The sequence below is a fragment of the Lissotriton helveticus genome, chromosome 6 (genome assembly GCF_964261635.1).
Source record: "Lissotriton helveticus chromosome 6, aLisHel1.1, whole genome shotgun sequence".
Lineage (NCBI taxonomy): Eukaryota > Metazoa > Chordata > Amphibia > Caudata > Salamandridae > Lissotriton > Lissotriton helveticus.
In genome coordinates, this window is record NC_136067.1 from 543,488,796 (window position 1) to 543,560,884 (window position 72,089).

The following is a 72,089-nucleotide window of genomic DNA, read 5'->3' on the forward strand; positions in this document are numbered from 1 at the left end:
CACATGAGCATGGTCTGAGATTAAGATGTCAGACATCTCCACTCCCCTCACATCCTGGACGAGGTCGTGCGACACAAACACAAAGTCGATGCGGGAGTATGAGCGGTGAGCACTCAAATAAAATGAGTATTCACGTTTATCCGGTGAGAAATAGCGCCACGCATCGAACAGCCCTGAGTCCCCGATCTGCTTGCGAAGCGCCAGAGACATTGCTCCAGCCCCACTGAAGGAGCCCTCGCTCCGGTCCATCTTTGGGCACCATACCATATTCAAATCCCCTCCCAGAATCAGCGAAGGCCTGCCCTGTGGTATCTGATCTCGCAGGAGGTCCCGGAGGAAGCGGTCCTGAGCCTATACGTTACACAAGGTTAATCGGCGACGTCCCACCTCAACATTCACCCTGAGAAAGCGGCCATCATCCCTTCGGAAGGGCCTGCTCTTCCCCCGCCTGATGCCAGCCCTGCACAAAATCACTGCCCCTTCCGTTTTCGTATCCGCCACCGCCCAGAACTGAAGAGGGTACCGAGGGTGATCCATGCGCCCAGTGTCAGCCTGTAGGAGGTGGGTCTCCTGCAAGAAGATGATGTCCGGACTGTGACGCAGGAGATAGTGACAGATCTGTTTGTGCTTGTTGGGTGAATTAAGACCCTTCAGGTTGAGGGTCATGACCTTCATAGAGCTAGCCACATTCATAGTCATACCAAGATATCACAGAGGAGAACATGATCCACACATTCCTTACATCTTTTGGCAGTAGACGACAAGACATCTTGAGAGATAAATACTTTGGTGACAAGCCACATCAATTTTTTGGGGGTTTTAGCTGCATTTAGGACTTGTAAAAGATCTGTAAATTGTAGAAACAGGATGATCACTCCACGGGGTTTAGAAGGGGCAGCCGATAAGCGAGGGTCTAGTCCATAATGGGGTTGTATGTTTAATTTGGTTGAAGAGGGGAGGTCCAAGAACTGTGGTAGGAAGGAAGAAAAGTACGTAACAGGATCATCCCCTTCAAGGCCTTCAGGAAGTTCATAAATACGTAGGTTATTGCGGCAATTTCTCTTTTCAAGGTCTTCGGTCGCTCTTCGTAGCTGCATGACTTCTTTCTCCAGAGAGGAAATTCTAGGAGTTGAATTCTGTACCACTCCGATTTGCTATTCCACCACAGAGAGCTGAGAATCCATGGAGGACCACTTGCTATCCATCGTCTGGAGATGACAATTAGTTTCCTCAATGAAAGGCCTGAGTGTGCGGATTTCTTCCAATACAATATCCAGAGAGACCGGAGAAGTAGGTTTAGGAGGAGAGGGAGGGTCATGTTTAAGTTTCTTCACAGTGTTTGAAGGAGATTGAGATTTAGTCGCCATGCTCAATGAAGCTGTGGGAGCAAAGCACCTCTGTTGCGACAAATCTTTAGACAATTGTGAGGAGGAAGCTATCGCTGTAGAGCATGTAAAGTTAGCTGTCGTGATGTTGGAGTTCTGCTTTTTAGTAGAGTGGAGCAGGTATTTGCTTCTACCCATTAAACAGAATGTGTACAGGCAAAAGAAGAAGTTATTGAAAATGGCGCCAATAATATGAGACAGGTAAAAAATACCTGATTGGTACAGCCAAAACTGGTAACAAACCGAACCCCCAGGGTTGAAAGAGGTTTCAACAAAGAAAAAAGGCTGCACAATTGAAGGAAATATTGAATAAAGAAGAAAAGGGTGAAGAGAAATGCAAAATGGCAGCCAAAATCAGTTAGAAAGTCTCCTGCATGAGTATTGTAATCATACTGCAAAGCAGGGGTTAATAAAGAGAGATTCCCGCAGTGTAGGCATTCCGATTCAGGAAAATGGCTTCACAATGGTTTTTGAAGCGCTGAACTGCAATTAAATCATCTGCCATTCCTGACGCAGAGCGCCGCTCCGACGCTAAGCGCCCATCTTGGGTCGCGATGCACGCACGTCTCTCTGAATTAGAAATGTTAATCTCCAAAACTACAAAAAAATCTAAAGGATCACAATTCTAAAATAAACTCTTTTGTGGCATCAAACATTTCATACCTTTTGAATAATGCAAAGAAGTGGTCCGATCATCAAGATCATACTATGCTAACTCCTTGCTTATCAGAATGCATAGACTACATGCTGCACCCCTTCTGTCTCTCCACACTTCAATGGTACTGAAAGGAGTGAGATTAGCTCCACCGGGTTCTTCTTGTGGAATACATTGCCCGATTACTCACGATAATCTTCATTGCTTGAGTCCTGGTCTTCCGGTTACATTCCCTAACAATGAGCAGCTAGCCTGCTCCACAGAAAACTATCACCAGTGAATAACCGGGCATTACCTCCGTGTCCGTCTTACCCGTCCCATTCCTTAACAATAAGCCCATACACAAGCGCATGGTGATTGAAACACAGACCAAAAGGAGGTAGCAAAAACCAACAGGTCAGTGCAATGACAAAAGAAAAGAGTACAAACCACAAAATATGTACAAAAGACAGAACATGAGCGCCAAAAGCAGCTAAAGTCGTCAACCCCAACAAAGATGGAAATGGGAAACAAAAGCATTGGGAGAGGCCCATGTAGCCGCACAACAAACATCATGGAAGGAGGTACTTGCAAAAATGGCCCAAGAGGCGGAAAACACCACCCAATGAGCCAGAACAGAAAAGCAAGGCACAAACACCACAGGTGACACATAAGGAAGTCACCGGGCCATTGCACAGGAACGGCCTGGGAAGATGCACAAAGCCCATAACACATCCAGAGAACGGTGAACCCCCAACACTGGAGAAGATGAAGCAGGTCAAAAACCACCAAGCCAACCTGAAAACAGGAGTGCAAAGGAGGATCAGTCAAAGCCAGAAGCACCAAAGGAAGGCCTTGGGCGGGAACAGCAGAGCAGGGGACAGGAACCAGAAGCAAAAAGATCCCACAAAATGGGAGCCACCATGGAAACAGGAGACAGGTCCGCCCCCCACACCAAGAGCCAAAGCACTCCCAACGAGGAGCGCAAGGTGCCAGGGTCGAAGTTCCATGAGAGGACAGGAGGCAGCGAGGCACTGCAAGGGAACAACCCAGAGCCAAGAGGGACAACCATCCCAGCAACAAACTACCAGCCGGAGGCACAGGAGAAAGGATGGGCTAAAAAGAGTAGCAAGCAGCAGAGAAGGGTGTCCAGGAACCAAAGCCACAAATAGAGGGAGAATGGCTAATATCACTAAGGTAAATAGACTCAGACGGGAAGGCCGAAGCAGGAGTGAAAAGGCTGCAAGAGAAAGTTTAAACACTGGAGCAAAGAAATGGAAGACCCCTCACCACTGCAGAGAGAGGGAGAGGAGACTCCCCAAAGCCCATAAACGGCCAAGCCTTCGGAGAAACAGCAAACAGAGACCAGCACAATCAACCCTGCCAGTAGACCAAGGCATGAATGACCAGGACGAATGTCCGGTGCACAGACAGCATGAGCCAACGAAGGAGAAGAAACAAACCCCAGAGTGAGCGAGAGGTGACAGCCACCAACAGAGAAATCCCCAACCGTGGGGTTTCAGGAAAGAAACCACTGCTCCAGGAGAAACCAGAAAACAGGAAACTAAAGGAGAAAGACCTCTATTAACACGGGCAGTGCAGAGGCCATCTCCCTCAGACCCGGCAGGCAGAGACGGGCAGACCCCCAAGAAGGAGAAGAACCCAGCAAGCATGTCGGAATAGATGGAAAAGGGACCTGAAGAAACACAGAGCCATCAGGTCCAAAAGGGTTGGAAAAACTCACATTGACGATCCATACAGAATGAAAAACACGCAGGCAAGCATCCAGCAGGAGGAGGAAGGTGATGACTGGGAACGCACAAAAAGGAAGAGAACAAATATTCCCCCACCATGACACAATAAATAAGCCCGCCAACTGGCGGGCAGCCGGTGTGGCATACCCCCAGCAACCACCAACAGATGGGAGGAAACAAAAATCTGGAACCAGGGCCAAACCCCAAGGAGTGCAACAGAAGGAAACAAGGCGATGAATAACAAAAGGCACATTCACCCAACATAATGGGAAGCATCGTAAGGACCTCAGAAGGAAGAAAGGCTGAGAGGGCCTGCCGGGATCCGAACCAGTGATCATGAGGCCAAACACCGGCCCAAACTGTGGAAACAGGAAGCCACCAAACAACCAGACTTGACTAGACCAACATCGGAGATGCCCCTGAAGCCAAGGCCACTGCAAACATGCCCACAGGAGAACGCCATGACAGAAAAAACAAGGGAAAAAGGGGCCTGGTCACCACATACCCAAAACACACCAAGCGGAAGTGGAAAGTGCACACCTTGGTGCGAAAAACAAGTGCATCGCAACCCAACACAAGCAGACCAAAATAAAGCCCAGAGAAGAATGAAAGGCGAAGGGGATTGGATCAAAATAAGCATCAGTAGATTGAGAGGGTTCACAGGGGAGAGAAAGTCTAAAAGACAAAAGACCCCATGCACCTCCTCCGCAAGTGAAAGAAGAAAAGACCAACAGTCAGTCAAAAATGCAAGGGGCTGAAGCACAAGAGGAGGGGAGACCAATAGGCATCAAGACCCCACAGCAGGCCTGCTCAATTAGAACATGAACACAAAGCGACATAGCCAAAAGGATCTTGGCCAACAACCCCAAAAGGAGGAAATGCCAATAGGGCATGCAGAGAGCCAAGAAGGAAACAGCAAAGGCGACCATCTGTGCGAAACTGCTCAAAGTAAACCAGAGAGGCAGACCAGGGACGTATGTGCAAACAATGGAAGAAAAAAACAGCGTGGCTGCTAAACAAAGCTACAAAAAACACACAAGGAAAAATAAAAAATAAAAAAGAACTTACCCGACTCAGCTAGGCAATTGGTCTGCAGCATGCAGAAAAAATAGAACAGGATGTGTGGATTACTCGCTTCCCCCTTTATGCATGCTAGGCCAGGTAGGCAGCACCATATTGGGGGAAGTATTCAACTTATCTAGGTTTCTGTAGAGCAGACAAGCCGCTCATTGTTAAGGAATGGGACGTGTAGAGGTACGTGTAGGCAATGAAATCACAATTTGGGGAAGTTCAGACCTTCCTGAATTGGCTCTGGACTGAAGCAAGAAGAACTCTTAAATTGGTATACACCATCCACAAAACACCTTATTAGAGACCCCACACTACCCAAGACAGAAACTGGCAATCAAATGTTACCGAAGGAAACTTTAAAGCTCAGGCACGTGTAAACACTTGAATCAATTCTCAGTCTGCCAGAAGAAAAGCACATTCATACAACGCTTTTCAGGAAGTGCACCCAAACTGTAGAACTTAATCCTGCTCACTCTCATAACAAACCACTCCTATGTGTTTTCCAGCAATATAACCCCACTTGACACCTAATCCTTACTAATTGCACCGTCACCTGTAATAAGTGTTTTTTTTAGTTTAACAATAGTTTTATTTCGGGAAGATGATAAGAAGTATGCAGAGGTTCGTAATAAGCAAGATACTACTAATAACAATTGAGAATGAATATTCATTAACAAAAATATAATGCACACACAACCTAACACAAATAAAATGTACCACATTTAAGTGAACATGTAAGGTGGTATTAATTGCTTGTTTTCTCTTCCTTTCAAGTTAGTAGTTTGCCCTATTAAGTTATCTCTTCCTTATACGTTACATGAGAACTTGTAAAAGCCTGTCAAGCACTTTGTCACTGGTTGGGGTCATGGCTGCGCTATATGAAACCATAAATAAACAAATAAATAAAAAGGAAACAAATGAATCACCACATCCCCTAATAATACAAGAGGGATAGCACTGAGAGGCATATAAATAGATCACCCTTTTGTTAAAGATTGCAGTGATCGCTGTTAGCATTAGCTGAGAGCCATTTTGTACTTGGTAGCCATCTTAGTTAGCCATGAGCTTTCTCCCTCTTCCAGAGCATTGCACATGCTCAGAAAGGCCTAGCTGATAGAATGCACCTGCTCCTAGTATAGAACTGTCAGGCTATTCTTGCTGATATAAGGAGAAATATCTCTCCTCCCACTTTGTTGACCAACCAAATTTTGTATAGCCGTATTAGTCAGTAGGCATGCTGTTATGTGCCAGGACATCCTCTTGGTTTTTTGCTGGCTATGTAACCTGATTAAACATTCAATGCTAGCCTTTTAACTCTAATGGACCAAGTCCATGATAGGAACTTAGAGATACCACAGACAAACAGTGGCCACGTATCTGACATTAAAATACGGAGTGCCTCACTTGAATGCCTGGTGCCCATAGTCCGACAGATAGGTTTTAGCCACCTGTGCCTTGGAAGTACGTAAGCCGGACAGGCAAACAAGATATGTGATACAGACTCTATGCTAGTTTGACAAAAGGGGCAAAAGGGTGTAGTCTGATACGGGGGCTTCCAGTGAGCAGTTAAGGCGCGCACTGGGAGAGCCCCTACCCTGAACCTAAAGTATAGGGCCCTATCATAGGGTTTCCACACAATGTCTAAGTAAAGTTCCCGAGAAGGTACATCCTTGTGTCTTAGGAACTCTTCCGTTAACCTGCCAAGGGTTAGATCGGTGTTAGTTCTAGTGGCGACCCATTTCCAATAAAGAGTCTTTAGGGTCGCTTTCGGGGGAGAAGACCGACTATCCCAAGCTTCTCTAAGGCCTAGCTTGCCCAAGAGAAATTTAACATCTTTAAGCCATTTTATTTTTTGCCATCCCACCATTGCCAATACTTCCGCCAGCCCCTTCGCGTACTTCGCAAGCTCTGGAACTCGCCAGAGCCTGGCCCATAAAAGCAACGGCCGAAGTTTGGCCAAATCATTGATGGGTTGGCATCCTAGGTCAGACAACAGGGGTATCATTGGGGTACTCTGCGGGAGTGACATAATACCCCTTAAAAACGTATTTTCAGATTTTGTCAGAACGTCAATGCTAGAGGTGCCCCAAAGTTCTGCACCATACAGGGCAGAACTAAAACCCTTAGCCTTGTAAATATCGACAACAGGGGCAATTGGTCTGGTCATAGAGGGGCGCTGTTTTGAAGGAGTGCCCCCATAAGCCTCTTATGACTAAGCAACATTTTGCAAAGATGAGGGGTCCACTGCATGGTGTCTGAAATGCGAATACTTAGATAGTCAAATACAGTGACCCTCTCGAGGGATACATGATTTAGTGCAGGGGGACGACCCAATTTTTTGGGGGGATTTAGCACCAGGTACTTAGTCTTGTCTGTGTTAATTACTAGGCCACGTTGGATACAAAAAGCCAGGAAATTATCTAGAAGGCCTTTAAGGCCCACCGTGGTCTTAGATAATAGGAGCATGTCATCGGCGAATAAGAGGGTGGGCACTCATTCCCCCCCCAGGGATGGTGCATCTGATGGCTTCGCGAGCAAGTGCTCAACAACCCCATTCACATATAGTGAAAAAAGGGTTGGGGCAAGGACACACCCCTGACGGACCCCTCTCTCCACCGGTATCTTATTTGTTTTCTGCCCCTCAGTACCCCACCTCACTTGCGTGAAGTTTCCTTCATGCAGCCTCACTAGAATAGACAAGATATTAGGAGGAATACCCATATCTGCCAACACTGCCCATAGGCGTCCTCTAGGCACAAGGACAAAGGCAGTCTTTAAATCGATAAAAGCAAGATAAAGACTGCCTTTGCCTATGACGACCACTTTCAAATAGATTAGCAACAGCCTGAAGGCCTGCTCAATAGTGCCAGTGCCAGCCCTGAATCCCGCTTGGTAGTCAGAGAGAATCTCATTTTCATTGGCCCATTGAAGGATTCTCTCCAGTACCACCTTACCCACGACCTTTTGGGTGGAATCTAATAGGCTTATTGGCCGATAATTAGAGGGATCCTCCCTCTGACCCCCTTTATGCATGCTGGGCCAGGTAGGCAGCACCATGTTGGGGGAAGTATTCAACTTATCTAGGTTTCTGTAGAGCAGACAAGCTGCTCATTGTTAAGTTCCTTTGTTCCTATGTTCCTTTGTCTCCCCTTTGTGCTTTGTGCTTCCTGCTCCTGGTAAGGGTGTACCTCTGTCGTTGTATCCCCTGGTGTACTGTCAGCCCCCCTGTTTCATTCTGTATATCCCCGTTCTGTTGGTATTGTAGCTTGTAGCATAATATTACTGTTCCCCTGTGTTTTCAGCGCCCCCGGCCCCTGCCGCGCTTCCCGCCACCTCCCCGCTCCCCGCCCCTTACCTCTGCTGCCCTCCCCATTCGCCGCCCCGCTCCCCGCCTCCCAGCTGCCCCTCCCTCCCACGGGACCATATAGGACGAGGAGGGAGAGGCGGTGAGCAGTGACCTCTGTCCCTCTGGGCCGGTCACCCCCACGCACCTCGCACACTCCTCGTGAGTGCGACCAGGCTGCCCTTGTTCCCTCTAGTGCCGCCGCTGCCCGCAGCCGGGACCCTGCCTGCTGTGACCCGGTGACCCGCTGATTGTGCTCCCGCCCCGCCTGCGCCGCGCTGGTATTGAGTTCCTTTGTCTCCCCTTTGTGCTTTGTGCTTCCTGCTCCTGGTAAGGGTGTACCTCTGTCGTTGTATCCCCTGGTGTACTGTCAGCCCCCCTGTTTCATTCTGTATATCCCCGTTCTGTTGGTATTGTAGCTTGTAGCATAATATTACTGTTCCCCTGTGTTTTCAGCGCCCCCGGCCCCTGCCGCGCTTCCCGCCACCTCCCGGCTCCCCGCCCCTTACCTCTGCTGCCCTCCTCACTCGCCGCCCCGCTCCCCGCCTCCCAGCTGCCCCTCCCTCGCCCCGCCCCCCCACTCTCCACATATGGCAGAGTGGCCTACGCGCAGCGTTGACGCGCAGCGGGAGCGCCGATTGAGCGCCGAAGGTGCGCCAAAGGTAAGCCCGCCTGCGCCCGTCCGCGCCTGGACCGCGCCCAGTGCCAGGACCCCTGGTCCCCACCGACGGAAGCCGACCCGACGGACCTACGACGCCACCGAACTCAACGCTCTCAACACCGGCCGAATCCCGGGATGCTACCGAGCAACACCGAGACGCACCCACGGACCCTTCAGCTGCCACTCCTGCAGGTTCACCTGCAACCGGACCCACGCTACACCAGCACCCACCAAGCCGAACCCCAGCAGCACCCACCTGAAGTGCATACTGCTCAACACCCGCTCCGTCCACAGACACGCCGTCGAGCTCTGGAACCTGCTCGACACCACAGCCCCAGACGTCGCCTTCCTCACGGAAACCTGGATGAACACCTCCTCAGCGCCCGACATCGCCATCGCCATCCCGGACGGCTACAAGATCATCCGGAGGGACCGCATCAACCGGACCGGAGGAGGGATCGCCATCATCCACAGGAACACCATCCGCATCTCGACTAACACCGACGACACCCTCGCACCCACCGAACACCTGCACTTCCAGATCCTCGTCAACCCCAAGACCACCCTCAGAGGCACCCTCATCTACAGACCCCCGGGACCACACACTCAATTCAGCGAAGACATCGCCGACTTCATCAGCCCGCCCTCCCCTCCACCGACTACATCCTCCTCGGAGACCTCAACTTCCACCTGGAGAACAACAACGACCGCAACACCACCACCCTGCTGGACAACCTCGCCAACCTCGGACTCAAGCAACTGGTCAACACCCCCACCCACTACGCTGGACACACGCTCGACCCGGTCTTCTCTTCCAGCAAGGACATCGCCTTCAGCCACGCCACAGGACTCCACTGGACGGACCACAGCTGCGTCCACTTCAGCTTCAGGAGAACCACGCTCCACCATCACCAGCTACAGGTTCCCCGCAGAAGCTGGAACAAGAGCACCACAGACCAGCTCGCCACTGCCCTGAGCAAGAACCCCCCCACCAGCACAACGAACCCCAGCCAAGCGGCCACCAACCTCACGAAATGGATCAGCAACTGCGCAGACGACCTCGACCCTCTGAGGACCCCGCCTAGCAGACTCAGCAGCAAGAAAGCCCCATGGTTCAACGACGAACTCAAGAGCTCCAAGAAGAACTGCAGAGCACTCGAGAAAACCTGGCGCAGAAACCCAACACCAGACAACATGACTGCCCTCAAGCTCGCCACCCGAAAACACCACCAACTGATCCATGCCACCAAGAGAACCGCATTCAAGGAACGAGTGGACAACAACGCACACAACAGCAAGGAACTCTTCAACATCGTGAAAGAGCTCTCCAACCCCAATGCCGGAAATAACGACATCACCCCTTCGCAAGACCTCTGCAACTCCCTCGCCTCCTACTTCCACAACAAGATCGCGGACATACACAACAGCTTCAGCACTCAACCGACGCACGCCACGACCGAACCACCGCCCCCCACAACCACCCTCCACGCCTGGACACCGATCAGCACCGAGGACACCGTCCACACGATGAACTCCATCCACTCCGGTTCTCCGACAGACCCCTGCCCTCACCACGTCTTCAACAAGGCCGACGCTGTCATCGCACCCCACCTGCGGGACATCATCAACACCTCCTTCGACACCGCGACCTTCCCGGAGAGCTGGAAGCACGCCGAACTCAGCGCTCTTCTCAAGAAACCATCAGCCGACCCCACCGACCTCAAGAACTACCGCCCCATCTCGCTGCTCCCGTTTCCGGCTAAAGTCATCGAGAAGACCGTCAACAAGCAGCTGGCCGCCTTCCTCGAGAAGAACGGATCCCTCGACCTCTCGCAGTCTGGCTTCCGGGCCAACCACAGCACCGAGACCGCCCTGATTGCAGCTACCGATGACATCCGAGCCCTGCTCAACAACGGAGAAACAGCGGCTCTCATCCTCCTGGACCTCTCCGCGGCATTCGACACTGTCTGCCACCGTACCCTAGTACAGCGCCTCAGCAACGTCGGAATCCAGGAGAAGGCACTGGAATGGATCACCTCCTTCCTCGCCGGAAGGACACAGAGAGTCTGCCTCCCCCCGTTCAGATCGGAGGCCACCAAAGTCATCTGCGGCGTTTCTCAAGGCTCCTCGCTCAGCCCAACACTCTACAACGTCTACATGAGCCCCCTCGCAGCAATCGCACGCCAGCACAACCTCAGCATCATCTCCTACGCCGACGACACCCAGCTGATCCTCTCCCTCACCAACGACCCCGCCACCGCCAGAGCCAACCTCCACGAAGGGATGTCAGACGTAGCCAAATGGATGTCGAACAGCCGACTGAAACTGAACTCGGACAAGACGGAAGTCCTCATCCTAGGATCAACAACCTCCGCCTGGGACGACTCCTGGTGGCCCCCCGCCCTAGGCAGTGCACCCAAACCAACAGACCACGCACGCAACCTGGGATTCATCCTGGACTCCTCCCTCTCCATGACCAGACAAGTCAACGCCGTCTCCTCGTCATGCTTCAACATCCTGCGCATGCTACGTAAGATCTTCCGGTGGATCCCCACCGAGACCAGGAAGACGGTCACCCAGGCCCTCATCACCAGCCGTCTGGACTACGGCAACTCCCTTTATGCCGGAACCACCGCCAAGCTCCAGAAGAAACTCCAGCGGATCCAGAACACCTCAGCAAGACTCATCCTGAACATCCCACGCCGCAGCCACATCTCCGGACACCTGAGAGACCTGCACTGGCTCCCGGTCAACAAGAGAATCACCTTCCGACTCCTCACCCACGCACACAAAGCCCTACACAACCAATGCCCAGGGTACCTCAACAGCGGCCTCAACTTCTACGCTCCCAAACGCCAGCTTCAATCGACCAGCCACGCCCTCGCCGCCGTCCCCCGCATCCGAAGAGTCACCACAGGAGGAAGGTCCTTCTCCTACCTGCCACAATTGTATATGAAGCAGAAGGCTAAATTACAAAACATAGGCCAACCAATATAGTCATTAAACCACCAAAGATTGCAAAATTAAACCACTATGGCACACATTCTTTAAATTCAAGTCAAGATAAATAAGAAAAAAGAAAGCCAGAAAATAGTTGTATGGAAAAATATATATACTTTGTGTATTTATTCAAATGTTAACATTTTATCACAGTGATAGCAAATCATTAAAAAATATACATGAAGTATATTAGACATTTCATTAAAAAACTATAAAAATCACATAAAGTAAACATTGGTTAAAAGTTCAAAAGAACATGGGTCGACGCGGCGTTTCGGTTACAGGCTAACAATAGACAACCTTCTTCAGGACCAAGTTCTAAAAAGAAACAGAGAATTACTTTTTTGCATTTCCAATTTTTCGGACAAAGCATTTTTCCAAAACAACACTATTTATTGGCTACACTATTCGGTGGATGGCGCTAATCAAAAAGTAGGTGGTTATTAACACTATTGGTATTGCTAAAGCACAAAATATATTCACAATAGTACCATTTCGTGAGTCCCAGTTTATGCTAACGGGAAAGATTTTCATAATCTAGACATTTAATTCATCATGTCTAACGTAGAAGTTACCTGTATTAAGAAATGGATTCCAGATAAATCTTGGAATACCGTGGGCCGATTATAGAATCCGGTCAGGAACTGTTATTAGTTCGCGAAGTTTAGACATACGCTGTATTGATATCTGTGAGTGATAATAGAGTATCAATCAATAATTTGTGTGCTCTATTTTAGCTTAGGTGTAACAGGTCAATATAGCACGTCACTACCTTGTATTTGTCTAGGAATGAATATCGCTCTGGTAGTAGGAGCCACCGATATTGGTCTTCAGTTGCACTGTAGATAAATACACATCTTTTACATCATCCTGCCACTGTTTGATTTAAAAATTAATCAAGCGCAAAACGGCCGTAATGTAGAGCGAACTCTGTACAGCGTGAGGCAAGTGTACCGGTGATAGGGTCGATCGTGCTCTGCTTACCTCGGGCTTTAAATTCGGCCTCCCTGCTCCTACTCCGACAGCGTGTACTCGGGTCTGGTCAAGATGGAAATATCGAGCAAACGCTGTTTTAGCTATACTTATAGTACGAAGTGGCTGATCGTACACGATCGACCCTATCACCGGTACACTTGCCTCACGCTCTACATTACGGCTGTTTTGCGCTTGATTAATTTTTGGCTTTCTGCAATTTCTCGCTTAATCAGACTGGCGGGTGGTCTCTAAATAAACCGCATAAATCCTCAGCGGTTAAATAACTATGACACGCTGGAGGCATTCACTATAGTATGTGTTACTTCGACGGCGCCACAAACCCAATTATAGTTTGTACGTGTCATCGACATAACAACAAACCTGACATGCTATTTAACTTTGTGCAACGATGAGGATTCTAGTGCGAGTCTAGAGTAAAAAACGTATCAAAATAAAGGTACTTAAATACCAGCAATATTAAAATATGTGCAATAAGTCTAATAATAAGTTAGTCAGCCATAAAACTTGTTTAATAAAACTTGTATTATGTAAGTATATACTAAATTAACAGAGAGGTTGTTACTAGTAATTTCACACTAATAACTTCAAATGTGAACTATTAAACAAATTGGGATTCTAACAAACATTCCACTTTTTAAATCAAACAGTGGCAGGATGATCCCCACTATGGTATGAACGCCAAAACTGATACACAAGCCAATTGAAAAGCTTGTGATAATATTCAGTTGCCAGTCATTTAAAACTGGGTAAGTATAATTAATTAAAATCTGATATGACAGTTGATAATCACTCCTTTGATTACAATATGGTAAAAGATGTGTATTTATCTACAGTGCAACTGAAGACCAATATCGGTGGCTCCTACTACCAGAGCGATATTCATTCCTAGACAAATACAAGGTAGTGACGTGCTATATTGACCTGTTACACCTAAGCTAAAATAGAGCACACAAATTATTGATCGATACTCTATTATCACTCACAGATATCAATACAGCGTATGTCTAAACTTCGCGAACTAATAACAGTTCCTGACCGGATTCTATAATCGGCCCACGGTATTCCAAGATTTATCTGGAATCCATTTCTAAATACAGGTAACTTCTACGTTAGACATGATGAATTAAATGTCTAGATTATGAAAATCTTTCCCGTTAGCATAAACTGGGACTCACGAAATGGTACTATTGTGAATATGTTTTGTGCTTTAGCAATACCAATAGTGTTAATAACCACCTACTTTTTGATTAGCGCCATCCACCGAATAGTGTAGCCAATAAATAGTGTTGTTTTGGAAAAATGCTTTGTCCGAAAAGTTGGAAATGCAAAAAAGTAATTCTCTGTTTCTTTTTAGAACTTGGTCCTGAAGAAGGTTGTCTATTGTTAGCCTGTAACCGAAACGCCGCATCGACCCATGTTCTTTTGAACTTTTAACCAATGTTTACTTTGTGATTTTTATAGTTTTTTAATGAAATGTCTAATATACTTCATGTATATTTTTTAATGATTTGCTATCACTGTGATAAAATGTTAACATTTGAATAAATACACAAAGTATATATATTTTTCCATACAACTATTTTCTGGCTTTCTTTTTTCTTATTTATCTTGACTTGAATTTAAAGAATGTGTGCCATAGTGGTTTAATTTTGCAATCTTTGGTGGTTTAATGACTATATTGGTTGGCCTATGTTTTGTAATTTAGCCTTCTGCTTCATATACAATTGTGTGATTGGTATTGTTAAACATTTAAAAACTAACTTGGTACCATTATTCCACTCCCCACCAACTTAGTGGTAATTTTGTGGGACAAATTTGGTTTACAACATATCTCCCCCGTCCCAAAGTTGACAGATAAGGGGGCCTCCTTTTTACTTTCTATGCCTTCTCCTACCTGGCCGCCAAGACTTGGAACTCCCTTCCGACCCACCTCCGCCTGACCCAGGACCACCTCGCCTTCAGGAAGCAGCTCAAGACCTGGCTGTTCGAGCAGTAGCGGACCCCCTCCCCCCAGCGCCTTGAGACCCTCCGGGTGAGTAGTGCGCTATATAAATGCTTTGATTGATTGATTGATTGAAGGAATGGGACGTGAGGAAGTACGTGGAGGTAATGAAATCACAATTAGGGGAAGTTCAGACCTTCCTGAATTGGCTCTGGACTGAAGCAAGAAGAACTCTTAAATTGGTATACACCATCCACAAAACACCTTATTAGAGACCCCACACTACCCAAGACAGAAACTGGAAATCAAATGTTACCGAAGGAAACTGTAAAGCTCAGGCACGTGTAAACACTTGAATTAATTCTCAGTCTGCCGGACGAAAAGCACATTCATACAACGCTTTTCAGGAAGTGCACCCAAACTGTAGAACTTAATCCTGCTCACTCTCATAACAAACCACTCCTATGTGTTTTCCAGCAATATAACCCCACTTGACACCTAATCCTTACTAATTGAATGTTACAGCGTGAGCCTTGGACAAAGATCTGAACATGTTATGTTTGGTGATGGGACTGTTTCCTGCACCGTCACCTGTAATAAGTGTTTTTTTTAGTTTAACAATAGTTTTATTTCGGGAAGATGATAAGAAGTATGCAGAGGTTCGTATTAAGCAAGATACTACTAATAACAATTGAGAATGAATATTCATTAACAAAAATATAATGCACACACAACCTAACACAAATAAAATGTACCACATTTAAGTGAACATTTAAGGTGGTATTAATTGCTTGTTTTCTCTTCCTTTCAAGTTAGTAGTTTGCCCTATTAAGTTATCTCTTCCTAATACGTTACATGAGAACTTGTAAAAGCCTGTCAGGCACATTGTCACTGGTTGGGGTCATTGCTGCGCTATATGAAACCATAAAGAAACAAATAAATAAAAAGGAAACAAATGAATCACCACATCCCCTAATAATACAAAAGACATAGCACTGAGAGGCATATAAATAGATCACCCTTTTGTTAAAGATTGCAGGGATCGCTGTTAGCATGATCTGAGAACCATTTTGTACTTGGTAGCCATCTTAGTTAGCCATGAGCATTCTCCATCTTCCAGAGCATTGCACATGCTCAGAAAGGCCTAGCTGAAAGAATGCACCTGCTCCTAGTATAGAACTGTCAGGCTATTCTTGCTGATATAAGGAGAAATATCTCTCTCTTTGTTGAGCAACCAAATTTTGTATAGCCGTATTAGTCAGTAAGCATGCTGTTATGTGCCAGGACCTCCTCTTGGTTTTATGCTGACTATGTAACCTATGCATATATAAGGCCCCTGTTCTCTGTACTCTTTAGAATGCCTCCTACAGTGGCCTGATGGCACCGTATGATGCAGTCTCCCTCTTCTGAGGTTAATAAAAATATTTTTTTTATAATACAGCTTCTGTGCCAATCTCTTCTTTGTTGGTTAAAAGGACCAGGTGTGTCAGTGAACCCCTTAGGAGGTATATATTTCTTCAAATGGTGCCGGAATAGGGACCCCATCAGAGAAGCGGCTATCAAAGGTAGTGGTCTTGACAGGAGACAGGAATCTACTGAGGAGGACAGAACAGGACTCTACCAAAGAGGTACTCTTCGTACTGAGCGTCTCTGTCTCTGCAGCCCAGTATATTTCTGGTCTTCCTCATTTGATCCTCCAAATGTTTACCGCTCCTGACTGAGAACCTTTTTGGCATGAGTATTCTAAAAAGACCGTTAGGTCATTCAGAACTTGGCAGTGAGAGGTTGGAGATTTGTGTTTGGAAAGGTCGTCGGCATGTGATTTGCTTTGGTTCGGCCAAAGATTTTGGAATTTGGAAATATATGAATTGCAATTTGTGAAGGCAGGTAATGAGGAGATTTTTCTCTAACTTTTTTTAAACTTGAACGGCACACATTGAGTTAAATGCTACTTTGCGAATAATATTGTATATGCTGCAATATTATTAGCATGCCTGTTTCAAGCGCACATCAAAGAATGTGCTGCTTTTTGGAGGTACCATTTGGAATTTGAACGGAATCAGCCGGCTCCCCTAGAGGGGATACCTAAATAGGTTTAGGTATAAAAAACGTATTTCTTCCTTGGTAAATCAGTACCAAATGGAATTAAAATATTACATAAAAAAAGGATCCTGGTCCGTGTACTTAGTAATGATATGCAGAGCGCTTTTTGAGTGTTCTGCTAGCCAAAACTAGCGAAATTGGTGTATTTTGGCTTCTTGAACATGGAACAGTCTTAGGGCTGTTTTTGTGCAGTCTTTATGGGCTACTTTTTAGAGCACTTTTTTTATAAATTTGACTTACAATTAGTATTTACAAACGGTTTGGTTTCAGTACAGTCTGTGGGCTGTCTTTTGTTTCTGTCCTAGGTGTTGATTTGTGGGTTAAATTTGTGTTTAAACGTCTATGTGGTTTGTGATTAAACATCGGTGGTACTTGTGTGAGTAAGTAACGTTTGCGCTCTTTGTGTAAGAATGGCTAGCCATAAGCATGCTGTATTGTGTGTTCTGAGTGTATGACCCCCTTTTGAAAATGTCTGGAATGAGCTCAATGTGTTTGTTTTTTTTGTCATCATTCTGTTATGCAAAATATCATTAAATAAAATACGTATTAAATAAAAAAATCCAGAAATGAATTATGTAACATATGCTAAATAGCTGCACGCTACCGTTAAAATTGACAAAGTAAGAAATTATACCTGTGTGCAATTTGCCACAATGCTAAACATAAAATTAGAATTCACATTCAATAGGATTTAAATACGCCTCATCCAGAGGAAGAAAAACGAAATTGTGTGTTTTGCAATAATCATGACTAAAATACAAAATGTTTCAGCATTCTCCTTAGACACATTATATTAGATATTAAAAGGCATTCACATCATCTGAGTACATTGGTTGTTGCTGAACTAAACACGACATAATAGAACAATAGATTTTGACCTTCTTGAAATGCCTCAGTTTTTAAATAGACTGTGACATGCTTACTTTCAGCACCAGAGAAAAAAAAGCTTTCAAACAGCTGTGTTTAAACTGTCTCACTGAGAAGAAGCTGTCTGACACAACAAATGGGGATTAAACTCTGTCAAGACATTAAAAATACAGGAAAAGGTTTTTTTCTCCTGAGAGAAGTGCATAATTTGACTCCTGCATCAATAGCACATGACTATTTCTGACTGCAGGCTACAGAGGGGAAAATGCTGAGTCAACTAGATTTTAAGTCAGTGTAAACCTGGTATAAAGGCCTGTATGATTTTAAAAGTTACAAAACATAGTTACATTATTTTGGATAACAGAGAAAAGATTAGTAGGGATTTCCTTTCTTAATGCCTTTTTACATAAGCACATCCGTGGTTTGATGTTAAATAATAATTGTCCTTTAAAAAGTGGTGCAGACTTTTCATCTTTCAAGTAAGGCGTCTGTGCTTAGGGTTATAAATGAATACATTTTAAAGGCAAAAAGGAATGAGGCTCGCTTTTCATATGTGCAACCATCAAAAGGGTTGGAGTTATTAAAAAAGAAAAAGTGCAATGAAAACGTTTTTTTTCTCTATACTGCCTAATTATCATACTGTGAACTCCTAGCATAAAAGTTGAATTTAAGCAGCGCTTTAACGCAATGGGGGGGTGGGAACTAAGATGGAAAATGTCTCTTTACCCAGGCGTACAAAACTACTTTTTATAAGGGTGTACCTTATACATTTCTAATCCCCCATTCCTGGGCTATCTAGAGAACACTCTGGGGATTCCTATTATGCAACAATATTGTTGGTTTTCATTTTTAAGTGCCCCAAACACCAAAGTCAAAATTGGGCAAAATTCACTGTTTAAAAGCTGCCACTTAGAGCAGTTTTCAAACTGACCTTAGGTTTCAGTAAATGCACACAAGTAGGTATAGAACGAATAGCTGACCTCTATACTGCTAGTAAAGCACACCGCACACTGCTTACAAATGTAAATGAATATTAAAACCAGCAGAAGTTATTTTCTTACCTCTAAGTTACTGGCAAACAGGAATGGAATAGGACTGCTTTTCAGCTATCAGTCTCCAGGGTCACTTTGAATTCAAGTTCAAGTACAAGTTCAAAGGCTTTATTTCGATAAAATCATACCATAAAAGCTTCACAGTGTTAAAATGCATTTACACAGAGACAAATTAAAATAGGCCATTACTTATATTCAATTTAAAACTTTTACATAGCAAAATGAATAAAAGCACAATTTGGAAGTTTACATAGCACTGAGAGGAATATAAATAGATCACCATTTTGTTAAAGATTGCAGGGATCGCTGTTAGCATGAGCTGAGAACCATTTTGTACTTGGTAGACATCTTAGTTAGCCATGAGCTTTCTCCCTCTTCCAGAGCATTGCACATGCTCAGAAAGGCCTAGCTGATAGAATGCACCTGCTCCTAGTATAGAACTGTCAGGCTATTCTTGCTGATATAAGGAGAAATATCTCTCCTCCCACTTTGTTGAGTAACCAAATTTTGTATAGCCGTATTAGTCAGTAAGCATGCTGTTATGTGCCAGGACCTCCTCTTGGATTTATGCTGGCTATGTAACCTATGCATATATAAGGCCCCTGTTCTCTGTACTCTTTAGAATGCCTCCTACAGTGGCCTGATGGCACCGTATGATGCAGTCTCCCTCTTCTGAGGGTAATAAAATATTGTTTTTATAATACAGCTTCTGTGCCAATCTCTTCTTTGTTGGTTAAAAGGACCAGGTGTATCAGTGAACCCCTTAGGAGGTATATATTTCTTCAAATGGTGCCGAAATAGGGACCTCATCAGAGAAGCGGCTATCAAAGGTAGTGGTGTTGACAGGAGACAGGAATCTACTGAGGAGGACAGAACAGACTCTACCAAGTAGGTACCCTTCGCACTGAGCTTCTCTGTCTCTGCAGCCCAGTATATTTCTGGTCTTCCTCATTTGATCCTCCAAATGTTTACCGCTCCTGACTGAGAACCTTTTTGGCATGAGTATTCTAAAAAGACCGTTAGGTCATTCAGAACTTGGCAGTGAGAGGTTGGAGATTTGTGTTTGGAAAGGTCGTCGGCATGTGATTTGCTTTGGTTCGGCCAAAGATTTTGGAATTTGGAAATATATGAATTGCAATTTGTGAAGGCAGGTAATGAGGAGATTTTTCTCTAACTTTTTTAAAACTTGAGCGGCACACATTGAGTTAAATGCTACTTTGCGAATAATATTGTATATGCTGCAATATTATTGGCATGCCTGTTTCAAGCGCACATCGAAGAATGTGCTGCTTTTTGGAGGTACTATTTGGAATTTGAACGGAATCAGCCGGCTCCCCTAGAGGGGATACCTAAATAGGTTTAGGTATAAAAAACGTATTTCTTCCTTGGTGAATCAGTACCCAATGGATTTAAAATATGTACATAAAAAAAGGATCCTGGTCTGTGTACTTAGTAATGATATGCAGAGCGCTTTTTGAGTGTTCTGCTAGCCAAAAGTAGCGAAATTGGTGTATTTTGGCTTCTTGAACATGGAACAGTCTTTGGGCTGTTTTTGTGCAGTCTTTTTGGGCTACTTTTTAGAGCACTTTTTATAAATTTGACTTACAATTAGTATTTACAAACGGTTTGGTTTCAGTACAGTCTGTGGGCCGTCTTTTGTTTCTGTCCTAGGTGTTGATTTGTGGGTTAAATTTGTGTTTAAATGTCTATGTGGTTTGTGATTTGACATCGGTGGTACTTGTGTGAGTAAGTAACGTCTGCGCTCTTTGTGTAAGAATGGCTAGCCATAAGCACGCTGTATTGTGTGTTCTGAGTGTATGACCCCCTTTTGAAAATGTCTGGAATGAGCTCAATGTGTTTGTTTTTTTTGTCATCATTCTGTTATGCAAAATATCATTAAATAAAATACGTATTGAATAAAAAAATCCAGAAATGAATTATGTAACATATGCTAAATAGCTGCACGCTACAGTTAAAATTGACAAAGTAAGAAATTATACCTTTGTGCAATTTGCCACAATGCTAAACATAAAATTAGAATTCACATTCAATAGGATTAAAATACGCCTCATCCAGAGGAAGAAAAACGAAATTGTGTGTTTTGCAATAATCATGACTAAAATACAAAATGTTACAGCATTCTCCTTAGACACATTATATTAGATATTAAAAGGCATTCACATCATCTGAGTACATTGGTTGTTGCTGAACTAAACACGACATAATAGAACAATAGATTTTGACCTTCTGGAAATGCCGCAGTTTTTAAATAGACTGTGACATGCTTACTTTCAGCACCAGAGAAAAAAAAGCTTTCAAACAGCTGTGTTTAAACTGTCTCACTGAGAAGAAGCTGTCTGACACAACAAATGGGGATTAAACTCTGTCAAGACATTAAAAATACAGAAAAAGGTTTTTTTCTCCTGAGAAAGGTGCATAATTTGACTCCTGCGTCAATAGCACATGACTATTTCTCATTGCAGGCTACAGAGGGGAAAATGCTGAGTCAACTAGATTTTAAGTCAGTGTAAACCTGGTATAAAGGCCTGTATGATTTTAAAAGTTACAAAACACAGTTACATTATTTTGGATAACAGAGAAAAGATTAGTAGGGATTTCCTTTCTTAATGCCTTTTTACATAAGCACATCCGTGGTTTTGATGTTAAATATTAATTGTCCTTTAAAAAGTGGTGCAGACTTTTCATCTTTCAAGTAAGCCTTCTGTGCTTAGGGTTATAAATGAGTACATTTTAAAGGCAAAAAGGAATGAGGCTTGCTTTTCATATGTGCAACCATCAAAGGGGTTGGTGTTATTAAAAAAGAAAAAGTGCACTAAAAATGTTTTTTTCTCTCTATACTGCCTAATTATCATACTGCGAACTCCTAGCATAAAAGTTGAATTTAAGCAGCGCTTTAACGCAATGGGGGGGTGGGAACTGGGATGGAAAATGTCTCTTTATCCAGGCGTACAAAACTAATTTTTAAAATGGTGTACCTTATACATTTCTAATCCCCCATTCCTGGGCTATCTAGAGAACACTATGGGGATTCCTATTATGCAACACTATTGTTGGTTATTCATTTTTAAGGGCCCCAAACACCAAAGTCAAAATTGGGCAAAATGTACTGTTTAAAAGCAGTTCTGCCACTTAGAGCAGTTTTCAAACTGACCTTAGGTTTCAGTAAATGCACACAAGTAGGTATAGAACAAATAGCTGACCTCTATACTGCTAGTAAAGCACACCGCACACTGCTTACACATGTAAATGAATATTAAAACCAGCAGAAGTTATTTTCTTACCTCTAAGTTACTGGCAAACAGGAATGGAATAGGACTGCTTTTCAGCTATCAGTCTCCAGGGTCACTTTGAATTCAAGTTCAAGTACAAGTTCAAAGGCTTTATTTCGATAAAATCATACCATAAAAGCTTCACAGTGTTAAAATGCATTTACACAGAGACAAATTAAAATAGGCCATTACTTATATTCAATTTAAAACTTGTACATAGCAAAATGAATAAAAGCACAATTTGGAAGTTTACATAGCACTGAGAGGCATATAAATAGATCACCCTTTTGTTAAAGATTGCAGGGATCGCTGTTAGCATGAGCTGAGAACCATTTTGTACTTGGTAGACATCTTAGTTAGCCATGAGCTTTCTTCCTCTTCCAGAGCATTGCACATGCTCAGAAAGGCCTAGCTGATAGAATGCACCTGCTCCTAGTATAGAACTGTCAGGCTATTCTTGCTGATATAAGGAGAAATATCTTTCCTCCCACTTTGTTGAGTAACCAAATTTTGTATAGCCGTATTAGTCAGTAAGCATGCTGTTATGTGCCAGGACCTCCTCTTGGATTTATGCTGACTATGTAACCTATGCATATATAAGGCCCCTGTTCTCTGTACTCTTTAGAATGCCTCCTACAGTGGCCTGATGGCACCGTATGATGCAGTCTCCCTCTTCTGAGGGTAATAAAAATATTGTTTTTATAATACAGCTTCTGTGCCAATCTCTTCTTTGTTGGTTAAAAGGACCAGGTGTATCAGTGAACCCCTTTGGAGGTATATATTTCTTCAAATGGTGCCGAAATAGGGACCTCATCAGAGAAGCGGCTATCAAAGGTAGTGGTGTTGACAGGAGACAGGAATCTACTGAGGAGGACAGAACAGGACTCTACCAAGGAGGTACCCTTCGCACTGAGCTTCTCTGTCTCTGCAGCCCAGTATATTTCTGGTCTTCCTCATTTGATCCTCCAAATGTTTACCGCTCCTGACTGAGAACCTTTTTGGCATGAGTATTCTAAAAAGACCGTTAGGTCATTCAGAACTTGGCAGTGAGAGGTTGGAGATTTGTGTTTGGAAAGGTCGTCGGCATGTGATTTGCTTTGGTTCGGCCAAAGATTTTGGAATTTGGAAATATATGAATTGCAATTTGTGAAGGCAGGTAATGAGGAGATTTTTCTCTAACTTTTTTAAAACTTGAGCGGCACACATTGAGTTAAATGCTACTTTGCGAATAATATTGTATATGCTGCAATATTATTGGCATGCCTGTTTCAAGCGCACATCGAAGAATGTGCTGCTTTTTGGAGGTACTATTTGGAATTTGAACGGAATCAGCCGGCTCCCCTAGAGGGGATACCTAAATAGGTTTAGGTATAAAAAACGTATTTCTTCCTTGGTGAATCAGTACCCAATGGATTTAAAATATGTACATAAAAAAAGGATCCTGGTCTGTGTACTTAGTAATGATATGCAGAGCGCTTTTTGAGTGTTCTGCTAGCCAAAAGTAGCGTAATTGGTGTATTTTGGCTTCTTGAACATGGAACAGTCTTTGGGCTGTTTTTGTGCAGTCTTTTTGGGCTACTTTTTAGAGCACTTTTTATAAATTTGACTTACAATTAGTATTTACAAACGGTTTGGTTTCAGTACAGTCTGTGGGCTGTCTTTTGTTTCTGTCCTAGGTGTTGATTTGTGGGTTAAATTTGTGTTTAAATGTCTATGTGGTTTGTGATTTGACATCGGTGGTACTTGTGTGAGTAAGTAACGTCTGCGCTCTTTGTGTAAGAATGGCTAGCCATAAGCACGCTGTATTGTGTGTTCTGAGTGTATGACCCCCTTTTGAAAATGTCTGGAATGAGCTCAATGTGTTTGTTTTTTTTGTCATCATTCTGTTATGCAAAATATCATTAAATAAAATACGTATTGAATAAAAAAATCCAGAAATGAATTATTTAACATATGCTAAATAGCTGCACGCTACAGTTAAAATTGACAAAGTAAGAAATTATACCTTTGTGCAATTTGCCACAATGCTAAACATAAAATTAGAATTCACATTCAATAGGATTAAAATACGCCTCATCCAGAGGAAGAAAAACGAAATTGTGTGTTTTGCAATAATCATGACTAAAATACAAAATGTTACAGCATTCTCCTTAGACACATTATATTAGATATTAAAAGGCATTCACATCATCTGAGTACATTGGTTGTTGCTGAACTAAACACGACATAATAGAACAATAGATTTTGACCTTCTGGAAATGCCGCAGTTTTTAAATAGACTGTGCCATGCTTACTTTCAGCACCAGAGAAAAAAAAGCTTTCAAACAGCTGTGTTTAAACTGTCTCACTGAGAAGAAGCGGTCTGACACAACAAATGGGGATTAAACTCTGTCAAGACATTAAAAATACAGAAAAAGGTTTTTTTTCCTCCTGAGAAAGGTGCATAATTTGACTCCTGCGTCAATTTTTTTTTTTTTTTTTTTTTTTTTAAGACGTTTATTAGTGTTCAAAGGTACAGTACATATAGCAAAGCCTACAACCCTGCGGGCCGGCTGCAAATGAACGGTGAATCGTGAGGGTGTGGGTCATCATAAAAGAGCATGTCATTGCGTCCCTCGTGTCCCCGGTGTGCTAGGACATGGATAAGATAGTCACATTTTCGCAAGTCTAGAAAGGAAAAGTCCATAAATGACGCCTTGTTTTTCTTTTTTTTCCTAGAACTTAGCCATGAAATCGGCAAACTAAACAAAACAGTTCGTATCGGTATGTCCCAATGTTCCTTTCGCGACTTCCCCACTCGAAGTCCGCCCCACCTGCACGGTGTTAGTAGGAACCACCTCTGATCGGTGTGTTGTTTGCCGATGCTGTTACAGTGCAACTGGAGGTCAGAGGTGTGTGTGCGCAAGTGTGCCTGAACTTAGAGTGGGACAGCCCCTGTGGGCCATGATGTGTCATCGGTCGCCGGCCTTGTTAGTGGAGCATGTTGCAATCAGGTGGAGGAGCCTCACTGTCGGTGTGGCTATCGGCGTCTACGCCTGCAGTCGCCGTCTGTAGTGCCGCCAGTGGCTCCTACCCACTTCAACACGGGGGGTCAGGGAGGCCACCATCTGTGAGCAGGGGTCCGATACTGTAAACATGTAAACATATATGTGAAAGTGGGTGGGGGGGGGGTGGAGTGTGCTTGCGGGGGCGATGTCAGCAACTCTGTGCTTGGGGCGCGCTGCTGGGCAATGGCTGCTGATGGGCGCCCGCATTGGCGTTGGGTCGTATCCGAGGTCTACGCGCTGGCTGATTCTTGTCTGTGTCAGGAGGGGGGGGGCGTCGCTTGCGGTGGTTCCTGCGATACAGCATTAGCCTCTGTGACCCACCTCCGGTTTCACTTATTCTACGTGAGCCCTCTGGCAGTGCCCTCCCCCTGCATGGTCCCCAGGATGCCGTCCCAGAGCTGTGCTATCGGGAACTGCCGCAGACCCGCTATTTCTTCCCGGTAGAGCGCCGTGCCTTCCGCCCTGGCCCAGTTTGTAAAGGATGCGAACCAGTGTTTTGGGGTAGGCGGTTCCCGCCGTTTCCAGTGTCGCGTAAGCAGCCGTTTGGCCGTGATGAGGCCCAAATCCCAGAATCGTGCCTGTGTTTTGTTCAGTTTGGGCAGTGCCAAAGCATGTGCAGGATATCTGCGCCCAACAGGTCGCATCTGGGACAAACGGCAGTGTCGATCGCGAAGTATCTGTTTATTCTATCTGGCGTTAGGTATGCCTGGTGCAATATGTACAGTTGGATGATGCGGAAGCGGGAGTTGCGGGGGATGTTTACGGGGCTAGCTAGTACCATGTCCCACTCCTTATCCGTCCAATCCCTCCCACGGTGCGCCGCCCACTTAGCCCTGATCTGCTGTGTGGGTGTTTGCGTGTGGATGAGAAGCGCCTGCGCTAACCAATGCGTGATGTGCGATCCTCTGCCCATTACATGTAGATATTGGACCAGGTGGTGCATCGGCGGCTCAACCTGGATGTCACCCCAGGAGTCAGTGTATGCCCGCAGTACCGACGCATGGAGTAGGAACTGCCCGGCCGGGAGTCCCGTGGTGTCAGATAACTCCGCGAATGAGAGCAGGGCCCCGTCAACATACATGTCACCCATGGTCTCTACTCCAGCCGTGACCCAGTGTTCCAGATTGCGCGGCGTAACCATCCCGCTCCTCCTGGGGGTGCCCAGCAGGGGGAGGGCGGGAGCATATGGTCTGGTAGTGTGCGTCAGCTTCAGGCTGCGGAGAAAACATTTGCGGGCCACGGCCACATGCATGGGCAGGGGACGGGGTCCTTTGGTCAATGGGTGAAACAGGGCGCAGATCCGGGAATGCGTCCACTGGTAGTCCGCAGTGGCCGTATCGTCCAGATGTGCATCGTTGAGCCAGTACGTCACCCATTGGAGCTGTGCGGCCAGGTAATACAACTCCATGTTGGGGACAGCCATTCCTCCCTCCGCGGTCGGGGAGTACAGTTTAGCCAGCGCCACTCGAGGTCGCCCCGTGTTCCAGATCAAGCCACGAAGCATTGATTCCAGATCGCGGAATATCCGCGTGGGGACATACGTGGGGATATTCGCGAAGTGATATAGCAGCCTAGGGAGCGCTATCATTTTAGTAAGAGCTATGCGGCTGGGCACGTTCAGCGGAAGGGTTTTCCAAAAGGACATCTGAGCTCGCAGAGAGGAAATGGCGCGCACCAGGTTGCCCTCCAGTAAGTCCTGTGGGTCCCTATAGATGTGTAGCCCTAGGTATTTAAACGTGGTCGGGTACCAAGCGAGCCTGGCCCCTCCAAGATGCACATCGCATTCCTCCTGGTCACTGCTGAACGAGTATGCCCCGGACTTGTCCCAATTGACCCTGAGGCCCGAGACCTCTGCGAAGGTCTGGAAGACGTCCGATAGCTCGGCTGGCACCGCGGTGAGGTCCCGCACATAAAGCAGCAGGTCGTCTGCGTAGAGTGAGACTATGTGCGTTCCGTCAGCCAGTGGGATCCCCCATTCCGCTCCTCTGTCTCGTAGCAGAGCCGCTAGTGGTTCAATGGCTAAGGAGAAGAGGAGGGGCGACAGGGGGCAGCCTTGCCTGGTGCCTCTACGCACCCCGATCTTCTCCGACAGCAGCCCTCCCGTCCTCACTCGGACACTGGGTCTCTGGTAGAGCAGTCCGACCATGTCAGCAAATGCCTCACCCACCTCGAATCTGTCCAGCACGGCTCCCAGGTATGGCCATTCTACCGAGTCGAAGGCCTTCTCCAGGTCCAGGACCAGGCACCCCGCTCTAGGCCAATGCGTCAGAGCCGCTTCCTGAATCCGGAAGAGGCGGCGTAAATTACGAGACGTGCACCGCGCCGGCATGAAGCCGTTTTGATCTGCGTGCACCAGAGTTGGTGCCTCCAGGGCCAGGCGGCGGGCCAGGAGGGAGGTGAAAATTTTATAATCAGTATTTAGCATGGCCAACGGCCTATAGGACCCCATGAGTGCGCCATCTCTGCCTGGTTTCAGCAGCGAGACCAGGTTTGCCTCGTTAAGCGAGTCTGGGAGTGCTGATTCTTCCATTGCAGCATTGTACAATTTGAGCAACTCCGGAACCAGCGTGTCTGAACACGCCTTAAAAAATTCGGCAGGCAGTCCATCCGGGCCAGGTGATTTGCCGTTGGACAGTGCGAAAATGGCCTCGCGTATTTCTTCCGCGGAGAATGGCGCCCCCAGGGCGTCTTGCTGCAGGCCTATAAGGGAGGGCAGCGGGATGTCCGCCAGGTATTCTGCTATGTAGGCCGCAGTTACTCACAGTTGCGATTTGTATAGGGCCCGATAGTGTCCCACAAACGCTTGGTGTATCCTGTTTTGGGTGTACACTAGTGCTCCCTCAGGCGTGCGGATGACGGAGACCGGCTCCGTGCGTTCCTCCTGCCTGACTAACCAGGCCAATAGCCTACCAGGCTTGTCACCGTGTTGGTGTACTCGCGCCGAATGGGCCGCAAAGTTGACATGCCGCAGCCGTTCCAGTAGCGTTTCGTGCTCCGCCCGGGCCGCCTGCAGCCGGTCACCTGCACCCTCCACCGCCTCCTGCTCCCCGCCGAGCAGGTCCGCCTCCACCTTGCGCAAGTCCTCCTCCAGCTTCCGCCGTATGCTCCCCTGAGTGCTCAAGCAATGTCCCCGTACCACCACCTTGAATGCATCCCACTCTACTCTCGGGGAGGATGCTGTATCTGAATTGTCCTCGAAGTATTGCGCTACGCTGGCCTGCAGGGAATCTCTAAAGGGGCCATCTAGCAGTAATGCAGGTTGCAATCGCCACGTGGGGATCGGTGGGTGCGGGCGTTCCCAGGCCATGTGCAGTGTATGGGGGTTGTGGTCTGAATGTGTCCTACCCAGGTATTGAGAGTCAGTGATATGGGGCAACATGTCCGCTGACACCATGTATCTGTCGAGGCGAACATGTAATGCATGTGCTCCCGAGAAGTATGAGTACACCCTAGTGTTCGGATTGTGCGCACGCCATGCATCTTTCATACCCCACTGCGTCGCCCATTGTGTGAGTGTCCTCGTGGCCCCCTGGGATGTCGCCTCTGGCCTCGGCGGGACCGAACGGTCCAGCACTGGGTCTAGTACCGCGTTATAGTCGCCTCCCAGGATCCATGGGACGCCGTGCCAGGGCGCTAATTTCTCTGAGATACGCGCCAGGAAGGTGCCCTGATCCGTGTTTGGAGCGTAAATGGACGCCAGGACCACTGGTTGCCCGTCTATGCGACCCTTCACCAGGACATACCTCCCCTCCGCATCTATGTGAACGTCTGACATCACAAAGGGGGTTCCCGGCTTTACCCACAGCAGTGCCCCGCGGGCGTACGAGGAGTATTCGGTGGCATACAGTTGTCCCCTTCATCTCCGCCACAGCGCTGTCACCTCCGCCCCACTCAGGTGTGTTTCCTGCAATAGCGCGACCTGCACGCTCTGCCTCTTCAAGTAGGAGTAGATTTGGTACCTGCGCGCGGGTGTGTGCATACCTCTAATGTTCCATGTGCATATTTTTATGGCAGACATTGCAGCAATACACATTCCCCCCTGACCCTCCCAATAGTAGCGGCACCACCAAAGGCCCCAGCAGTGGCTCTCCCAGCTCTTCCGTTCCCACCCCCCACAGTACACTCAGCAAAGTTTGGAAAAACATAAGGACAGGGAAAAAAAACAGTAAAGAACAACAACCAACAGCGGGCTATCCCCGCTAAAATACCATAAGGGCAGTGGCGGAACGGGCCACCGTCCATACTCTCAGGAGAGAGGAACAGTCTTACTTTGTTTAAGGGGCAGTGTGTGCTAAGCACAAGTTCGGCAGGATGGATATATAGTCAGTTTAGGGGAAGCAGGCCGCTTCCCTGAGCCATTCAATACAGGACGTTAGTGGCCGCCCACTGCGGTCCGATGCTCCAAGTTGCCCATCCTGTGTGCGGCCAGGCGCAAATGCGTGCTAAAAGACCACCCCCTCAGTGCCTTCCCAGCTCACCACCAGTGCCATAAGGGCAGTACTCACAGTTCCAGGTGTCCACAGTCCGGTCAGCTGGCAGGGGGGGGGGGGATGGGAGGTGTCTCCAGCAGTGGCGGGTGTCAATTGCGCATCATCGTCCAGGCGACCACTGCCAACCCTTCCCTCGTCGCGGCAAGGCCAGTGCAGGCATCCCCCGTAGGGTCAGTGGATCAGGTCAGAGGTTTGCGGCGTGACGATGGGCAGTTCCACCGAGATCTGCGAGTTCGGGATCCCGTATATGGCCTCGTCGTCGTCGCTAGGTACCGGCTGTTGGCCGTCCTCCTGGGCCGTCTCATGGGAGGATGAGGTGCTTATTTGGGAGACCTTCTGCAGTGCATCGCGTTGTTCTCGGAGCATCTGGTCCAGCGTGGGGGAGTGTCCCGCCCCCTCCTCCGTGTGCTGAGACTGTTGGGTCCTGTGCCTGCGGCGTCGTCGTGGTCCTCGCGGCCTGGTCCTCGTCTCGCCCCCGCGAGAGTGTTTCGGTGCTGTGTCCGTGCCCCCGTCCAGCCACTCGTTGGCCTCCTCAGGCGTGCTGAAGAAGTAAGTGCTGTCACCCGCCACCACTCTCAGCTTGGCAGGGAATAGTAGGGAGTACTTGAGGCCCGCGGTGCGTAGTCTCCTCTTCACTTCCATGAAATCGTGCCTCTGGCGCTGCACCTGGATGGTGTAGTCGGGGAAGAACATGATCGACGCGTTGTCTATGCGTACCTCGCCCAATCGCCGTGCCTCTCGCAGCACCGTGTCTCTGTCCCTATAGTTCAGTATCCTGAAGAGCAACGGCCTCGGGTTGGCACCGGTGGTATAGGGCCTCGTTGGCACCCGATGTGCGCGCTCCACGACGAAGTGCGGTGACAACGAGCCTTCAGGCAAAAGTGTCCGCAGCCATTCTTCCACATGCTCGGCCGGGCGGGCCCCTTCCCATTTCTCAGGAACCCCCACAAGTCTAATGTTGTTGCGCCTCGCCCTTCCTTCCGCGTCCTCAGCCCTGTCCTCCAGGTACTCCACTCTGTTCAGGAGGTCCTGCACTTGCCTGTCTGTCTGAGTGACTTTGGGCTCGATCTCCTTCACTGCGCCTTCCAGGGTCTTGGTTCGGTCAGACAATTTCCTATGGTCATCACGCAGGAGGGTCAGGTCCACTGCGACCCCATCAATTTTGGACTCCAAGGAGGTTCTAGTTTGCTGGAGGGACTGCTCCATCCGTTCCACCGCTGCCAGCACGCTGTCGAGCCTCGCGGCCAGTTGCTCGGCTGCCATTTTGTGTACCTGTTTGCCCGTCTTTGCCTTCGGCGGGGCCCCTCCAGTCCCAGTGCGGGTCCGCACTCCCCCGGACATGTGCGGGTGGCGCCCGTCCTGCAGGGTCGGCCCCCGGTGCTGCTCCAGTGATGGTGTCCCCTGAAGTGCCGCGCTCCTGGGTTGGGGCCCCGCGGGTGCTAGCTGGTCCCTCAGGTTAGGTCGTCTTTGTTGTCCCCTAAGGGGGGGGGCCCTCCAGCGGGTGGCCTTGTGTGGGGGCCTCGGCGCGGATGGGGGGGTCCTGTCCTCCCCGTCGCCCCCGGCGGTCTGCGGCCGCGCCGGGCGTCCCCCGGAGCGCCAGCGGGTCACGGCCCTGCCACTCCGCCCCAGTTGTAGTGGGGGCCGGGGGGGGCCAGCACGGTGCGCGGGTCCAAAGGGTCCAGGCGGCGTGAACGGGTCTGGGCACCAGTTCCGGCCCGGGTCACAGCCTCTCGTGTGCCTCGCTGTCCCTCAGGCAGTTATTGTCCCCGTGGGGGGGCCCCGCAGGCGGGCCCGGCGCGGAGCGCACCGTCGCGCGTCTCCGTCTCAAGGGGGGGCGGTCAGTCTGCCTCCGGCAGCGGCGTGGCGGCCAGGCGAGGGGGGGGCGGTCTGCCCCTCTGTGGGTCTTGGGGTCGCAATGCCTGGGCTATCGCTCCGTGCGGGCTTCTCTATGCTGATGGGCGCAGGAGGGACTCGCCGCGTGGCTCCGATGCCTGCACAGTGTCTCGGAGAGGAGCCCCCGCTGGTCGGGGCCGCCACGCCACCGGCGCCTCTCCGGGGTCGATCTCCACGCCTCGTCCGCCCCAAGTGTGCCCCAGGTGTGTCGTCAGGAAGACCAGGGAGCCCTCCAACTCGCAGGGCAGCAGCCGCGCGGCGGCCGTGAAGTGGGGGCTGGGGGCCCGCTTTCCGCTTGGTCCGGGCCCTCCGCTGGAGTCCTGCAACGAGTCAAGGCGATCGCCGGGCCACCGGAGGTCGCTCCCAGCGCGGCAGCAGCCGGCCAGGGGGCTGCAGACAGTGTGGTGTGGCCTGCCAGTTGGGGCCTGTGAGCTGGGCCCAAGCCTCGGTCCCCCGTGGTTGCCCCGCCGGTCAGGTGTCAGCAGATCCCGCGGGAGGTCCACAGGATAGGTCGGGGTCAGCCCCGTCGGAGCCCCGAATCAAAAGTCGGCCAGATTGCCGAGGAGAGCTCCGGGAAGGTCTGCCAGCAGTTTCGGGCGGCTAGGGTTAAATGTGGCGGAGAAACGGCTCAGGGAAGGGGAGCTTAGCACGGAGCTCTACCCTAGTGCGTCCTCCGCCATTGCGTGCCTAGCCACGCCCTTGACTCCTGCGTCAATAGCACATGACTATTTCTCATTGCAGGCTACAGAGGGGAAAATGCTGAGTCAACTAGATTTTAAGTCAGTGTAAACCTGGTATAAAGGCCTGTATGATTTTAAAAGTTACAAAACACAGTTACATTATTTTGGATAACAGAGAAAAGATTAGTAGGGATTTCCTTTCTTAATGCCTTTTTACATAAGCACATCCGTGGTTTTGATGTTAAATATTAATTGTCCTTTAAAAAGTGGTGCAGACTTTTCATCTTTCAAGTAAGCCTTCTGTGCTTAGGGTTATAAATGAGTACATTTTAAAGGCAAAAAGGAATGAGGCTTGCTTTTCATATGTGCAACCATCAAAAGGGTTGGTGTTATTAAAAAAGAAAAAGTGCACTAAAAACGTTTTTTTTTCTCTATACTGCCTAATTATCATACTGTGCACTCCTAGCATAAAAGTTGAATTTAAGCAGCGCTTTAACGCAATGGGGGGTGGGAACTGGGATGGAAAATGTCTCTTTATCCAGGCGTACAAAACTAATTTTTAAAATGGTGTACCTTATACATTTCTAATCCCCCATTCCTGGGCTATCTAGAGAACACTATGGGGATTCCTATTATGCAACACTATTGTTGGTTATTCATTTTTAAGGGCCCCAAACACCAAAGTCAAAATTGGGCAAAATGTACTGTTTAAAAGCAGTTCTGCCACTTAGAGCAGTTTTCAAACTGACCTTAGGTTTCAGTAAATGCACACAAGTAGGTATAGAACAAATAGCTGACCTCTATACTGCTAGTAAAGCACACCGCACACTGCTTACACATGTAAATGAATATTAAAACCAGCAGAAGTTATTTTCTTACCTCTAAGTTACTGGCAAACAGGAATGGAATAGGACTGCTTTTCAGCTATCAGTCTCCAGGGTCACTTTGAATTCAAGTTCAAGTACAAGTTCAAAGGCTTTATTTCGATAAAATCATACCATAAAAGCTTCACAGTGTTAAAATGCATTTACACAGAGACAAATTAAAATAGGCCATTACTTATATTCAATTTAAAACTTGTACATAGCAAAATGAATAAAAGCACAATTTGGAAGTTTACATAGCACTGAGAGGCATATAAATAGATCACCCTTTTGTTAAAGATTGCAGGGATCGCTGTTAGCATGAGCTGAGAACCATTTTGTACTTGGTAGACATCTTAGTTAGCCATGAGCTTTCTTCCTCTTCCAGAGCATTGCACATGCTCAGAAAGGCCTAGCTGATAGAATGCACCTGCTCCTAGTATAGAACTGTCAGGCTATTCTTGCTGATATAAGGAGAAATATCTCTCCTCCCACTTTGTTGAGTAACCAAATTTTGTATAGCCGTATTAGTCAGTAAGCATGCTGTTATGTGCCAGGACCTCCTCTTGGATTTATGCTGACTATGTAACCTATGCATATATAAGGCCCCTGTTCTCTGTACTCTTTAGAATGCCTCCTACAGTGGCCTGATGGCACCGTATGATGCAGTCTCCCTCTTCTGAGGGTAATAAAAATATTGTTTTTATAATACAGCTTCTGTGCCAATCTCTTCTTTGTTGGTTAAAAGGACCAGGTGTATCAGTGAACCCCTTTGGAGGTATATATTTCTTCAAATGGTGCCGAAATAGGGACCTCATCAGAGAAGCGGCTATCAAAGGTAGTGGTGTTGACAGGAGACAGGAATCTACTGAGGAGGACAGAACAGGACTCTACCAAGGAGGTACCCTTCGCACTGAGCTTCTCTGTCTCTGCAGCCCAGTATATTTCTGGTCTTCCTCATTTGATCCTCCAAATGTTTACCGCTCCTGACTGAGAACCTTTTTGGCATGAGTATTCTAAAAAGACCGTTAGGTCATTCAGAACTTGGCAGTGAGAGGTTGGAGATTTGTGTTTGGAAAGGTCGTCGGCATGTGATTTGCTTTGGTTCGGCCAAAGATTTTGGAATTTGGAAATATATGAATTGCAATTTGTGAAGGCAGGTAATGAGGAGATTTTTCTCTAACTTTTTTAAAACTTGAGCGGCACACATTGAGTTAAATGCTACTTTGCGAATAATATTGTATATGCTGCAATATTATTGGCATGCCTGTTTCAAGCGCACATCGAAGAATGTGCTGCTTTTTGGAGGTACTATTTGGAATTTGAACGGAATCAGCCGGCTCCCCTAGAGGGGATACCTAAATAGGTTTAGGTATAAAAAACGTATTTCTTCCTTGGTGAATCAGTACCCAATGGATTTAAAATATGTACATAAAAAAAGGATCCTGGTCTGTGTACTTAGTAATGATATGCAGAGCGCTTTTTGAGTGTTCTGCTAGCCAAAAGTAGCGTAATTGGTGTATTTTGGCTTCTTGAACATGGAACAGTCTTTGGGCTGTTTTTGTGCAGTCTTTTTGGGCTACTTTTTAGAGCACTTTTTTTAAATTTGACTTACAATTAGTATTTACAAACGGTTTGGTTTCAGTACAGTCTGTGGGCTGTCTTTTGTTTCTGTCCTAGGTGTTGATTTGTGGGTTAAATTTGTGTTTAAATGTCTATGTGGTTTGTGATTTGACATCGGTGGTACTTGTGTGAGTAAGTAACGTCTGCGCTCTTTGTGTAAGAATGGCTAGCCATAAGCACGCTGTATTGTGTGTTCTGAGTGTATGACCCCCTTTTGAAAATGTCTGGAATGAGCTCAATGTGTTTGTTTTTTTTGTCATTTTCTGTTATGCAAAATATCATTAAATAAAATACGTATTGAATAAAAAAATCCAGAAATGAATTATTTAACATATGCTAAATAGCTGCACGCTACAGTTAAAATTGACAAAGTAAGAAATTATACCTTTGTGCAATTTGCCACAATGCTAAACATAAAATTAGAATTCACATTCAATAGGATTAAAATACGCCTCATCCAGAGGAAGAAAAACGAAATTGTGTGTTTTGCAATAATCATGACTAAAATACAAAATGTTACAGCATTCTCCTTAGACACATTATATTAGATATTAAAAGGCATTCACATCATCTGAGTACATTGGTTGTTGCTGAACTAAACACGACATAATAGAACAATAGATTTTGACCTTCTGGAAATGCCGCAGTTTTTAAATAGACTGTGCCATGCTTACTTTCAGCACCAGAGAAAAAAAAGCTTTCAAACAGCTGTGTTTAAACTGTCTCACTGAGAAGAAGCTGTCTGACACAACAAATGGGGATTAAACTCTGTCAAGACATTAAAAATACAGAAAAAGGTTTTTTTCTCCTGAGAAAGGTGCATAATTTGACTCCTGCGTCAATAGCACATGACTATTTCTCATTGCAGGCTACAGAGGGGAAAATGCTGAGTCAACTAGATTTTAAGTCAGTGTAAACCTGGTATAAAGGCCTGTATGATTTTAAAAGTTACAAAACACAGTTACATTATTTTGGATAACAGAGAAAAGATTAGTAGGGATTTCCTTTCTTAATGCCTTTTTACATAAGCACATCCGTGGTTTTGATGTTAAATATTAGTTGTCCTTTAAAAAGTGGTGCAGACTTTTCATCTTTCAAGTAAGCCTTCTGTGCTTAGGGTTATAAATGAGTACATTTTAAAGGCAAAAAGGAATGAGGCTTGCTTTTCATATGTGCAACCATCAAAAGGGTTGGTGTTATTAAAAAAGAAAAAGTGCACTAAAAACGTTTTTTTTTCTCTATACTGCCTAATTATGATACTGTGAACTCCTAGCATAAAAGTTGAATTTAAGCAGCGCTTTAACGCAATGGGGGGTGGGAACTGGGATGGAAAATGTCTCTTTATCCAGGCGTACAAAACTAATTTTTAAAATGGTGTACCTTATACATTTCTAATCCCCCATTCCTGGGCTATTTAGAGAACACTATGGGGATTCCTATTATGCAACACTATTGTTGGTTATTCATTTTTAAGGGCCCCAAACACCAAAGTCAAAATTGGGCAAAATGTACTGTTTAAAAGCAGTTCTGCCACTTAGAGCAGTTTTCAAACTGACCTTAGGTTTCAGTAAATGCACACAAGTAGGTATAGAACAAATAGCTGACCTCTATACTGCTAGTAAAGCACACCGCACACTGCTTACACATGTAAATGAATATTAAAACCAGCAGAAGTTATTTTCTTACCTCTAAGTTACTGGCAAACAGGAATGGAATAGGACTGCTTTTCAGCTATCAGTCTCCAGGGTCACTTTGAATTCAAGTTCAAGTACAAGTTCAAAGGCTTTATTTCGATAAAATCATACCATAAAAGCTTCACAGTGTTAAAATGCATTTACACAGAGACAAATTAAAATAGGCCATTACTTATATTCAATTTAAAACTTGTACATAGCAAAATGAATAAAAGCACAATTTGGAAGTTTACATAGCACTGAGAGGCATATAAATAGATCACCCTTTTGTTAAAGATTGCAGGGATCGCTGTTAGCATGAGCTGAGAACCATTTTGTACTTGGTAGACATCTTAGTTAGCCATGAGCTTTCTCCCTCTTCCAGAGCATTGCACTTGCTCAGAAAGGCCTAGCTGATAGAATGCACCTGCTCCTAGTATAGAACTGTCAGGCTATTCTTGCTGATATAAGGAGAAATATCTCTCCTCCCACTTTGTTGAGTAACCAAATTTTGTATAGCCGTATTAGTCAGTAAGCATGCTGTTATGTGCCAGGACCTCCTCTTGGATTTATGCTGACTATGTAACCTATGCATATATAAGGCCCCTGTTCTCTGTACTCTTTAGAATGCCTCCTACAGTGGCCTGATGGCACCGTATGATGCAGTCTCCCTCTTCTGAGGGTAATAAAAATATTGTTTTTATAATACAGCTTCTGTGCCAATCTCTTCTTTGTTGGTTAAAAGGACCAGGTGTATCAGTGAACCCCTTAGGAGGTATATATTTCTTCAAATGGTGCCGAAATAGGGACCTCATCAGAGAAGCGGCTATCAAAGGTAGTGGTGTTGACAGGAGACAGGAATCTACTGAGGAGGACAGAACAGGACTCTACCAAGGAGGTACCCTTCGCACTGAGCTTCTCTGTCTCTGCAGCCCAGTATATTTCTGGTCTTCCTCATTTGATCCTCCAAATGTTTACCGCTCCTGACTGAGAACCTTTTTGGCATGAGTATTCTAAAAAGACCGTTAGGTCATTCAGAACTTGGGAGTGAGAGGTTGGAGATTTGTGTTTGGAAAGGTCGTCGGCATGTGATTTGCTTTGGTTCGGCCAAAGATTTTGGAATTTGGAAATATATGAATTGCAATTTGTGAAGGCAGGTAATGAGGAGATTTTTCTCTAACTTTTTTAAAACTTGAGCGGCACACATTGAGTTAAATGCTACTTTGCGAATAATATTGTATATGCTGCAATATTATTGGCATGCCTGTTTCAAGCGCACATCGAAGAATGTGCTGCTTTTTGGAGGTACTATTTGGAATTTGAACGGAATCAGCCGGCTCCCCTAGAGGGGATACCTAAATAGGTTTAGGTATAAAAAACGTATTTCTTCCTTGGTGAATCAGTACCCAATGGATTTAAAATATGTACATAAAAAAAGGATCCTGGTCTGTGTACTTAGTAATGATATGCAGAGCGCTTTTTGAGTGTTCTGCTAGCCAAAAGTAGCGAAATTGGTGTATTTTGGCTTCTTGAACATGGAACAGTCTTTGGGCTGTTTTTGTGCAGTCTTTTTGGGCTACTTTTTAGAGCACTTTTTATAAATTTGACTTACAATTAGTATTTACAAACGGTTTGGTTTCAGTACAGTCTGTGGGCTGTCTTTTGTTTCTGTCCTAGGTGTTGATTTGTGGGTTAAATTTGTGTTTAAATGTCTATGTGGTTTGTGATTTGACATCGGTGGTACTTGTGTGAGTAAGTAACGTCTGCGCTCTTTGTGTAAGAATGGCTAGCCATAAGCACGCTGTATTGTGTGTTCTGAGTGTATGACCCCCTTTTGAAAATGTCTGGAATGAGCTCAATGTGTTTGTTTTTTTTGTCATCATTCTGTTATGCAAAATATCATTAAATAAAATACGTATTGAATAAAAAAATCCAGAAATGAATTATTTAACATATGCTAATTAGCTGCACGCTACAGTTAAAATTGACAAAGTAAGAAATTATACCTTTGTGCAATTTGCCACAATGCTAAACATAAAATTAGAATTCACATTCAATAGGATTAAAATACGCCTCATCCAGAGGAAGAAAAACGAAATTGTGTGTTTTGCAATAATCATGACTAAAATACAAAATGTTACAGCATTCTCCTTAGACACATTATATTAGATATTAAAAGGCATTCACATCATCTGAGTACATTGGTTGTTGCTGAACTAAACACGACATAATAGAACAATAGATTTTGACCTTCTGGAAATGCCGCAGTTTTTAAATAGACTGTGCCATGCTTACTTTCAGCACCAGAGAAAAAAAAGCTTTCAAACAGCTGTGTTTAAACTGTCTCACTGAGAAGAAGCTGTCTGACACAACAAATGGGGATTAAACTCTGTCAAGACATTAAAAATACAGAAAAAGGTTTTTTTCTCCTGAGAAAGGTGCATAATTTGACTCCTGCGTCAATAGCACATGACTATTTCTCATTGCAGGCTACAGAGGGGAAAATGCTGAGTCAACTAGATTTTAAGTCAGTGTAAACCTGGTATAAAGGCCTGTATGATTTTAAAAGTTACAAAACACAGTTACATTATTTTGGATAACAGAGAAAAGATTAGTAGGGATTTCCTTTCTTAATGCCTTTTTACATAAGCACATCCGTGGTTTTGATGTTAAATATTAATTGTCCTTTAAAAAGTGGTGCAGACTTTTCATCTTTCAAGTAAGCCTTCTGTGCTTAGGGTTATAAATGAGTACATTTTAAAGGCAAAAAGGAATGAGGCTTGCTTTTCATATGTGCAACCATCAAAAGGGTTGGTGTTATTAAAAAAGAAAAAGTGCACTAAAAACGTTTTTTTTTCTCTATACTGCCTAATTATCATACTGTGAACTCCTAGCATAAAAGTTGAATTTAAGCAGCGCTTTAACGCAATGGGGGGTGGGAACTGGGATGGAAAATGTCTCTTTATCCAGGCGTACAAAACTAATTTTTAAAATGGTGTACCTTATACATTTCTAATCCCCTATTCCTGGGCTATCTAGAGAACACTATGGGGATTCCTATTATGCAACACTATTGTTGGTTATTCATTTTTAAGGGCCCCAAACACCAAAGTCAAAATTGGGCAAAATGTACTGTTTAAAAGCAGTTCTGCCACTTAGAGCAGTTTTCAAACTGACCTTAGGTTTCAGTAAATGCACACAAGTAGGTATAGAACAAATAGCTGACCTCTATACTGCTAGTAAAGCACACCGCACACTGCTTACACATGTAAATGAATATTAAAACCAGCAGAAGTTATTTTCTTACCTCTAAGTTACTGGCAAACAGGAATGGAATAGGACTGCTTTTCAGCTATCAGTCTCCAGGGTCACTTTGAATTCAAGTTCAAGTTCAAAGGCTTTATTTCGATAAAATCATAGCAAAAAAGCTTCACAGTGTTAGAATACATTTACACAGAGACAAATTAAAATAGGCCATTACTTATATTCAATTTAAAACTTTTACATAGCAAAAATAATAAAAGCACAATTTGGAAGTTTAAAAATTGGCCAGTGGTTAAAAAAACAGATTAAACATTCAATGCTAGCCTTTTAACTCTAATGGACCAAGTCCATAATAAGAACTTAGAGGTACCACAGACATACAGTGGCCGCGTATCCGATATTAAAATACGGAGTGCCTCACTTGAATGCCTGGTACCCATAGTCCGACAGATAGGTTTTAGCCACCTGTGCCTTGGAAGTACATAAGCCGGACAGGCAAACAAGATATGTGATACAGACTCTATGCTAGTTTGACAAAAGGGGCAAAAGGGTATAGTCTGATACGGGGGCTTCCAGTGAGCAGTTAAGGCGCGCACAGGGAGAGCCCCTACCCTGAACCTAAAGTATAAGGCCCTATCATAGGGTTTCCACACAATGTCTAAGTAAAGTTCCCGAGAAGGTACATCCTTGTGTCTTAGGAACTCTTCCATTAACCTGCCAAGGGTTGGATCGGTGTTAGTTCTAGTGGTGACCCATTTCCAATAAAGAGTCTTTAGGGTCGCTTTCGGGGGAGAAGACCGACTATCCCAAGCTTCTCTAAGGCCTAGCTTGCCCAAGAGAAATTTAACATCTTTAAGCCATTTTATTTTTTGCCATCCCACCATTGACAATACTTCTGCCAGCCCCTTCACGTACTTTGCAAGCTCTGGAACTCGCCAGAGCCTGGCCCATAAAAGCATCGGCCGAAGTTTGGCCAAATCATTGATGGGTTGGCATCCTGGGTCAGACAACAGGGGTATCATTGGGGTACTCTGCGGGAGTGACATAATGCCCCTTAAAAACGTATTTTCAGATTTTGTCAGCACGTCAATGCTAGAGGTGCCCTAAAGCTCTGCACCATACAGGGCAGAACTAACACCCTTAGCCTTGTAAATATCGACAACAGGGGCAATTGGTCTGGTCGTAGAGGAGCGCTGTTCTTTAAGGAGTGCCCCCATAAGCATCTTATGACTAAGCAACATTTTGCAAAGATGAGGGGTCCACTGCATGGTGTCCGAAATGTGAATACCTAGATAGTCAAATACAGTGACCCTCTCGAGGGATACATGATTTAGTGCAGGGGGACGGACCAATTTTTTGGGGGGATTTAGCTTAGTCTTGTCTGTGTTAATTACTAGGCCACGTTGGATACAAAAAGCCTGGAAAATATCTAGGAGGCCTTGAAGGCCCACCGTGGTCTTAGATAATAGGAGCGTGTCGTCGGTGAATAAGAGGGTGGGCACTCGCTCCCCCGCCAGTGATGGTGCATCTGATGGCTTCGCGAGCAAGTGCTCAACAACCCCATTCACATATAGTGTAAAAAGTGTTGGGGCAAGGACACACCCCTGACGGACCCCTCTCTCCACCGGTATCTTTTTTGTTTTCTGCCCCTCGGTACCCCACCTCACTTGCGCGAAGTTACCTTCATGCAGCCTCACTAGAATAGACAAGAGGAGGAATCCCCATATCTGCCAACAGTGCCCATAGGCGTCCTCTAGGCACAAGGTCAAAGGCAGTCTTTAAATCGATAAAAGCAAGATAAAGACTGCCTTTGCCTATGACAACCACTTTCCAATAGATTAGCAACAGCCTGAAGGCCTGCTCAATAGTGCCAGTGCCAGCCCTGAATCCCGCTTGGTAGTCAGAGAGAATCTCATTTTCGTTGACCCATTGAAGGATTCTCTCCAGTACCACCTTACCCACGACCTTCTGGGTGGAATCTAATAGGCTTATTGGTCGCTAATTAGAGGGATCCTCCCTCTGACCTTTTTTAAAGATAGGAACAACCTCAGCCCCCTTCCAGGAATCAGGGATTGAGGCACCTTTGTCAATAGTAACAAGTAAGAAATTAATGATCTTCCCCCATTTCGGTATTTCAGAGCGAAGCAAATCCCCAGGAATTCCATCGGGCCGGCTGCCTTTTGGGGCACAATTTGACTTATAGCATATTCAACCTCTTTGACAGTAAAAGAAAATGTAATATTTTCTCCGGGTAGCATTAGGGGACTGCATGGAGCGGGAGTAGCAGGAGCTCCTAGCGGGCAGGAATACAAATTAGAGAAGTGGTCAAACCATGCCTGGCCAGTGATGTTGCAAGTGATAAATTCACTATCAGGCCTATTCCTTGCCCTTACGGTGCCCCAGAAGCAGGCTGCATCCCGCCCAGTACTCGCCTCTCTTAGTGTCTGCCAATACAGGTCCTCCCACTCCTTTTTAGCGTTTGCAACCACCAGATTGTACTCCTTCCAAGCTTACTGAATTAGGGGTTGAGACTTCGCCCTGACAGCCTTAATTAGGGCAGACTTCTTCTGCCTACATTTCGATGTGTACCATCCCTGCATCGCCTTAGATTTCTGACGTCCCATTGCCCTACCCCCTCGTGTTTGTGCCAGAAATAGATTTCCTAATGAATTTATAGTTTCCTGGAACAGCAACGCGACTCTGGAGGAGTCAGAATGCTCTAAGAGTGACGTCTCCATCTCAATTAACGATGCTGACAATAATGTTTCTATAGCCTGGACTTTTGCTTCATCTAGAGCAACTTTGCGCCATTTAAGGTGCCTTCCACAGTTAGATGGAAGAATTTCTTATGTGGACTTTTCTTTACATAGAGAAGCAGGACTATTTTGGATTGACCGCAAATACTTTAGAGTTAAAGACTGCAAATTGTGGTCGCTATCTACAGTAGGTATTACTGCCATATCCTGGACATATTCCCAGAGGGTTATATCAAGGAGAATATAGTCAAACCTTGACGTATGGTTTGCCCTGTTGTACGTGTGGTGCCCAGAGGGTCTGAAGCAGTTCTGCCATTAAGTGCTCTAAGGCCGAACTCTATGGTCATGGCATTCAGCTGGATCACCCTCTGTGACCATTTGCGTATCGGTTGAATCGCTAATGTTGGTATTCCCCTCCTAGAATCATCCTCAGCAACATCAAGGATGTCTTCTGCCGCTAGGGGCTCAAAGGTACAATTGAAGTCCCCCGCGACCATACGTTTTGTGCCACCGCAGTAATCCCCTAGGGCTTTTTCTAGCAGGGCTATTGTGGGGGATAAGGAGCTACCTTTAGTGCCCCTTGCATATACATTAAATATATCTAGAGATCTCCCGCTGCATAGGCCTTTCAGAGAGATCCTAAGGATGTCTAACGAGTTACTATCCTTTTGTTCAATACTGCAGCCCAGGGAGATGCTCACCCATATAAGGAGCCCCCCAGAAGGCCTACCCCTCCCCGATGGTGGCAAAACTGCAGGTAAAAAGAACGTTGTATAGCCAACCCTATGATTTGGTTCCAGGGACCAAGTTTCCGGGAAGATGCAAATAGAGTAAGAGTCCACCAAAGTATTCCACTCAGGCAGCTCAATCTTCCTGCCAAGGCCTGCTATATTCCAGCTAATGATCCTCACCATTGGCCTACCGGCCACCACTATATCCTGGGGGCAAATGGGCTGATCAGACTGCAGTATTGGGAGTTCATCTCCAGAATCAGTTGCGATTAGTGGCAGCGAAACATGTAGTGAAGGGGCCTTACTCCGACGGACTAATATATCTGATAAGGAGATGGAAGTCCCTAGAAGAGTGGTGTCAATCAATAGGGCACCTCTAATTTGGGGGATATTAACACATTCACCCTCATTTGTTTTGCAGTAACCAGTTGCCACAGCTCGGCCTAATAGCCCAAAACTATCCAGGCCGATAAATGGTCTCAGGTTGTGCTAGACTAGGAATTTTAGACGGGTTCCCAACAGAGTTAGTTAGGAACCTAAACCCTTTGGGCCTTCTAATCTAATCTGGGACCAGCAAGGGGTTCAAATGTAAATGGTTGGTGCGTCAGTACCCAAAATTGCCTCCATAACAGTTAATGCCTCTATCAAAGGCGGGATTCGGGTAAGAATTGGAATTCCCAGCTTGCCTTCCCCACAGTTGATTTCCACTTCCCTGTCTCAGGTGCCATCTCAATGGCCGGGGATAGAAATAGCCCAGGTCGTGTGTATTAATTCCACCTTCCCCATGCATAGGCTGCTGGCTACAGATAAATCTTGCCACTCTGATGTCCCTAAAATTGACTAGGATACACTCTCCTTCGCTGTCCTTAGCCCTTGATCCCACCCAGCTAACTCATCTAACAAAAATGATATGGCCATCCAAATCCCTCGGGAGGGGCCTATTATTGTTTAACCAGAATGCTGTTTTGTTCCTAAGTTCGGTGTATGATTCTATTTTTCCCTTTGTTAGTCAAGGGACTCCAACCAAAGCAACTACATAGGGCATACATTCTGGGGGCAGATTAATGCGAGAAGAATTAGTATCTCTGCTATCTACTCTGTCAGGTTTTAAAGATGGATCATTACTCTGCCTCTCTAGATTACTATTATTAGGTTTACCCTTCTGCGCCTGTGCACTACCACGAGCCCCCCTATCCCCTTTAGTCGTTGGTTTATCTATTGTGTTGCTAGCCTTATTTGATGCTGTACCTGAGCTCGGGGCAGAACTCAGTGGCGCAATTCTCTCTGGGGGGGTCAGTTCCTCTTGGGGTCCCTAGGGCGCCATGCTGATTTGAGGGAACGCATTTACTTGCAACTACAGGGGCCGCTGATGGGGTTTGGGTCTGTGCGGCTGCTACAGGGTTAATTTTGGAATGTAGCTTAATTAGGGCCTTTACAGAGTAGAAGTTATCCAAGGTTCCCTGCTCAAAACGATCTAATCTAAGTGTAAGCTCTTTTAACCTCTCAACCACTGGTAAGATAAGGGACTTCAGTAGATGCTCAATATGGGCAATAAGGGCACTATCCCTCTCAGCATTTAGAGGGCACATTTTGCTCGAATTCATATTGGTAAGCAAGACGGTGTTACCACCATCAGGGTTGTTACTTTCTTGGATATTAGAAGATTTGTCCAGTGGGGTCTCTATTGTATCCCAAAGGCTTGCATCAACTGATGCACCTAGGTGCTCGGTTGCATCAGGTATGCCCCTAGCTACCTTACTCTGAGTGATCCTACCCTTTGATATGCAGTGTTTAGCGGGCACTTTCTTTCGCTTGCTCCCCTCCACTAGCCCCTTTCTGCTTCTTAAAGCTGGACAATCCCTGACTGCGTGTTTGGGCTTACGCCTGGCCAGCTGTCCTCTGGTTGTAACGCTAGGGCTAGGGCTACCAGCAATAAACTGCAAACTTGAGGCTGAATTAATATTGCCAGGCGAGTTAGTGTATCCTGTAAGATTAGGAGCCCCAGTACAGGATAGGGAGTCAGCAATGGCCACATTGTGAAAAATAGGTGGGGTCAGGGATAATCTAGAATTTGGAGTGAAAGCTCCTGGGGATGAGTTTACCACAATGGGGACTACTTCCTGTGTCCTCAGGGTGTAACCGCCACCTGGGAGAGCAGAAAAAGATGGCGCCAATATGGAGTCCTGAGAATAAGTAGAAAGCATGGATACATTGGGAAGCAATAAGGTGGGGGCAGTGCCTACAGGGAGCGAGAGGCGACGCTCCGTACTCTCAATGGCATTAACCACCACCCCAATAGTTTGTTGGAGCATTCGATCTATAGCTGTGAGGCTGGGGAGCTGAGGTTTTGCAAGCTCTTTTTGCTTAGAGGCAAGGGCATGGACAGATATTGCGGGGGTACGCCTCACCATTCTTTAACCCTAAGAGTATCGAAGTAAATATCGAGGTGAAAAGGTCTAAATACAAAGGTTATGCAAATATCAGTTGTTACTAATTATCGCGCAACTAGGGACGCTAATAAGTAGCGCTCACTGTGCAATAATTTATAGTTAGCATTAAGGAATATTTTCTAACAACTCAAAGAGTGGATTCAAGCGACCCTTGATTGAAACAAAAGAGTAGCAGGTACCCAATGTGCAATTCCCAAAACCAAGAGGAGGAGCCCTGCCCGGCCTCACAGGGCCACTAACGGGCAAAAACGGTCCCGCCCTTGTTCCGGGCTTCTCCCGGCGCCGCCCGCGCGCGCCCCGCGCTGCGTGGGGGAAGGTGGCGCTTTAGGCGCGATGACAGCGCCTCCCCCAGCAGCAGCAGCTGTGAGCAATTGGGCACTCCACCAGCGTCGGAAACAGCACGGTGCACCCTGGGACCACGGGTCCCACCAGGGCGTCGGAAACAGCACAGTAAGTAAGGGCAGGTTGATTCACCCCCGCAGCACGCCAGCAGGTCCGCAGTTGGCAGCCACAGGTCACCAAAGTTAAATCAGAGGGCCTCGCGCTGCGTGGGGGAAGGCGGCGCTTTAAGGGCGATGACAGCGCCTCCCCCAGCAGCAGCAGCTGTGAGCAATTGGGCACTCCACCAGCGTCGGAAACAGCACGGTGCACCCTGGGACCACGGGTCCCACCCGGGCGTCGGAAACAGCACAGTAAGTAAGGGCAGGTTAATTCACCCCCCCGCAGCACGCCAGCAGGTCCGCAGTTGGCAGCCACAGGTCACCAAAGTTAAATCAGAGGGCCCCGCGCTGCGTGGGGGAAGGCGGCGCTTTAAGCGCGATGACAGCGCCTCCACCAGCAGCAGCAGCTGTGAGCAATTGGGCACTCCACCAGCGTCGGAAACAGCACGGTGCACCCTGGGACCACGGGTCCCACCAGGGCGTCGGAAACAGCACAGTAAGTAAGGGCAGGTTGATTCACCCCCCGCAGCATGCCAGCAGGTCCGCAGTTGGCAGCCACAGGTCACCAAAGTTAAATCAGAGGGCCCCGCGCTGCGTGGGGGAAGACGGCGCTTTAAGCGCGATGACAGCGCCTCCCCCAGCAGCAGCAGCTGTGAACAATTGGGCACTCCACCAGCGTCGGAAACAGCGCGGTGCACCCTGGGACCTCGGGTCCCAGCAGGGCGTCGGAAACAGCATAGTAATTAAGGGCAGGTTGATTCACCCCCCGCAGCACACCAGCAGGTCCGCAGTTGGCAGCCACAGGTCACCAAAGTTAAATCAGAGGAAAACCGCATGGAAAGCCTTGCACAAAGTAGGACAGCTGGTAAGGGTTAAAGGTTGAGTTCTGCATTTAGCAGCCTAACAGGGCTCAGAGCAAGGTTTGCTTTGACACTTCGACCTCTGAAACTTTTTGAAAGACAAGATTACAGCGCAGGGAGAGAAAGAGAAGTTTTGCTTACTATTTTTGGCAAAAGCAAGTTTTTGTGCACTCATAGGAACAGAACGAAATATAATGTTATATGTGGACTCTGATTAAGAGAATAGCTCTGCTATGTATATAGCACTAATGCTTTTAGTTTGAAGAATACTGTACAAGGGCTGAGATAAGGGGGACAATGGGATTTGGTTTGAATTCATTCACCCTCATGTTACAACTACTACAATTGCTAAGGGATTGGTGGTTGGGTATTAATGTTTGCTAGTTTGCTACATGTACTATTTACCTCCTACAAGTGTATTTGTGCCCAGCTGCCACAAAGAGAAGTAGATAGTGTTGACAGAAGTGAAACCTGTTTCAGGTTTTCCTACTGTCAAAATGGGGGAAGGAGGTTATCTCCTCTACAAATTAAGGGGAGGCAAATTTATGTTTTCACTCTCATTTTCTCACTTTTTTTTAGCCTGTCTAAGATGTCTGTGAAACAGCCATGAGACATTTATTTGGCTATTCAGTAATACAGTTTTAAAATTGCTAGCACTAATAAAATGAATAAATAAATATGCTATGTTACTGCCCATCCTGTGTGATGAAATTATGAAAAGATGAGTAGTCTAGATTGCTGTTCCCTTATTTGACCTTTAAAGGGAACTAGATTTAGGTAGTTTTTGTTCTAAAATTCTCAGGTCATAACGCCATTATTATTAGCTAGTCTGTGTAAATAAACTGACAGTCCTTATTAGAGCTGATGTGGCATAGTTTGCATAGGCTGCATTAGTCGCGTTACTGTAGGCTGCGCCCTACGCTGTGTACTGGCCTCTTGACTTTTAAAAATGGTATTATTTCATTTTGGGAACTAGTTTTAAAATACCTGGCATTTGCTGCTGTCCCTCACTGCGCCGCATGCCTCTCGCTCCGACCCCGGTCTACCGCAGCTGATAGCTGTTTGAGTGGAGGGTGGACCAGGTAGAGCGAGACACGCCCCCTCTGGATCGTGATCGGATATATGTGGCCCATGATAGGAACGCGCAGCGGGCGCACCGGCGGCGTGCCGAAGGCGCGCCAAAGGCAAGGGTCTTCAGATTAATAATATAGGAATACACAAATGTAAGGATTTGGAGTATGTCTGTATTGTTTTTCTCTTTTCCTCAGAATTTAGTAAATGAACACAGACTTCCTCAGCTGCTTCAAATAGAGAAATAGGTCCAGGGTTTTTACTCTCAGATAGATAAAGTGGTTCTTGGGAGCCTTGCTAATATATGGGGCGTCCCAAGACTAGGAGGTATTCTGAGACTATCCTCTCTGTTGATAGATTATTTCTGTGCCTTGCTTTTCTTCTGTCCACCAATAGATATTTGCTGCCTTACAACCATTGCCAGAGGGGCCCGGACATCAGATCAAGCCTGGGGAGTCAGCACCAGTCCACCTTGAAGCCAAGGTGAAGGTAACCAGCACAGACGTTGCTGGCAACTAGGACCTCAGTGAAGGCGGAAGCACTGGGATGTGAAGTGTGTACCCCGGCCACTGTCTTGGGTGAAAGACAGGGTCACAAATCGGAAAGGAGAAATCGTGGATCAAGTTTTTGCTGCCCAGCTGAGAGAGTCACAGAACAACCAGAATAGCAAGGAGGCCTTTGTTTGAGGTGACCCCTTTTGAAACAAGGGTTTGAATCAGGCCCCTGAATCCTGGTCCCAATGTGAATGTAAGTTTGCACCTTTGTTTGTTGATCAAGAGATACCTGGGCACACTGGAGAATTTTTAGCCCCAACAAAAGAACAGTGCGCCAGCAGAGTAATACAGGAGTTAGGGAAGGACTTGAGTTTAGGGTACAGGTGCTGTGCCCTCGGTGCCTGTTAGATTGAAGTGAAGAAAACTGGTGCACTGCCTGAGACACTGGACAGGATCATTGAAAGACTTTCTTCTCAATCTGGGCCATGATTCCTGGTTTGCGAGTTGTGCAGCTCCACCGTGGGAACAACAAGAGCCTGCCTGTGAGGCTCAAACGGACACAAGGAGAGCACTCCCCTCTGGCTGGTTGCACAGCAGCTTCAATTTTCCAAGGACTTTTTTTTGTTAATATTGTACACTTTTGGACGTCCCATTTTTAAAAGAGGAGTGGCCTTTTGCGTCTCCTCATCCTAATTCCTATGACCCTGTGTGGTCCTCCTGGTCCCTTGGAGCCAGGATTATTTTTGTAATAATTTGTTTCACTGCTTTAATATTTGTATTAGGTATAATGTTTTTTTTGCGAGAGAAACATTCTTCTGAGCAGTTAATAAATGTTACTTTGCCCTCCTCCTAAAAGTACATTAATTAATACTCTAGCCCTCATAAAAGGAACACTGGAAAAGTAAATTAAAAATGTTTTTTATATAGAATTAGACTAGACGGTTCCAGGATTTACTTTTTGCTTAGGACTAGAAAAATTGATAATTCTGTTTGTGATAATAGTCATTACTCTCCTGCTATCTGTATGACCCAATGCTTTGTTTACTTTGTACTCCTGCTTATACCTTATATATATATACGCTTAATGAAATGTTTAGAATGGAAAATGCCCACCTCACAATGAATTAGGATATTGATAAATTTATGAGAATAAATGTGCAAAATATTTCCCATGTTCCTATTAGATCATAGGAATGTCTTTAGCTCATGCTAAAAGAACCAACTGTTAAAGATTGCAGGGATCGCTGTTGGCATGAGCTGAAAACCATTTTGTACTTGGCAGCCATCTTAGTGAGCCTTGTGCTTGCCATGTGCTTTCTCCCTCATCCAGAGCATTGCAGAGGCTCAGAAAGGCTTAGCTGATAGAATGCACCTGCTCCTAGTATAGAACTGTCAGGCTATTCTTGCTGATGTAAGGAGAAATGTCTCTCCTCCCACTTTGTAGAGCAAGCAGATTTTGTATAGCCATATTAGTCAGTAAGCATGCCAGGACCTCCCTTTGGTTTTATGCTGACTATGTAACCTATGCATATATAAGGCCCCTGTTCTCTGTACTCCTTAGAATGCCTCCTACAATGGCCTGACGGTACCGTATGACACAGTCTCCCTCTTCTGAGGTTAATAAAAATGTTGTTTTTATATTACAACCTCTGTGCCAATCTGTTATTTGTTAGTTAAAAGGACCAGGTGTATCAGTGAACCCATTAGGAGGTATATAACTGAGCATATTCAATTGCAGAGAGGGCGTGGGGTATGCTGACAGGCATTTACTGGGAATTCTAACTTTGCACTCATTATTTTGTGGGTCATTTTGCATTACTTTTAAATAGAAGCGTGAATCTGCCATTCTTTGTATCTTACCTGGAACGCTAACCCGGTGCCCAGCCATTTTGTGCGGACCTGCCCGAAGATTAGCGTTCTAGTTGTTTGTTCTCAGAGTGGCGCCCTAGTTGTTTGTCCCTCCCTCCCTCGGCATAAATACCTGGATGCAGCGACCGCTCCGGTGATAACTGAGCATATTCAATTGCAGCGAGGGAGTGGGGTATGCTGACAGGTTTTTACTGGGAATTTTAACTTTGCACTCATTATTTTGTGGGTCATTTTGCATTACTTTTAAATAGAAGCGTGAATCTGCCATTCTGTGTATCTTACCTGGAACGCTAACGAGGTGCCCGGCCATTTTGTGTGGACCCGCCCGAAGAAGAGCGCTCTAGTTGTTTGTTATCAGAGTAGCGCTCTAGTTGTTTGTCCCTCCCTCCCCCGGCATAAATACCCGGATGCAGCGACCGCGCGCAGCTGGCACGCCAAAGGCAAGCCCGTCTGCGCCCATCAGTGCCCAAAATGAGCCCAGCGCCAGGACCCCTGCCCGTTTCACACGAGATCAACTACTACATCTTAACCTTGGCACTTGTTCTTTTCATGAGGTTCTGCTGAGTTCCATCTCTCCCTTGTACCTTTGCTGCAATCGATGCGGCTGGAGGGCTGAGGATTTTACCTCCAGTAGTAATGACGTACAAACGACCACCATAAGTAGCGTTAATAATAACCGTCATGAAAAGATTGTTAAGCTTATGGTTTATGGAGAAAGAGCTTCTTTCACCTCAACCTGTAATATGAAGGCTATTAAGGATATCTTACTTAATACAAGATCTATGGTGAAACATAAATACTACCTAGAATGTCTCATCCAAGTAGAGGACCCTGATATTGTTTTTCTCACCAAAACTTGGGCTAACGAAAACAGTGATTCTGACTGGCAACTCGCTGTACCTACTGGTTATGTCATTGCCAACATTGACAGGAAAGGGGGTAAAGGGGGGAATAGCGATAATTTATCGTGCCCCTTTCACAGTTATGATTACAGCTAAGTCCTTAGTAGGCGCGGAAGCTATGTATTTCCTATTAAAATCGAATAATTTAGAAACCTTTGCTGGTCTATTGGTTTACAGGTCCCCTGGCCCTAGATCTCCGTTTCTCCTTTCCATTCAGACTTACCTAGAATCCTGTACTGACACAGATAGCTTTACCATCCTTGGAGAATTTAATTCTTCATTTGGAGGATACCAATGATTCAGACACCATCCACTTTTTGGATATCCTTCAATCAATCAATCAATGCAATTCTAAAGCGCGCTACATACCAGTGAGGGTCTCAAGGTGCGGGCGGGCTGCTACGGATCGAAGAGCCAGGTCTTGAGAAGTCTTCTGAAGGCCAGCAGGTCCTGGGTTTGTCGTAGGTTGATAGGGAGAGTGTTCCATGTCTTGGCGGTGAGGTAGGAGAAGGATCTGCCACCGGTGGTGGTTTTCCAGATACGAGGAACTGACGCGAGGGCCAGGTTGGCAGAGTGGAGGCTGCGGGTGGGGGTGTAGAAGCTGAGTCGGTCATTGAGGTATGCTGGTCCGGCGTTGTGAAGGGCTTTGTGTGCGTGGATGAGGAGTTTGACGGTGATCCTCTTGTTGACAGGGAGCCAGTGCAGGCCTCTCAGGTGGGGTGTGATGTGGCTGCGTCGGGGGACGTTGAGGATCAGTTTTGCCGAGGCGTTCTGGATTCGTTGTAGTCATCTCAGGAGCTTGGTTGTTGTTCCTGAGTAGAAGGCGTTCCCGTAGTCGAGTCTGTTGGTGATGAGGGCCTGGCTGACGGTTTTATCGTGTCAGGGGGAATCCATTTGAAGATCGTGCGGAGCATTCGGAGGGTGTTGTAGCAGGACGCAGAGACGGCGTTGACTTGCTTGGTCGGGGAGAGGGCGGAGCTGAGGATGACCCCCAGGTTTCGTGTGTGGTCGGTGGGTTCCGGGGCTGTACCTAGTGATGTGGGCCACCAGGAGTCGTACCAGGCTGATGGGGTGGGTTCGAGGGTGAGGACCTCCGTCTTGTCTGAATTCAGCTTCAGCCTGCTTACCTTCATCCAGTCAGCGACGGCCTTCATTCCTCTGTGGAGGTTGGCTTTGGTGGTGTGGGGGTCTTTGGTGAGGGATATGATCAGCTGGGTGTCGTCGGCGTAGGAGATGATGTTGAGGTTATGTTGTCGTGCGACGTGGGCGAGGGGTGCCATGTAGATATTGAACAGCGTCGCGCTGAGGGAGGATCCCTGGGGGACGCCGCAGATGATCTCGGTGGTTATGGAGTGGAAGGGAGGGAGGCGGACGCTCTGGGTTCTGCCAGAGAGGAAGGATGTGGTCCAGGCCAGGGCCTTCTCTTGGATTCCGGCGTCATGGAGGCGTGCTGATAGGGTGCGGAGACAGACCGTATCGAAGGCTGCTGATAGGTCCAGCAGGAGGAGGGCCGCTGTTTCTCCTTTGTCCATCAGGATCCTGATGTCGTTGGTGGCAGCGATGAGGGCGATCTCGGTGCTGTGGTTGCTGCAGAAACCGGATTGGGAAGGGTCCAGGATGTTGTTGTCTTCGACGTAGCGGGTTAGCTGTTTGTTGACAATCTTCTCTGTGACTTTCGCCGGGAACGGGAGCAGGGAGATGGGCCGTAAGTTTTTGAGGTCCTTGGGGTCCGCTTTGGGTTTCTTCAGAAGGGCGTTCTCTCGACGTGCTTCCAGCTTTCTGGGAAGGTTGCTGTCTCAAAGGAGATAGTGATTGTTTTCCGGAGGTGGGGTGCGATGGCTGTGCTGGCTTTGTTGTAAACGTGGTGAGTGCAACGGTCAGATGGGGATCCGGAGTGGATGGAGTTCATGGTTTTGATGGTGTCTTTGTCGCTGACGTTGGACCTGGCGGTCAGGCGACTGGTGCGGGTTGAGGTCGTAGGGGTGGTGGTCTCGGCGGTGGGTACGGGGTTGTCGGAGTTGAAGCTGTCATGGATGTCGGTGATCTTGTGGTGAAATAAGGTGGCCAGTGAGTTGCACAGGTCTTGTGATGGTGGAATGTCATTGGTGATGGTGCTGGGGTTGGATAGCTCTTTCACGATGCTGAAGAGCTCTTTAGTGTTGTGTGTGTTGTTGCCTAGGCGGTCCTTGAAGGCGGTCCTCTTGGCGATCCTGATGAGTTGGTGGTGTCTTCGGGTGGCGTTCTTGTGGGCTGTGTGGCTGTCTTGTGTTCGGTCACTGAGCCATTTCTTCTCCTGCTTCCGACAGGTGTGCTTGGAGGTCCGGAGGTCTTCAGTGAACCAGGCGGCTTTCTTGTTGGTGTGGTAGGTTGTGGAGGTCTTGTGAGGGGCGAGGGTGTTGGCGCAGTCGGTAATCCACTGTTTGAGGTTGGTAGCGGCGGTGTCGGGGTCGATGGGGTCGGCTGGTGGTCTCAGGGCGAGGGTGGTGGTCAGTTGGTCCTTGGTGACCTTGCCCCAGCAGCGGCATGGCAACTGTTGGGTGCGGTGGTGAGCGGTGGGTTTCCTGAAGGTGAAGTGGACGCATCTGTGGTCGGTCCAGTGGGGTTCGGTGGTGTGGTTGAAGGAGACATGGGGGCTTGTGGAGAAGATGGGGTCCAGTGTCTGCCCAGCGGCATGGGTGGGTGTCGTCACGAGCTGTTTGAGTCCGAGGTTGGCGAGGTTGTCGATCAGGGCGGTGGAGTTGGCGTTGTTGTTGTTCTCGAGGTGGAAGTTCAGTTCCCCGATGAGGATGTAGTCCGTGGAGGCGAGGGCGTGGGTGCTGACTAGGTCAGCGATGGTGTCGCTGAATTGTGGTCGGGGTCCTGGTGGTTTGTAGACGAGTGTTCCTCTGAGGGTCGTGTTGGGGTCTGTGTGGATCTGGAAGTGCATGTGCTCGGCAGTGGTGAGGGTGTCGTCGGTGTTGGTCGAGACTCTGAGGGTGTACTTGTGGATGATGGCGATTCCCCCCTCAACTCCGTTGGTGTGGTCTCTGCGGGAGATCTTGTAGCCCTGTGGGATGGCTATGGCGATGTCTGTTGCTGAGGTGGCGTTCAGCCAGGTCTCCATCAGGAAGGCGACGTCGGGGGTGGTAGAGTCTAGGAGGTCCCAGAGTTTGATGGCGTGCTTGCGAGCGAAGCAGGTGTTGAGGGGGATGCAATGTAGGTGGTTGGGTTCTCTGGTTGATGGTTTGGCGGGCTGGATGCTGGAGAATCTGCAGTTCCGGCAGGTGAAGGACCCTTGGGTGTACTGCGGGATGGCCTCGGGGTCCAAGAGTTCTGATGCTGGGAGCGGTCCAGGCATGGACGGGCGCAGACGGGCTTGCCTTTGGCGCGCCATCGGCGCACCCGCTGTGCGCATCCGCTGCGCTTCCGTGCGGCATCCTCCATAAGAGGCGAAGTGGGAGGGAGGAGCAGCTGGGAGGCGGGAGCGGGGCGGCCAATGGGCGATAGGGACGAGACACAGAAGGCAAAGGGATGGGGCCGCAGGGGAGCAGCGGCGGGAAGCAGGGAGCAGGGGCCACAGAGGGCAAGGGGCGCTAAAGGGACCGACTACAAATTGAAATAAAATACAGAATACAGATGCAAATACAAAATCAGAGCAATACAGTACAGGAAAAAAGAAAAACAGTCACCAGACCGCAGGAGCACACCAGCGGTGAACTCCCGGCAGTGGCAGCAGTGGGGAAGAAGTCAGGGGTGCACTGGAGGTGCCGTGCGGCATGGGGAGTGACCTGACCTGAGAGCAGGGTCAAGGGTCACACTCACTGCCACGCGGCGTCCTCCATAGGAGGCCAAGTGGGAGGGAGGAGCAGCAGGGAGGCGGGAGCGGGGCGGTCAACGGGCGATGGGGACGGGACACAGAAGGCAATGGGGCGGGGCCGCAGGGGAGCAGCGGTTGGAAGCGGGGAGCGGGGGGGACACAGAGGGTAAGGGGTGCTAAAGGGACCGACTAGAAAATGAAATAGAATACAGAATACAGATGCAAATACAAAATCAGAGCACTATAGTACAGGAAAAAAGAAAAACAGTCACCAGACCGCAGGAGCACACCAGCGGTGAACTCCCGGCAGCGGCAGCAGTGGGGCAGTAGTCACTGGCGCACAGGAGGAGCTGTGTGGCGTGGGGAGCGACCTGACCTGAGAGCAGGGTCAAGGGTCACACTCACTGCCGCGCGGCGTCCTCCATAAGAGGCCAAGTGGGAGGGAGGAGCAGCTGGGAGGCGGGAACGGGGCGGCCAATGGGCGATGAGGACGGGACACAGAAGGCAAAGGGGCGAGGCCGCAGGGGTGCAGCGGCAGGGAGCAGGGGCGCACAGAGGGCAAGGGGCGCTAAAGAGACCGACTAGAAAATGAAATAAAATACAGACTACAGATGCAAATACAAAATCAGAGCAGTACAGTACAGGAAAAAAGAAAAACAGTCACCAGACCGCAGGAGCACACCAGCGTCGTACTCCTGGCCTCGGCAGCAGTGGGGCAGAAGTCATGGGCGCACAGGAGGAGCCGTGCAGCGTGGGGAGCGACCTGACCTGAGAGCAGGGTCAAGCGCCACACTCACTGCCACGCGGCGTCCTCCATAAGAGGCAAAGTGGGAGGGAGGAGCAGCTGGGAGGCGGGAGTGGGGCGGCCAATGGGCGATGAGGACGGGACACAGAAGGCAATGGGGCGGGGCCGCAGAGGAGCAGCGGTGGGAAGCGGGGAGCGGGGGGCACAGAGGCCAAGGGGCGCTAAAGGGACAGACTAGAAAATGAAATAAAATCCAGAATACAGATGCAAATACAAAATCAGAGCAGTACAGTACAGGAAAAAAGAACTAGTCACCAGACTGCAGGAGCACACCAGCGGCGAACTCCCGGCAGCGGCAGCAGTGGGTCAGAAGTCACGGGCGCACAGAAGGAGCCGTGCAGCGTGGGGAGCGACCTGATTCGAGAGCAGGGTCAAGGGTCTTGCTAGTTTTGGATTAAAACAGATTGTGTGCGACCCCACTCATATAGCAGATCATACTCTGGATGGACTTTGTACCAATAACTCTAGGATGGAAGTCAACAGGGTCTCTACTCTCCCTTGGACTGATCATGCTGTGGTCTATTTTACTGTAGGTTTGAAAACAGGAAATAGCCATCGGAGAACTAGACCTTCGGTGAGGAAACATCGTGGCTGGAAGACAGTAAATAAACATGACTTAGTGTCTGCACTGGACGCACAGCCGGTGATTTCCCTCGACGCAAATCATGCAGCCTTGGAATTTCACAATTGGCTTAATAAGGCTTCCAATAAGATAGCCCCTGAAAAAACTCAAAAAATACAACCAAAAAAGGTTTCGTCCCCATGGTACACCGCAGATCTTAAAGCAGCCAAAATCAAATGCCGACAAAAAGAGCGTGCTTAGAGAGCAAAATATGATGCCCCATAGAAGAAGGTTTACTGTGCAGCGCTTGATGAATATAAGAAAGCTATTATCCAAGTTGAAAATGCTTTCTTTACTCTTAAAATTCAAGAGGCGGTTAATGTCCCCAAGGAATTATTTCAAACGGTCACTGCACTAATGAAGTGTCCTCGGGATGTAATTTTCACCTCGACCAAACTTTTGTACACAAATTAGCCATATTCTGTCAGAATAAGGTCCAGAAGGTATACAATGAACTCTCTAGTGTAGCTGAAGACTTTAAGGGAAAAGACCTGGTGCAGTCCACACTCAGGGTCGGGGAACATGGCTTATCACAATTCTCAACTCTGACAGAAGAAAAAGTAGCCAACCTACTGCTTCAAATTAAATCCGGTTCCCCTTTGGACCCGTGCCCACCGTTCATATTACACCTGGCCCCAGAAGAAATAGGTTCTGTTCTGACCCCTGTGCTAAACACTATCCTCTCCTCTGGAGTTTATCCCTCGCAGTGGAAAAAGGCTTGTATTCGTCCCCTTCTAAAGAAACCAAAAATTGACCCACTAGATGAAAAAAACTATCGTCCCATCTCCTGCTTACCGCTTCCTGCCAAGGTGCTGGAGAAGGCCATGAATGTGGAGATAACATCATACTTAGAAACTTATAACATCTTAGATAATACCCAACATGGCTTCTGTGCAAACCATTCCACTGAAACAGCCCTGCTTATGGCATTAGAAGAAACACGTAAGGTCATGGATACGGGTGGAAGGGTTATACTGGTCCTGCTAGACTTAACAGCAGCCTTCGATACCGTGAGTCATCTGGTGTTAACCCAAAGGCTTCAGGACATCTGCATTTCGAGTACAGCTCTTGCCCTACTGTCCTCTTTTCTGTCATCCAGAAAACAAATCATCCATTGGGAAGGACTTCAGTCTGAGGAATTTTTGCTACCGGGAGGAGTCCCTCAGGGCTCTGCATTATCCCCCACTCTTTTCAACATCTATGTTGCCCCATTGGCAAAACTAATAAAGAGTAATGGCTTCTTGCTGGTGTCATACGGCGATGACACTCAGCTGATAGTATCTGTAACCCAGGCAGAGGATGTCATGGCCGTGGAATTTTCTAACTGCATCTCGGCTTTGATGACCTGGATGAATACTAACTTTCTGAAACTGAACACCGAGAAAACGGAAGTTTCAGAGTTTGGTCATAAAGCCGCAATCTGGAATCAGCACTGGTGGCCATCTTCAGCAGGGGCCTGCCCAGTGCCAGTAAATAAAGCCAGAAATCTTGGCTTTATGTTTGACAAAGAACTGGACTGGGCCGCCCAGATCAACCAAATATCATCAGTCTGTTTTTTTATGCTGAAACGTCTGAGAAAGATCCTCCCATTTATTCCTTACATCTTGAGGAAAACAGTGATAATCGCCACAATTCTTTCGAGAATTGATTATGGCAATGCTTTGTATTTGGGAGCTGGAGTAAGACAACTGGCTAAACTGCAATCAATTCAAAATGCGGCAGCCAGAGTATTACTCAATTTACCTAAACATTACCCTACCTCACACGTATTAAAACAAATCCACTGGCTCCCGGTACGACGGCGGATTGATTGTAAATCACTCTGCCTGGTATAAAGCCCTGTTTGGTGGTGGGGCAGAGGACGTGCAGTCCTTGTTTTCCCGCTGTACACCAATGCGGGATTTAAGATCGGCCATGCTTAGGTTGGTCAAACCTCCCATGATAAAGAAAGGAAGATGGGGAGGAAAACGTTTTTCCTTTCTCGCATCTAGGTTATGGAACTCAATTCCTGGTCACCTGAGAAAAGAAACTAACAGAATGTTGTTCCGGAAGGAAATCAAAACCTGGATTTTTACTCAACGATAAACCTTGTTTACATTGTGGTATGCTCATTTTCTCTAGCGCCAAGACGCCTCAGCAGTAGTGCGCTTTACAAATATTTTTCATTCATATATTTCTTCACCTTGTCCTATTAATGCAAAAAAGCAGTGAGATTTGTTTGCAGCACTCCACTGTGTCTAATTGCTCACAAATATAGTTTTAAAAAACATAACTTACCCAGCAAGTGGGACAGCAACTGATTTTCAGCATGAAATCCATTTGCATGCCCGTATGCCAACAAATGACCAAAGTAGAGGGTAAACACAGTAAACAGGAAAATATTACAACTATTATTATCATTAACATTACAACTCTAACAGAAGTGGCAAAGTGCGAATCACATACGTTACTGTTTTAATGTTCATGAATTGATAGCACAGATCTATTTGTGTGTCTTAATTAGGTAACAATCTTGCCTTCTCTGGAAAATGAGGTTTGGAAGCTGATTTGAATAGTCCATACAATTTGATTTTTGGAACATGGGTGTCTAGTATTTACATAATTGGGCAGACGAGCCTTCAGTTTAGCTCCCAGCCACATCCACACATATCTAAGTATGAAAACTGACTTTGTGATTAAAGTAGTTTATTCAACACTTTCTTAAGTCAACTGTAAGGTGTGCATATTTTGGTGCAAGCTGCATAATGGACCAATCTCAGATGTAAACCTGCAAAAGATGTTCTCTACTTACATAATACGTGATTAAGGAGCACATGAGTGCACTCTACGTAGGTCTGTGCTTAAAAGATGGAGCACCATTTTGGGATTTAAAAGCAAGATATATTGGTCTAGTGTGTACACTTTAAATGTGAACAAGAAGTTTTGCAAAGCTGCACCGGTTCAAATATGATATGTATGATGGCTCTTCATTTATGTTGAAAAAGGTAACATGCCTGAAAGCTCATTGGTTTTGCAGAAATAGCAGCAAGATATGTTTTAAAATATACTATAATAGTCTAACTCTATTGTTCACTTGATAAGATGTTACTGAAACCGCCACTTTCCCTAAATGTGGATTACCATGCTAAAATCTTTGATAATGTTGGTGTTCATTATCTACTATCCTTATGTGAGCATTATAATTTGTCAGATTGCCTATCTGAAGTTTACTTAGCATTAATGATAGAGTTGAACGCTTTTCTTTGGTCAAATTTCCTGTGGCTCACTGATGATTGCCATAGTTTACACCACATTGTCTCTGAAGCCCTGTGGCCCTATGGCCAACTGCTGGCTTCAACGTTTTATAGTAGAATGGGCTTGAGGAGGGCCCTTTATTACATCTAAAGCCCATCTCTCTAGTAGTAGTAATAGTACAATTCCGCTTTTAGAACCCACTTACTCTCCATTACTTGTTGTTAGAAACGGGACCCCCAGGCGGCCAAAGCTCACGCCAGAGTCAGTCAGGGATCGCCATTTCTAAGGTCAGGGCAAGGGAGTCACACACCAAGATAACCCCTGCTCATCCTCTAGGTAACGTGACGCGAGCAGCAAGGCCAATCTCAGAGGCGATGTGTAAAGCGTTTGCGCGCGCACCCCAGCGACAACACCCTAGGCCCACCACAAAGGAAACTCCACACAAGGTTATATCAAAAATAGCCTTTGTATTATAATAATAAAAACACATTAGATAACACACACACTTTACAATGTGCCAACAGGCACGGGCAAGATTTACAAGGGATTATGTACAGGACAGGGCCACCTGGACCACTGTCAGGGGTATGCACTTTTTAGAAATAGCACTTGTAGGTATAACACTTAGCACATAAACATATAATGACTGTAACACAGAAAATAGTTAATGTAGCATACAACCAGTAACTACTGGTAAAGGGTAAATACCTCCTACGCCACCCTAAACACTGTAGGGAAATCACGCAGGGAACTAGGACCTTATCATCAGGACCTATGGAAGGAAAACCTATCACCTAAGCAAGTCACATTTATCAGAGGGAAGGAAACCTAAAATAATCACCTAAGCAAGTCACATTTAGCAAAGGCAATAAAACATCAACAATCCTCTAAGCAGGTCACTTTTAGCAAAGGGGATAAAACATAAACAATTACCTAAGCAGGTCACTTTTAGCAAAGGTAAAAACAAACATTCCTCTAAGCAGGTCACTTTTAGCATAGGGGAATAAAAACAAACAATTACCTAAGCAGGTCACTTTTAGCAAAGGTAATAACATAAACAATCCTCTAAGCAGGTCACTTTTAGCAAAGGGGATAAAACAAACAATTACCTAAGCAGGTCACTTTTAGCAGAGGTAACAACAAACATTCCTCTAAGCAGGTCACTTTTAGCAAAGGGGAATAACACATAAAGAATCACCTAAGCAGGTCACTTTTAGCAAAGGTAATAACAAACAATTGCACATGAAACATTAAAACACATTCAGAGGTGCAGGTAGAATATTTGCGCAGAAATCACATAAGCAGTAACTCATAAATTGCGCAGGGTGCACGTAGCACAACACTAGAACTGTCCCTCAGGCCAACTGGCCTCGCAAGGGGCTGAAATGCCCTGAGTCCAATGTCAGGGAAGGCTGCGCAGGCAGCCAAGAACAAAGCCTAAACGTAGCAACTGTCCACTAAGTGCTGGACAGTTGTAAATAGCAGGTAGGCAAACGTTGGAGCCACGTGGGCTCAAGAACACTGGTGGGGAGGAGACACTGTGTGGGAGCCTCGGGGCTACTGACCACACTCGTGTCCCAAGAGCCTCTGGGCTCGCAAAGCAAATGGGCACCAAAGAGCTTCTGCGCTCTTTAACAATGAAAAAGGCTGAGGAGCCTCTCTGGGCTCTAAATCAATACGTGGGCGATGAGCCTCTCTGGCTCGTAAATCACAAATTGCCCCCAGAGCCTCGGGGCTCGTAAATATGATGAGGGCGGGAGCCTCTCGGCTCTAACTAAACAAATTGCCCCCAGGAGCCTCGGGGCTCCTCCTCATACTGCGGGCTTCGTTGGAGTCCCTCACGGGGGACTCAGGATCAGGTAATGGCCCCGGAGCCTCAATTGGCTCTACACACTTGGGCCGCTCTCAGGGCCGTGCACTGCAGGGGAGGGGCGGCACCGGTTGTGCCCCGACTCCCTCCTCCCTGCACTCGTCTTCCCGGCCCCACTCACCAGACCTCCTCGCAGTAGCGCGGGCTCCTCTTCCCTCGGGGAGCCTCGGGGACTCGGCCGGCTCCTTCCTTTCGCGCTGCTCAGCTGCGGGGCGGGACTTCCGGTTGGCCTCGAAGGGGCCGCGCTGGGATTGGCCGACCGGACCAATACTTCCGGGTCGCCGCGGGCAGCGCGGCGGCTCGTACTAGGCAGGCAGGCGGGCTCTCAGCATCCGAGGAGTGGGCTCCCTCGTGATGATTTAAATATCCACAGACGGGGCAATGCCGGGTGGGCACCGGCTTCCAGATTAAAGATAAAGCGAGGTGGGCACTCGCTATGCCGAAAATCGGCAATTCAGGCGGCCAATGCCGGGTGGGCACCGGCTCGTAAATAAAGCGCTCCTAAGCGCTATGAGCAAAAGGAAAAGCGCTCCACAGCGCTAGTAGGCAAATAAGCGCTCCCAAGCGCTAAGAGTAAAGCAAAGGCTCCAGCAGGGTCTGGAGGCAGGCAGGGGGGCAAGGCAGGGCCAGAGCCAGCACACTGGGTCTCCAGGCAGGGAGACAAGCCAAGTGGCGGTCCTCCTGGCCCCAGCAGCAGCAACAGCCCCCTCTGGCAAGGATCCAAAAGTAGAACAGAGAACAACTTCTGTGGGGACACAGCCCCATTTTTATACTAAGAATTCCTTTGTCTTCAGGGTGCAGGGTGGGGGGAAACCAGTTACAGCTGGCTTGGGAGTACCCTTGATGGCCCAACCACCCCTTTCATTCACTGGGGAGGCTTGGGTCGTTAGACAAACCACAGGGGGGCGGAGCCAGCATTGTGTGGGGTAAAACCCAGCCCATCCAGGACCCAGGTGCACTCCTCCCACACATCACTCATGCTGATCTCACACTCACCACCGGGCAGACCCATCCAGACTTCCTGGAGCCTGGCATGCCAGCCAGCTCCAGCCAATCACCCTCCAGCACCCTCACTGCACACATACATCAATGTCCAGAAGTAGCACTTCCCTTCTAGACACATACATGCCGCATACACCATCTCGCAGCATTCATTCTCACGAGTTCATACATACTAAACTCGAGCCTGCACTCCCCACACATCAGGAACTAACATGGACACACACATTCTCCATGCATTCCTATGGGAGGGCAGGCCAGCCATACTACACGCACGCACTTTACTCTGGGACACAGGGAAAAAGTGCGCAGAGACCCAAAAATCACTAACACTGGGTCACAAATAAAAGCAAAAAGATTAGGGGTGAACCTGCCCTAAGGCCCAAGTCCAACACAACCCCCTTCCAGCCAAAACGCAGGGCAGACCAATCACCACCGTGATGGGCTTCCCTGCTTGGGGCGATAAAACAAGGACGCGGGCCCACAACTGCAGGGACACCCTCCTGTTTTACGCCACGGTGAACCACTAGGGTTCCTTCTAAAACTACTGTAGGGACTAACTGGGGTACCCCACTGGTACTCTCCAGCTGCCCTCGGCCAGGACCAGGCCCTAGGCCACCCAGGTACCACTGGACCCGGCCTACTCACAAAGTGGGGGGTAGTAACCCCTGGCACATAATAGCCATTCTCCACCCTTCCTGTCTGCAAGACAGGGCTAGACTGCCACTGGTTCTCCAGCCTAGGGTCTACAACCTTAGGTGGACCAGGAGTCTCAGGGAAGGCTCTCTTCCCCTTACCTCTTCTCCTAGGGTTCCTCCTCCTCCTGCGAGGGGTACCCTCTAAACAACATTCTCCCAACCTAGGGTTTAACCCCTCAGGTTGCACCGGGGTCAGAGGTGGGCTCTCCCACCCTCTGCACCCCCTTCCAGAGTCCTGCTCCCTCCCAACCGGGGCGGTACATCTGGATGAAGAACTGGTCAGGACACTGATTACAGTAGTCCCACCCTTCAGGTCAGGCGGATCCTGAACCTGGCCTTCCAACCTCTGGTCTAAAACCTTTGGTGGAACCAATGCCTGGCACTCCAGGACTTCTGGGGACTCACATCCTATCCCCCAATCACTCCTTGTACTGGACTCCTGTACCCTCCCTACGGGAGCGGTACTGCCAGACTCTAGAACCATAGAAGCTCCGCTTACAGATGCTCCAGGTCCTCAACCCACTAGGAGATCTCCCTCAAGTGAACTAACAGGCAAGTCTAGGTTCCCTTCCTGGTGTTCCCTAAAGAAACCATCCAGGCTCTGTGACAGGGCTTCGGGCGTCTGGGGACTCTTGGTCACACACTCACTCCCGCTCCACTGAGACAGGCAGTCAGCCCCTACACCCTTCTCACTAACCAGGGACCTAGCTGGGCTACTCTCACCCTCCTCCACCATACTGGGCTGGAAGACACCTGACCCACTATTGTTGGAATCACTCACTAGGGACTCTAAAGAGCCTCTCGCACTGTCCCAGCGCTCTGCTTCCTTTGCAAGGTCCCAAGGACAAAAACATTTCAACTTCAGCAGGTGCTGGCGCAACTCTGGACAAACAACACTGAGCAACTGCTCTTTGAGGAACATATTCACCACTTCGTCCACCTCATTGTCCGAGTTAGCCCTCAGCCAATCCCACATTGCATCAGAACAGTCATCCACAAAATACCGCCACTCCTGGTGAGGTGGTTTCCTAAGGTTCCTGAATTTCAACCTGTTCTCCTCCTCTTGGGAAACAGGCACCACACTCGGGAAACTGGAAGTGGGACTGTCTACACTAATATTTAAATAGCTGCCACCACTGGACTCAACCCTCCCTGGGGAATCCAGAAAACCACAACTGCACTCAGGGGATAACCTATCCTCTAGGGCTACCTTTTCCCTGAACAAGGCCCTTTCAGCCTCTAGCTTGGCGTATTCCAACCTGAGCTGTTCCATCGCTAGCTGATGCTCCCGCTCTTCCCTCCTATCCAACCACTCCTCTGGGGACAGGACAAGGGCTGGGGCGCTGGTACTTTCACTGGACCCAGCAAGGGACTCCCTATCTATGGGGTCCTCACTATCTGCTGATATCCATCCACTGTCACCATCATACAACTCACATTCTTCAGGGCTCTCCACAGACTCACCATCCTCATGACGTGCGGCCCGGGCCCTATCTCTCTCACTGTGCTCAAGATCCCACTGACCCTTTTGCCATTGGATCAGGCTGTCCCTAAGCTGGGACTGACTATCCAACTCACTCACCTCCATGCCTCCCTCTTCACAGAATCTGACCAGCTCTGACCTACTGTACCTAAAAAGACAAGAGAGATCAAAAACAGGCTCCATTTTGGCGGACGTTCTCAAGAAGAGTTTGACACAGGGAACCTGGGGGTCTGAGCTTACACAGGAGTACACAATTACAAAATTCAGCAAGATTCCTATCTCAGAGAACTTGCACTCCTCTGTCCAGTGTAACACACCACTCATTCACACACACCCTCCCCTCGAACCGGTAAGGCAGTTTCTACCACCCCTGATTTTCTCAACCTGACCACAAGTGACACAGGTACCAAACTCTGGAAGCAGGGCGGGGAACAAATGTACTGGACAGAAATTACAAAATGACACCTTTCAGGAGAAGCAATACTGATCTTCCCTAAAAAACAATAATCCCCAAAATGTGGTTATCTAAAATTGCAGAGTTTTGAAGTGTGGCCTGTCGCCACTGTGGTACAGCGCAAACGCAAGTCCAATCCGCACCGCCAGCCACCAATGTTAGAAACGGGACCCCCGGGCGGCCAAAGCTCACGCCAGAGTCAGTCAGGGATCGCCATTTCTAAGGTCAGGGCAAGGGAGTCACACACCAAGATAACCCCTGCTCACCCTCTAGGTAACGTGACGCGAGCAGCAAGGCCAATCTCAGAGGCGATGTGTAAAGCGTTTGCGCGCGCACCCCAGCGACAACACCCTAGGCCCACCACAAAGGAAACTCCACACAAGGTTATATCAAAAATAGCCTTTGTATTATAATAATAAAAACACATTAGATAACACACACACTTTACAATGTGCCAACAGGCACGGGCAAGATTTACAAGGGATTATGTACAGGACAGGGCCACCTGGACCACTGTCAGGGGTATGCACTTTTTAGAAATAGCACTTGTAGGTATAACACTTAGCACATAAACATATAATGACTGTAACACAGAAAATAGTTAATGTAGCATACAACCAGTAACTACTGGTAAAGGGTAAATACCTCCTACGCCACCCTAAACACTGTAGGGAAATCACGCAGGGAACTAGGACCTTATCATCAGGACCTATGGAAGGAAAACCTATCACCTAAGCAAGTCACATTTAGCAGAGGGAAGGAAACCTAAAATAATCACCTAAGCAAGTCACATTTAGCAAAGGCAATAAAACATCAACAATCCTCTAAGCAGGTCACTTTTAGCAAAGGGGATAAAACATAAACAATTACCTAAGCAGGTCACTTTTAGCAAAGGTAAAAACAAACATTCCTCTAAGCAGGTCACTTTTAGCAAAGGGGAATAAAAACAAACAATTACCTAAGCAGGTCACTTTTAGCAAAGGTAATAACATAAACAATCCTCTAAGCAGGTCACTTTTAGCAAAGGGGATAAAACAAACAATTACCTAAGCAGGTCACTTTTAGCAGAGGTAACAACAAACATTCCTCTAAGCAGGTCACTTTTAGCAAAGGGGAATAACACATAAAGAATCACCTAAGCAGGTCACTTTTAGCAAAGGTAATAACAAACAATTGCACATGAAACATTAAAACACATTCAGAGGTGCAGGTAGAATATTTGCGCAGAAATCACATAAGCAGTAACTCATAAATTGCGCAGGGTGCACGTAGCACAACACTAGAACTGTCCCTCAGGCCAACTGGCCTCGCAAGGGGCTGAAATGCCCTGAGTCCAATGTCAGGGAAGGCTGCGCAGGCAGCCAAGAACAAAGCCTAAACGTAGCAACTGTCCACTAAGTGCTGGACAGTTGTAAATAGCAGGTAGGCAAATGTTGGAGCCACGTGGGCTCAAGAACACTGGTGGGGAGGAGACACTGTGTGGGAGCCTCGGGGCTACTGACCACACTCGTGTCCCAAGAGCCTCTGGGCTCGCAAAGCAAATGGGCACCAAAGAGCTTCTGCGCTCTTTAACAATGAAAAAGGCTCAGGAGCCTCTCTGGGCTCTAAATCAATACGTGGGCGATGAGCCTCTCTGGCTCGTAAATCACAAATTGCCCCCAGAGCCTCGGGGCTCGTAAATATGATGAGGGCGGGAGCCTCTCGGCTCTAACTAAACAAATTGCCCCCAGAAGCCTCGGGGCTCCTCCTCATACTGCGGGCTTCGTTGGAGTCCCTCACGGGGGACTCAGGATCAGGTAATGGCCCGGAGCCTCAATTGGCTCTACACACTTGGGCCGCTCTCAGGGCCGTGCACTGCAGGGGAGGGGCGGCACCGGTTGTGCCCCGACTCCCTCCTCCCTGCACTCGTCTTCCCGGCCCCACTCACCAGACCTCCTCGCAGTAGCGCGGGCTCCTCTTCCCTTGGGGAGCCTCGGGGACTCGGCCGGCTCCTTCCTTTCGCGCTGCTCAGCTGCGGGGCGGGACTTCCGGTTGGCCTCGAAGGGGCCGCGCTGGGATTGGCCGACCGGACCAATACTTCCGGGTCGCCGCGGGCAGCGCGGCGGCTCGTACTAGGCAGGCAGGCGGGCTCTCAGCATCCGAGGAGTGGGCTCCCTCGTGATGATTTAAATATCCACAGACGGGGCAATGCCGGGTGGGCACCGGCTTCCAGATTAAAGATAAAGCGAGGTGGGCACTCGCTATGCCGAAAATCGGCAATTCAGGCGGCCAATGCCGGGTGGGCACCGGCTCGTAAATAAAGCGCTCCTAAGCGCTATGAGCAAAAGGAAAAGCGCTCCACAGCGCTAGTAGGCAAATAAGCGCTCCCAAGCACTAAGAGTAAAGCAAAGGCTCCAGCAGGGTCTGGAGGCAGGCAGGGGGGCAAGGCAGGGCCAGAGCCAGCACACTGGGTCTCCAGGCAGGGAGACAAGCCAAGTGGCGGTCCTCCTGGCCCCAGCAGCAGCAACAGCCCCCTCTGGCAAGGATCCAAAAGTAGAACAGAGAACAACTTCTGTGGGGACACAGCCCCATTTTTATACTAAGAATTCCTTTGTCTTCAGGGTGCAGGGTGGGGGGAAACCAGTTGCAGCTGGCTTGGGAGTACCCTTGATGGCCCAACCACCCCTTTCATTCACTGGGGAGGCTTGGGTCGTTAGACAAACCACAGGGGGGCGGACCCAGCATTGTGTGGGGAAAAACCCAGCCCATCCAGGACCCAGGTGCACTCCTCCCACACATCACTCATGCTGATCTCACACTCACCACCGGGCAGACCCATCCAGACTTCCTGGAGCCTGGCATGCCAGCCAGCTCCAGCCAATCACCCTCCAGCACCCTCACTGCACACATACATCAATGTCCAGAAGTAGCACTTCCCTTCTAGACACATACATGCCGCATACACCATCTCGCAGCATTCATTCTCACGAGTTCATACATACTAAACTCGAGCCTGCACTCCCCACACATCAGGAACTAACATGGACACACACATTCTCCATGCATTCCTATGGGAGGGCAGGCCAGCCATACTACACGCACGCACTTTACTCTGGGACACAGGGAAAAAGTGCGCAGAGACCCAAAAATCACTAACACTGGGTCACAAATAAAAGCAAAAAGATTAGGGGTGAACCTGCCCTAAGACCCAAGTCCAACACTTGTTGACTATGATTTTCTTTGAGACTGTTGAGCACTAGGCTGCCTTTTAACTACATCTCCACTATACACATACCACATACATACATAGCAATAACATGCTCCCTTCATGTAGATGTGACCTCCCAGACACATGAGAGCCTTTCAAAGCATGCGGTATGGAGCCGATGTTTCTTAGAGTGTTAGGGTTTTATGGGTTCCATTGGAGGTAGGGGCGGGTTAGCCTTGGACAGGGATTGAAAACCGCCAGAGAACACTTTGTGGTAAGCTTAAGGCTACCTTTTTTGTTGACCGAAGAATATAAACCCAAGAGGTCAATTTTGCAAAAATCACCCTTTATACCCAAGGACTGGAGCACACCATGGTATAACCTTGGCAGGAATTTGTAAACATTAGTTTCATTTTACCTAGGAGTTGTTGCTAATCATAATCCAGTTCACATTTTGAAAAAATGCTGCACACCCTCTCCAAGGTTAGAGCTGACTCACACTTAAGCAAATAAACTTGCTGTACTTTGTTTACTGAGAAAAATCGTTTCTGACTAATAGGGACTGTCGGGAGGATTGTCTCTAGTGTTATCTTACATCTCTGGGAGAAGACAGCTAATCAAATAATTAGCAAAGAAAGATAGTGTATTTCTGAACCCCTAAGGACAAAGGTTTTGTCCTATTTTTTTTTTACGGAGTTTTATGTAGCACAAACTTGACCCTGTAGTGGGTATCAGAGCGTTTTACATAGCACCAGTTGCGTTACATGAGGACACATTCATTTTTGTTAGGCGCGGGGAGATTACGTGCTGTAAACGAAACCCGATAACAAGTCACAACTATAATTACTAACACACATTGTGAGTCGGCTTCTCAAAATATGTTCAACTTGTCTTGTGTCTGTTAAAACATTGCTGAAAACGTGGACATTTGCAAAGCACCCAGGGTGCAGTTGCACAACTATTCCTCAAAGTTAGGACTAAGAAAAAGTTAATCTCTGTAAGATCACTACAGGGTGCCAACACTTTCGGAAATGGTATACTCATGTAGCATCATTTTTACATTTGGAAAGTTTAAGGTATTTGAACTTATAAAGCTGATGCCCATAGAAGATTTCAGACCTCTAGAAATGTTCCTTACTGCAAAGGCAAATCAGATAAACCTTTAACACTTGCACACTTGCACATTGGATTGACATTTGCACCCTACTTCCCTGAGGCGGAAAGCCGGGGAAGCGCGGCAGCACTTTCTATCTGTACTTTTAAAAAACTGTTATTAACTTTTATTTGATTGTTGTTTACCTGCCATTTTGCACACGGCCACCTCAATGCACAGACTTCAGACCGCGCAGCCGATTAGACGCTGTCGCGGCCTGATCCAGGGGTGAGCCGCCATCTTAGAGGGAGGTGCAGGGGTCGCGGTCTAGTCTTTCAGACCCTCCCGCCCTCTCATGTATTTAAACGGCGCTGGTCTTGACGCGCGTTGATTGACATTTGCACCCTACTTCCCTGAGGCGGAAAGCCTGGGAAGCGCGGCAGCACTTTCTATCTGTACTTTTAAAAAACTGTTATTAACTTTTATTTGATTGTTGTTTACCTGCCATTTTGCACACGGCCACCTCACTGCACAGACTTCAGACCGCGCAGCCGATTAGACGCTGTCGCGGCCTGATCCGGGGGTGAGCCGCCATCTTAGAGGGAGGTGCAGGGGTCGCGGTCTAGTCTTTCAGACCCTCCCACCCTCTTCCTGTATAAATGTGCATTATTTCCCGTCTGCGCAGCGGGCGCGCCGATGGCGCGCCGAAGGCGCGCCAAAGGCGTGCCCGTCTGCACCTGTCCGCGCCCATACGGGCCCGGGGGCCATACCCCCTGGTCAAAATCTGATGCCTAGACTTTGCTATGGCTCTGACCAGATCCTTGCCCTTAGGTCTTCGAAGTGATCACACGATAACCAAGTTCAATTTGCTGGACCAGTTTCCACAATGCTGCCCTTATTGTTCTTTTCATTTGGACACTCCACAATTATGTCGCAGTTTAACGCCCCGCGCAGCGGCTCACTCCCCTTCTAACTATATTTTTCTCAGCCTGAACTGCCTCTCCTTGCCAAAACATAAACGTGAAATCTTCGACCTTTTGATCGATAAATCCCCTGATGCACTTTTTATCACGGAAACGTGGCTTCACGACAGTTCGGGACCTGACATTGCAGAAGCCCTTCCTATGGAATATTCGATTGTGAGACATGACCGATCCAGGAAAATTGGGGGCGGTGTGGCAATTATATATAAAAATATTTATCAATGCCAATTCGATCCAGCTCCTTTGGGTGGCTGCGAGGCAGCATTTTTTAAGCTAGCTCTCCACCCAAAATTCACTCTTTCGGGACTATTAGTGTATCACCCCCCAGGTCTTGCTAATTCCTGGCAGGTTCAACTCTCCGAACTCATAGCACCGGTTCTTTCATCATCCAGTAACTTTTTTGTTATCGGCGACTTGAATGTACATCTGGATGATCCTAATGATAGCCTGGCCTGCAATCTTATTGCGGACTTCGCCTCCATGAATCTTATCCTTCAAAATATGGGTCCTACCCACAAGGGTGGACATCTTTTGGATCCGATTTTTTCTAATAGCGTCCATGTAAAGTGTTTCCCGGCAGTGCCGGTCATTTGGTCCGATCATCTACAAATTAAGTTCACTGTTATTAACAATGAGGCTACACCTAAATATGAACCAGCTATGAACATTCGTAAAAGGGACTGGAAAAAATTCGACACTGTTGCTTTCAATAAAGTTTTAACTGATCTTGAGTCTACTAATATATCCGCCTCTGATGATATGGAAGTGGTTGCTAACTCTGTGAATGCGTGGCTCTTTGAAGCCATCAATAGTTGTCTTCCTACGATACAGAAGAAAGGGATCATTCACAAAACTCCTGCTCCTTGGTATAGCGAGACACTCCGCACCCACAAATCCAAATGCAAGAAATTGGAACGTGCCTGGAGAAAAGATTATTCTCCTGTAGCTGGTATCACCTACAGAACAGAATTGAAGTGTTATCATAAGGTGTGTGCCCTAACAAGGGCTAATTATGTCAACAGAACAATTAATGAAGCCATGAATAAATCTAAAACATTATTTAATGTGGTGAGAGAGCTTGCTGGTTCACAGGCTACGGCGACGCTTCCTCCGCTATCTAGTACTAAATGCGACGAGCTTGCCCAGTATTTTATTTCCAAAATCGTAAATATACACCAGGACATTTCTGCCCAAGGTGATAAAAATAATTCAGCAATGTCATCTCAGGTTGGGGAGATGGTTACAAACCCCTTGGTGTCCTCTACGGCCCAAGTTTCGTCCTGGCCGGCTCTCTGCCCTGTAACTCTTCTGGAGATTATGAGTAAGGTTAAGTCAGGCTCTCCGCTTGACCCCTTGCCTGCCCCGATAATATGCTCCTTGGATCCCCCTCATCTTTCTTCAATATGTAAGATGTTAAACCTTTCATTGGATACTGCCACTGTTCCTAGCTGTTGGAAGCATGCAATGGTTACCCCGCTATTGAAGAAGCCTTCTGCGGATCCCAAGGTGTCCGCTAATGACCGTCCCATTTCTTTGTTACCTGCATTGTCGAAAATTTTGGAAAGGCATATCCATGTGCATCTTTAAAAATTTGTGACTGAAAATAGCCTTCTACATCCGTCCCAGTCCGGCTTTCGCCCAGGTTTCTCCACGGAGACGAC